The 55808-nt window shown below is 38.2% G+C and overlaps 1 protein-coding gene across 3 annotated transcripts; it reads left to right on the top strand.

Moving 5' to 3' along the window:
* Window positions 1-400: 400 nt before the first annotated feature.
* Window positions 401-50584, top strand: TRIP11 (thyroid hormone receptor interactor 11). Of its 3 annotated transcripts, none has more exons than XM_081331193.1 (20): window positions 401-524; window positions 8781-8857; window positions 9004-9114; window positions 10183-10461; window positions 17576-17644; window positions 18084-18258; window positions 19451-19780; window positions 21687-21727; window positions 25145-25330; window positions 25949-28981; window positions 29953-30093; window positions 30178-30371; window positions 30673-30836; window positions 32801-32904; window positions 34070-34169; window positions 44333-44414; window positions 45730-45844; window positions 46335-46460; window positions 47202-47334; window positions 50226-50584. In XM_081331193.1, exons 4-20 carry the CDS (start codon window positions 10240-10242, stop codon window positions 50435-50437), a joined length of 5427 nt encoding a protein of 1808 aa, XP_081187319.1. In that variant the 5' UTR covers window positions 401-524; window positions 8781-8857; window positions 9004-9114; window positions 10183-10239; the 3' UTR covers window positions 50438-50584. The 3 variants fall into 3 exon arrangements, with proteins under 3 accessions (XP_081187319.1, XP_081187317.1, XP_081187318.1); XM_081331191.1 differs by lacking the exon at window positions 401-524 and adding an exon at window positions 735-1133; XM_081331192.1 differs by lacking the exon at window positions 401-524 and adding an exon at window positions 735-1133 and having other exon boundaries at window positions 18084-18249.
* The last annotated feature ends 5224 nt before the right edge of the window (window positions 50585-55808 follow it).

A 55808-nucleotide genomic window follows, 5' to 3' on the forward strand; every position in this document is an offset into this window, starting at 1 on the left:
AACGGAAGATGGCATCTATTCTGAAGTATTGTTTTTTTTTTAAAAAAAAAAAAGAAATTCACTTGAACAGAATAAAAAGTGCTGTTACTGTTCCTAAAAACTGAGGAAATCACAAAGGAGGGGCACCCACAAGTATTTCTGGATACCACGTACGGCTTCGTGAAATATTTCACATCTATGTACACGGGGGGGGGGGGAAGGTCTAAGACCTATCCTCCAAGAATAGGAATTCAGTTGCATGTCGAGTTGGGAATTAGCCACGGATACAATGGATTTCCAAAAAAGCGTGCTGCACCACCCAAATTTTTGGATGGAACGGTGTAAAACCAGGTGAAACTAAAACTGCCCTTTCCGGTCCTCCTTAGGCTGAGGGAGCGCAACCTTTCCGCTCTCCAGCGTCCCGTCGACCTTTGTTTCTTTTAGACCACAGGTAGGCAACCTCGGCTCTTTTATGACTCGTGGACTTCAACTCCCAGAATTCCTGAGCCAGCGTCCCGTCGACCTTTGTTTCTTTTAGACCACAGGTAGGCAACCTCGGCTCTTTTATGACTCGTGGACTTCAACTCCCAGAATTCCTGAGCCAGCATAGCTGGCTCAGGAATTCTGGAAGTTGAAGTCCACGAGTCATAAAAAGAGCCGAGGTTGCCTACCCCTGTTTTAGACGCATCCCCGAGCGCATACGGGGGCACTCTACCCTTTCGTGCTCTATGGTGAGCTGGAGGTGTCATGGCGGCCGTCGAGGTGGCAGCTGGATCTGGAGGCCTTACAGCTGATTGAGAAACCCCGGTCAGGACGGCTGGCCGGCAGAACTACTACGATCAGAGCTTTTTTCGAACAAAAAAACTCACCTGGCAACTTGCTGCTCTTCTTTTAAGCGGCTAAACCGAGGGACGCCCCCGACTGGGGTGGGGAAAAGCGGCGTCGGAGAACCCAGCTGATGGTTACTGCCGTGTTTTCTCCTTTCCGTGGACTGTGTTGAGCCCTGGCTGGGATGTCGTCGTGGCTGGGGGGCCTGGGTGCGGGTTTCGGCCAGTCCCTGGTGGGACAGGTCGGAGGCAGCTTATCGACACTGTCCGGGCACATCTCCAGCTTCACGAAGGATATGCTCTTAGAAGGGACAGAAGAGGTGGGAGGTAAGAAAAGGCGGCGATGGGGAGGGGAGTTAGGATCAAGCGGCAAAGATCCAAGTTGGCCAGAATATGGCAGGTTAGAGTTTCCGGATTGGGGATGGGGATTCTCCTCAAATATTCTCCAGTGAGATTGTGGAGATATTCTCCGTAAATGTTACCTGTATCCTGCAGGTGGAGAATGGCGGGCATATGTTTCCCTCCTGTGGGAAAAACAAGGAAGGGATCTTGGCCCAGGTACTTGAGGAAGGCAGTTGTTTTGAACATTGAACATAGGATGTTTTCTTTTTAATTCTGCCTTTCCTCCCTTAAACAATAACAACTCTGAATGTTGCAAACAAATAAGCAAAAAAAAATAATCTCCAGCCTGGTATACTACAAAGAATTTGGAACTGCAGCTTTCCTGGAGCAGTGGGCTAATGCCTCCTTAAGTAACACCAGCTGCCTGCAATTAGTGCAGGTTCGCATCCCACCAGGCTCAAGGTTGACTCAGCCTTCCATCCTTCCGAGGTAGGTAAAATGAGGACCCAGACTGTTGGGGGCAATTAAGCTGACTGTAATAATGCCGCTTGGGGGTGTGTGAAAGCCCTAATAAGCAGGCATATACATAGAATGAAGGCTACTGCTAAGCTTGTAAGCCGCCCTGAGTCTTCGGAGAAGGGCGGGATATAAATGGAATTAAAATAAAAAATAAAATAAAATTTATTTAAAACATTTATATATTGTAGCCCTCGACTTACATCAAACTCTGGGTGTCTCCCAATCAACAGTTAAAACAACATATATATGAATTTAAACCATAAATCCTCTCATCCACCTCATCCTATCCCAGTACTTGATCTTAGGTACTTTAAGGAAGGCTAGGAGGGTAGAGACTGTCACAGAAAAGGCATAGTTTCTAGACCCATAAGATGGCAATATTTAAAGGAAGGGACTAGGAACATGCTCACCCTATCTGTTGTGGTAGGGAGTGGCAGTCCTGTGGATAACCTGAGCTTGGGCTTTTAACGGTAATAAGCAGCATCTTGACTTGCATCCGTAAGGAAATTGGGAGCCATTGCAGCTCACACAACAGAGGTCTCATATGGGTAAACCTAGGGGTTACCGATCACTGCATGAACCACCATATTCTGGACCAGGTGCAGCTTCTGGGTAGTCTTCAAGTGCACCCACATGTACAGTGTATTGTAGTAATCCATATGGGAAGTGGCCCTCACAGTCCAGGAATGGATGCAGTTTGCACACCAGATGAATCAGTACAAAGACAACCTTGTCCCCCCCCCATCACCGCTCCTTGAGCGGAAATGGTGCGTTTAGAAGGCTCCCCCAAATTGCATACCCATTCAGTGCCACCCCATCCAGTCAGATGAAGTATCATCTGAGCCTGGGGGGCAAAAATCCAGAGCCATTCTGTCTTGCCAGGGTTGGACTAAGACTGATTCCTACCCATCCAGCCTCTAGCCTAGCACCTACAAGCTGACTGGAAATTCACACAACCCAAGGATCAAAGTATATACCATAGGGGGGAAAAAGTCTTGGGTGTTTGGATTATAAATTGATGGCTTTCTTTTTGTAAGATATTCTACTCTCTTAGGAGCCAAAGAAAAGGTTATAGGTGGATAAGACTGGTAAATTATCCCAAAGTAATTTCTTGAAACTAAAGATTTTTTGAATAAGGTTCTTATTAAAGGTTTTTATAGCTTTATGTATTAAAACATTCATTTCATCTGAACTAAGAAATAAGTATTAATGCAGTTGATCAAAATATTTAATATCTTCAAATCCTTATTATGAATAGTTCTGTTACAATAGGCATATCTTATGAGAGGAAGGATAGCAACACTGTAATATAGAGGAAGAAGATAGTACTGGACAAAACATGACAAAAGTATCAAAAGGCTCTTTAGATTGTAATTTTCCATAAATTATGTCACAAAGCGGTTTTAGAGAACCACTAACTGTATGTAATAATTTTAATTCAAATATGGAGAGAGTTGCTTGAATTAAGAGATTTACAGATTTAAATTTAATTGCTAATGAAGCACTAATTGAAGTATTTAGAAGTGATAGCAGGCTGTATGACAACAGATGGGATAGAAGAGAAAGTGCCAAAGTCCAAGACCTGTATTATAAGTAGTAGTATTATTACATTCAGACAAGACAATAGCATTCCATAATTCCTGTACAGATTACTGTTTTTTTCTATATGTATTACTTTCTTTTAAGAAAAGCTGTTAATTAATATAGATACTATACGAGTTCTTTCTGCACCTCATTATATGCATAGTACGTATGCTTTTCCTGCATGGAAGTGGCCTTCCTAACAATCATGCTATGTATTAATAAAGACGCCTCTAAGATATCATAATTTGTTGTACAACTTTTTTATTTTATTCTGAAGAAATAAAGTTGATTGGGAAGGCTTGAATAGCCTTCTGTCATACCTGCTTTGGGCTTATTTGGATAGCTGATCCTGTAGGCAGATGATATTTTTCTGCAATCTAAGTGTCACCAATATAATGCCAAACAAGAAAAACAGCCTGGATGGATTTGTAAGCCAAAGAGGCAGACCAGATGATTGACATTATAGTTCCCCATTTGAAATTAATCTGGCAGGTTGGTTAGAAAGGACTTCAGTAGCTAAACTGGTGATTAATTGATGGATTATATGGCCTTAAGTTTGTTTCCACTCTTGGCAACCATATAGATAGACTTTCTTCAGGATGGTTTTGTCTTCAGTCTGGCCTTTTTCAGTCTCTCAGTAGTTTATTCATCGCTATTGTAATCAACTCCATCCTTCTTGTTGCTGGTTATCCTTCATTCTCGTTCTTTCTTCTTTTCCCAATATTATGGACTTCTCAGGATGTGGGTCTTTACATAATGCATCCAAATTCTTACCTGGTCATTTATACCTTGACTAAGAATTCTGATTTGTTCCCTGAACCATTTGTTTGTTTTCATTGCTATTTACTATTTTTTCCAACACCAAAATTCAGTGTGTTCTTTCTATTCTGCTTCTTCAAAGGTCCATCTTTCATATTCATGGAATGTCACAAGGAAAGCCATTGTTTACATGATTGTAATCTTTATACATAATATGTTATAGCATCTGATTATCTTTTCCAAAGTTTATTTGGAAAAGATGCTATATATTTCATTTATACCCATTTAAATGCTAGTTTGTAGTATATTTCTTGACTGATGATTCCTTTACTGTAGAGTGCTCATCCTAAAACAAAATATCCACTATTTCTGTGTCTTCATTGTCAGTTCTAAGGCTGTTTGCTGAACCAATTGACATTATTTTGGTCTTTTTAATTAATCACAGTCCTATTTTTTAACTGTTCTTTCATTACTGGATGAAAGAAAGGACCCTTGCATAGATCTTTGGAGATTCAAGATGTTGTAAGATGTAGTGCAATGCTATCTTAACAGCATCATCTGCCAGTCTCTTTGTTTGGTAGAAAAATTTGCAAAGGGTCTAACAGCAGATCCGTGATGGTTTTCAGGTGGGCCAGCACTAGCCTTTCAAAGGTTTTCATAACTACGGATGTCAGGGCAACCGCTCTGAAGTCATTCAGCTCCTTGATGGAGGGTTTCTTAGGCACTGGGATTATAGTAGAGCAGTTGAAGCAAGGAACATAGCACATTTCTAGTGATTTATTAAAGATGGGGTGAAGATGGGGGCCAATTGGTCAGCACAAACTTTCAAGCAAGTAGTTACCTTATCTGGGCCTGGTGCTTTTCCAGATTTTTGTTTGTGAAATAGACCTTGCACATCTTTTTCTGTGATCACCAGAGGTGGTGGTGGTGGGCATAGGGATTGAGTCAGTTGTAGGAGACTTGTCTGTTTTTGGTGTATCTGAGATGGAGAGGGTGGTGATAGTTGACAGTGGTTTTCTCTCAAACCTACCGTAAAACACATTCAGGTCATCTGCCAGTTGTCAATTCCCTTCAGCATGGAGAGGAGGTTTGCTGTAGCCAGTGATATCTTTAAGGGGTTTCCACACATTTGCTGGCTCATTTGTTGAGAGCTGATTCCTCAGCTTTTCAGAGTAGCTTTTTTGCTCTGATCTCCCTTGTTAATACATTCCTGGCCTGATTATACAGTATGCTACCTCCTTTCCTGTATTCTTCCTCTTTGCCAGGACATAGCTGCTTGAGTTTATCTGTGAACCAAGGTTTGTTGTTGTGTATTCTCGGGCTTTTGGTTAGCACACATAGGACTTCACAAAAACTAACATATGATGTCACGGTATCTTTGAATTCATCCAAGACTGCAGAGGTAGCTTCAAAAACATTCCAATCTGTGCAGTCAAGGGAAGCATGTAGCTTTAACTTTACCTCCTCAGTCCAAGACTTTACTGATTTAATTGTTGGTTTTATGGTTTTAAGTCTTTGTCTATAAACAGATACAAGTTGAATCGTGATCATGGTAAAGACCAATAAGCATCTTTTAATGTAGTGTAGCAGTGATCTAAAATATTCTTGCCTCTAGTAAGACAGTTGACATGCTGAATGTATTTTGGCAGCTCTTGGCTTAAGTTAGCACTGTTGAAATCTCCTAACACAGGGGTGTCAAACTCAATTTCATTGAGGGCCGCATCAGCATTGCGGTTGCCCTCAGGGGGCCGGGCGGGTATGGCCAGGGTGGGCGTGGCCTACTGGGTGGGCGTGGCTAGAGTGCGTATGGCCTACTGGGTGGGCATGGCCAGCTCTACATCGTTCGCATCAAGGGTGCCTATGGGGGCCTAGTCAGGAGTGGGACAGATCTGAGGGTCTCTGGCAGAAGGAGGGTCTCTGGGCCAGGGCCAAGGCAGTGGGGGCCGTTCCCTCACTGTTTCCAGGATGGCTTTGCGGGCCACATGAAACCACTTCGCGGGCTAGATCCGGCCCCCAGGCCTTCTGTTTGACATGTCTGTCCTAACACAATGAGAAGTGAGTCTGAATATTTCTATTTAGTCCACAGTATCTGATCAGCTACAGTTTGAACATTGTTTATGCAAACTTGTGGTGAAATATATGTAGCAGGTAGAATAAATGAGGAAAACTCTCATGGACAATAAAACGTTTGCAATTGATAAATAATAAAATTATTCATTATTTTTATTATTTATTTATATTTATTATTACTATTTTATTATTTAATAAATAGAGAAAAAGGAAGGATTCTTGACCTTATGTATGACATCCTTCAGGTATTTGAACATGCTACTGAATCTTCTCATTTGGATATATTTCTCTAGGTTAAACTTGCCCATCTCTTTTAATGTCTTTTCATAGGACTTAGTTTCTAATACCTTGATCATTCTAATAATAATAATATAATAATAATAATAATAATAATAATAATAATAATAATAATAATAATAAGAAGAAGAAGAAGAAGAAGAAGAAGAAGAAGAAGAAGTAGTTGGGACCTTGGAGGTCATCTAGTCCAACCCCCCCTGCTCAGGCAGGAAACCTTATACCATTTCAGGCAAATGGCTGTCCAGTCTCTTCTTAAAAACCTCCAGTGTTGGAGCATTCACCACCTCTGGAGGCAGGTTGTTCCACTGGTTAATTGTTCTAACTGTCAGGAGGTTTCTCCTTAGTTCTAGGTTGCTTCTCTCCTTGGCTAGTTTCCATCCGTTGCTTTTTGTCCTGCTTTCAGGTGCTTTGGAGAATAGCTTGACTCCCTCTTCTTTGTGGTAGCCCCTGAGATATTGGAACATTGCTATCATGTCACCCCTCACTCTTCTCTTCGTTAAACTACACATACCCAATTCCAGCAACCGTTCCTTATATGTTTTGGCCTCCAGCCCCCTAATCATCTTTGTTGCTCTTCTCTGTACTCTTTCTAGAGTCTCGACATCTTTTTTACATCGTGGTGACCAAAACTGGATGCAGTATTCCAGGTGTGGCCTTACCAAAGCATTGTAAAGTGGTATTAGTACTTCACTTGATCTTGATTCTATCCCTCTGTTAATGCAGCCTACCACTGTGTTGGCTTTTTTGGCAGCTGCAGCACACTGCTGGCTCATATTTAAGTGATTGTCTACTAGGACTCCGAGATCCCTCTCACAGTTACTACTATTGAGCAGGGTACCACCTATACTATACCTGTGCATTTGATTTTTCCTGCCTAAATGTAGAACCTTACTTTTTCACCATTGAATTTTATTTTGTTAGATAGTGCCCAGTGTTCGAGTCTGTCCAGATCCTTCTGTATCTTAAGCCTATCTTCTGGAGTATTGGCTATTCCTGCCAGCTTGGTGTCGTCTGCAAATTTGATGAGTTCCCCATCTATCCCCTCATCCAAGTCATTAATGAAGATATTGAAGAGCACTGGGCCCAGAACAGAGCCCTGGGGCACCCCACTACACACTTCCTTCCATGTAGATGCAGTTCCATTGAGGACCACACGCTGAGTACGGCCTGTCAGCCAGCTACGAATCCATCTGGTGGTGATGCTATCTAACCCACATTTTTCTATCTTATCAAGTAGTAGGTTGTGATCTAATTTATCAAATGCCTTACTGAAGTCCAAGTAAATTATATCTACAGCATTCCTCTGGTCCACTAATTTTGTCACTTGGTCAAAGAATGTAATAAGATTTGTCTGGCATGATCTGTTTTTGACAAACCCATGTTGACTTTTAGTGATGACTTTGTTTGCATCAAGGTGTTCGCTGATTTGTTGTTTGATTATCTTTTCCAGAATCTTCCCAGGTATTGAGGTCAGGCTGATAGGTCTGTAGTTTCCTGGATCTATTTTTTTCCCTTTTTTGAAGATGGGAACTACATCAGCTCTCTTCCAGTCCTCTGGTAGTTACCCAGTGCTCCAGGATCTTTGAAAAATATAGTTCAGTGGTTCTGAGATCGCGTCTGCCAGTTCCTTGAGAACCTTGGGGTGTAATCCATCTGGTCCTGGTGATTTGAACTCGTCTAGGCTGGACAGGTGTTCACTTACCATTTTTTTGCCTATCTTAACTTGCATTTCTATTCTGTTTTTTATTGATTGGTTTGAACCTATTATAATTTTTTTCTGATTTCAAAGAATGCAATACTCAAAGGTGGGAATCTGATTAAAGAAAGATACAGTTACATAACTATTTATTGTGAGTTCCACAATTATATTTGTTTTGGTGTATTTGCATTTTTGGAGCAACATCCCACTGTTGGCTCAGTGTTGAAAACTAAAGGCAAATCTGATCAATTTTATCTGCAAAAAATAATAAAAATCATCCAAGGTGAGGCATTTTGAGCTCCCTAGAATTAAACAGAAATCCCATGTTTGGTACTTGTGTTGATGTAATCTGTGTGTGTCTCTCTCTCTCTGTGTATATATACACACAAAGATACATACATACACACACATGTTTATATACGTGTACTTCAAATACCCATATTTTGCAGAGAGCAGGTCTTATATTAATTTTTGCTCCAAAAGACGCATTAGGGCTTATTTTCCGGTTAGGTTTTATTTTGGGGAAAATGTGGTACTAAATGCATCCATCTGGCTGGCAATGTTAACTGGGGCTGATTTTGGGGATGGGGCTTATATTATGAGCGTTCTGAAAAGTCATGCTAGGGCTTATTTTCCAGTTAGGTCTTATTTTTGGGGAAACAGAGTATCAGGTTTCATCTTCATTCTGTTCCTGCTCTTTTCAGATGCTGCAGTTGATTTTCCTGTATCTAACAGTGGTCCAAGAGATGTAGAAAGCCTTCATGCAACACTGAGATCAGAGGTAGGATGCTATTTCTGAAAAACAGTAGAAGCAAGTAGAAAAATTACAGTTTTGTTCTTGTGTTTGGGAGTCAGACCCAGTATGTATTCTAAATTAAATTAGCTTTAGGCTATTGTTTGTTAATCTTTCGATGCATTTGTCCCTAGAATAACAGGTTGAAAAAGTTTTGCAATGATCTTGAAGAAAAGAATGAAGTAGCAGAGCTTCAGATAAAGCAACAGTGTATAGAGTACCGTAATCAGCTACAGCAGAAAGAGGTAAATAATGGCTCAAACTAGTTCCACAACATTTTGTTTGTGTCTTTATGTACTTAATAGGATTGCAAGCTAGTTTTTAAAGACAGGTGTGCAGTATGGGTGTGTGTTGTAAATATATGTTACTGGTTCTTTTATTGAAATCTTAGCTGTCATTTTTGAGGTAAATTATGTGGCATCAAACCTTTTTACAAATCATACTTTATCTTGAATCATTAAGGATCTGCATAACAAGATATTCTTTATATTATTTTTATGTTGTTCTACTTAGGTTTAAGGAAGTTTATGGTTCATTTGTAATAGAATTTTTTTGAAAGAGGAATAGCTACTGTTCTCTATGAAGTCTGGAATTAGTTTAGGGAGATTGCTGAAATTTCTCTGAGTATTGAACCCTAGAAATATGGTATACAGATATGTAGAAATCAGTGCAGCATAGAATATGTTCAACAACATAAAAATGTAATTAGAACCAGTCTGAGCCACTTTCCTATAGTGTATCAGTCTGTTCTATCCTGTGAATTGTAGTGTTGGAGAGATTTTTGCAGACTTCCTTGGATTACAGGAAGAACAAATTATTCAGTAGCTGCTAGAGTAAAATGTGAATGCGAGAGTCACTAGAAAAGACTGTGAAGATTGGAAAAGATTGGAAGATTGGAAAAATAGAAGGCAATAAAAAAGAGACCGGTAGAAGACAAGTTGATGCTACATAGACTTGATGAAATGTTATCCATTCTGTCATGAAAAGTTTAAAGTGGTTGAGTGACTGAACAGCTATTTTATCCATGTTTAATTGTCCTAAATACCAAAAATATAGATTTGTTATTATACTAAATTCCCATACGTATGTATTTTACATTCAGTGTTTGAGCTAATAAATTTTTTTAAACAAACATATTTTAACAAGTAATTTTCCTTCTCTGACAAATCATTGCATGTAATTTATGTTTTCTTATATCAAAGATTTTAAAAAAGCAATGTTTAACAATATGAAACAATATGTAAAAGATTAAAAGTTGCAGTTAATGTTGGATTGAACATTTTCTTTACTGAAATATACATGTCTTGTTCTAGGTGGAAATCAGCCATCTTAAAGCCAGGCAGAATGCTTTACAGGAGCAACTACAGAAAATGCAATCAGCTGCTCAGTCATCACAGTTAAAAACTCTTGTTTCTCCATCAGCCACTGGATCAGCTTCTTTTGTTCCTGTTGTTAGACAGCATTCTTCTGATTTTCATAGAGATGATATGGATTTTGGAGATGTGATCTGGTCTCAACAAGAAATAAACCGACTGTCCAGTGAAATTTCTAGGCTCGAATCTGAAGTTGAACACTGGAAGCAGATTGCACAAGTGAGTCTCTTTTCTGAATAACGTAAAATAGTTTACAAACATTGTATGTATTGCACTTACTTTGAATTACATATATACATTTGTATCCAACACACTATTTCCTTTCAGGAAATACAGTATGATACAAAAGTACAGAAAGGGGATAAGAAATAGGTAAACAAATTATACTTCTGTAATGCAAAAATGTTGCTGAATCTAGTTTATAGTAAACCGGTCATTACATTTCTCTACGTACTAATTATCCTTGAAAACCATCTTTGCTTCTACCATGTCCCCACACTGTTTCATTGCTTTTTGCTCTTTAAAACTGTCATCTTTCTCTTTTTGAAGATTTCCTCAACCACTTGCTTGGACTTTCGCCTTCTGCTTGATTCGTCCATTTTTCCCCCTTATATTTGTAAAGCACTATGGGGGCAGTATATAATGTGTTTTCCCGAAAATAAGACCTAACCAAAAAACAAGCCCTAGCTTGTAATATAAGCCCTAGCCCCAAAATAAGCCCCAGTTAAGATTGTCGGCGAGACAGATGCAGTTAGTACGTCCATTGCAATACAGGAGTTGGCGAGTGCGTGGGGCCCGATGGTGTTCTGCAGTAGCCGCAGCCTGCTGGCCCCTTGGCCAGGGCATTCTGGGACTGCGCAACTCACGCAGCACAGGTCTGGCAAGCCAGACTGCATGCCTGCCCTCTGTGCCTCTGTCTCTGCTTGCTGCCAGTGCCACTGATGGGAGCCGGCCTGAAATGTCAAAAGAGCTGGGGATGGAGGCAAGCAGAGGCTGCCTCTTTTCTATTCCTGCCCTGGTTTGGGGAATTCGGCGGGCAGGCAGGGGTGGGGGCTGGCTGGAGCCTCAACAATCAGTTTCTCTCTCACCCTCACCCCGAAGCAGCCTCTGGAGGCGGCCTGCACTGCCCAGCGGGGTTGCCGGCTTTCTCTTCCTCTGCGGACGAGTGGGAAAGGAAGCTGGGCATCCCAAGATGTCCCACTCTGGGAGGCAGCTCAGGTTTCACTCAATGGGGGAGGAAGGCTTTGGAAAGTGCCTTTTCATTTGCATTCATCGTCAATATTGTAATCCATTCTTTTATTTCTCAAAAAAAATTAAATGATTTGTATTTACGATTAGCCTCCTTGAATGCCAATGGGAAGGTGCAGTATGAATTCTGCACGTGAGCCGCAGAGATACAGACACCTGCACCTTCAAAACTCACAACGCTTCCTTGCTTAGGGTGCACCACTTCTTTACGGGTGCGTCCAACTTCGCAGCTCAGCTAAACTCTTCAGCTGTGGTGGTGGGCTACAGTTTCCACCGCCTTCAGGAAGCTTGGGCGATGGAAACCTTAGGCCAGGCTCCCCATAGCTGAAGCAATCCGGCTCACCCAGGGTCAAGTTGGCCGTTGCAGTTAGCTTGTCCCACGTATGCGGCTGAGCTGGAGGACGAGGGTGGGTGGGAGTTACAACAGCACTGAAATAAAATGACATGACCATTTTACACGTGTATGACCGTTGCAGCACACCCATGATCACATGATCAAAATTTGGATGCTTGGCGACTGACTCACATTTATAATAGTTGCAGTGTCCCAGGGTCATGTGACCCTCTGACAAGCAAAGTCAGTGGAGAAACCAGGTTCATTTAACAACTCTGTTATTAATTTAACAACTGCAGTGATTCACTTAACAAATGTGGCAAGAAAAATGGTAAAATGGGGCAAAACTCACTTAGCAAATGGCTCTCTTAGCAACATAAATTTTGGGCTCAATTGTGGTTGTAAGCCGAGGTCTATTTGTACTGCTTTCATATTGGTCACTAATTTTTGCATTCAGTCCATTTTTTGCTCATTGATTCATTTGTCACTCATTTGTTTTGGATGCTCTCTATGTTTACCATTCTTGTTTTTAAGCAACCCATTCCCTCTTTCCCTGTTCCCACTTTCCACTCATTTTGTTGGAGATTAATCTACTTTCTAATCCTTTTTGTACAGGATTCAGCCTTATCTTATTGCAGTAATTCTACTTTTGCTCTAGTTTCTTTTACTTCATTCTTTTGTTTTCAAGCCCATTACTTTACCAAGACTCACTTTTCCTACTACCAAAAAATGGCCTGCCCTATATTTAGAACCTCTTACTTTTTTTTATTCCTTTCTAGATGTACATATAAATAGACTTATATTTACATAGTTGAAGCAAACTGACATTTTTCTAAGCATATATTGACCAATCACCATTCTCATTCATTCTTGGTTCTCCAGTCAACCCAGTCATCGTTCTGTATTCTTAACATCTCATTCTTACTCATCCATTTATGTCACCTATTAAAATATTTGTCCAGATCCCATTAATTCAGACTATTGCACATGTTTTGTTCCACTTTGATTATCAGGGTAGCAACCAATAACCCTATCTACTGTCACCCAATCTATGGATCCCTACTTTCATATGCACTCCCAATAATTTGCATTATGCACATTCATATTTGTATTTATAATTAAACCTACACTTACCCTTGTTCTATGAATTCTTCTACTCCACAGGATTAGACCACTTTTGTTCAACTTTGTAATTTTCTTGATTTTTCTGTTCATTTTACAGGACCTATTCTTCTTACATTTTTGCTGATTCATTTCTTTGCCATTTAATGAGACTTTAAGGTATAAGAATATAAGCCATAATGTACCTTATAGTAGGGGTTCCCAACCGGGGGTGCAAGACGATATTCCAGGGGGTACAAAAACTTGGGTTTAGAAGTTTCAAAATTATAGTGTATATGCATAACCAGGTATTACTTTTGTAAGGGGTGCGAGAATATATCAGAAGTGTTCTAGGATTACGGGGTATAGAAAAGGTTGAGAACTGTGCCCTGTTGTTGTTGTTGTTGTTGTTAGTTGCGAAGTCATGTCCGACCCATCGCGACCCTATGGACAATGTTCCTCCAGGCTTTCCTGTCCTCTGCCATCTTCTGGAGTCCATTTAAGCTCATGCCTACTGCTTCAGTGACTCCATCCAGCCACCTCATTCTCTGTCGTCCCCTTCTTCTATTGCCCTCAATCTTTCCCAGCATTAGGCTCTTCTCCAGTGAGTCCTTCCTCCTCATTAGGTGGCCAAAGTATTTGAGTTTTAGCTTCAGGATCTGGCCTTCTAAAGAGCAGTCAGGGTTGATCTCCTCTAGGACTGACCGGTTTGATCGCCTTGCAGTCCAAGGGACTCGCAGGAGTCTTCTCCAGCACCAGAGTTCAAAGGGCTCAATTCTTTTGCGCTCAGCCTTTCTTATGGTCCAACTTTCACTGCCATACATTGCAACTGGGAAGACCATAGCCTTGACTATACGCACTTTTGTTGACAGGGTGATGTCTCTGCTTTTTAGTGTGCTGTCTAGATTTGCCATGGCTTTCCTCCCGAGGAGCAAGCGTCTTTTAATTTCTTGACTACAGTCCCCATCTGCAGTGATCTTGGAGACCAGGAAAATAAAATCTGTCACTACCTCCATTTCTTCCCCATCTATTTGCCAGGAATTGAGAGGGCCGGATGCCATGATCATGGTTTTCTTAATGTTTAGTTTCAACCCAACTTTTGCACTCTCCTTCTTCACTCGCAACAAGAGACTCTTCAGTTCCTCTTCACTTTCTGCCATTAGAGTGGTATCATCTGCATATCTTAGGTTGTTGATATTTCTTCCAGCAATCTTAATTCCAACTTTTGATTCATCTAGCCCTGCCTTTCTCATGATGTGCTCTGCATATAAGTTAAATAGGCAAGGCGACAGTATACAGCCTTGCCGGACTCCTTTCCCAATTTGGAACCAATCAGTGGTTCCGTGTCCAGTTCTCACTGTTGCTTCTTGGCCCGCATATAGGTTTCTCAAGAGACAAATAAGATGTTCTGGTACTCCCATCTCTTTAAGAACTTGCCACAGTTTGTTATGATCCACACAATCAAAGGCTTTAGCATAGTCAATGAAGCAGAAGTAGATGTTTTTCTGGAACTCCCTAGCTTTCTCCATGATCCAGCGTATGTTGGCTATTTGATCTCTAGTTCCTCTGCCTCTTCGAAATCCTGCCTGTACTTCTGGTAGTTCTCGATCCACATACTGCTGGAGTCTAGCTTGTAGGATTTTAAGCATAACTTTACTAGCATGAGAAATGAGTGCAATGGTGCGATAGTTTGAACATTCTTTGGCACTGCCTTTCTTTGGAATTGGAATGTAAACTGATCTTTTCCAATCCTGTGGCCACTGTTGAGTTTTCCAAATTTGCTGGCAAATTGAGTGTAGCACTTTTACTGCATTGTCTTTTAAGATTTTGAATAGCTCAGCTGGAATACTGTCACCTCCACTAGCTTTGTTGTTGCTCAGCTTTTCTAAGGCCCACTTCACTTCACATTCTAGGATGTCTGGCTCGAGGTCAGTGACCACCTCATTGTGATTATCAGGGACGTTAAGCTCATTCTTGTATAGTTCTTCTGTGTAATTTTGCCATCTCTTCTTAATCTCTTCTGCCTCTGTTAGGTCCCTGCCATTTTGATCCTTTATCATGTCCATTTTTGCATTGAACGTTCCCTTCATCTCTCCAATTTTCTTGAAAAGATCTCTGGTCCTCGCTATTCTATTGTTTTCTTCTATTTCTTTGCACTGTTCATTTAAGAAGGCATTCTTATCTCTTCTAGCTATTCTCTGGAATTCTGCATTCAATTGGGTGTATCTTTCTTTTTCTCCCTTGCCTTTTGCTTCCCTCCTTTCCTCAGCTATTTGCAAAGCTTCCTCAGACAGCCATTTTGCTTTCTTGCATTTCTTTTTCTTTGGGATGGTTTTGGTTGCTACCTCTTGTACAATGTTGCGAACCTCTGTCCATAGTTCTTCAGGCACCCTGTCTATCAGATCTAATTCCTTAAATCTATTTGTCACCTCTACTGTATATTCAACGGGGATATGATTTAATTCATACCTGACTGGCCTGGTGCTTTTCCCTACTTTCTTCAGTTTAAGCCTAAACTTTGCAACAAGAAGCTCATGGTCTGAGCCACAGTCAGCTCCTGGTCTTGTTTTTACTGACTGTATAGAGCTTCTCCATCTTTGGCTGCAGAGCATATAGTCAATCTGATTTCTGTGTTGACCGTCTGGTGATGTCCATGTGTAGAGCCGTCTCTTGGGTTGTTGGAAAAGAGTGTTTGCTATGACCATCGTATTCTCTTGACAAAATTCTATCAGCCTGTGCCCTGCTTCATTTTGTACTCCAAGGCCAAACTTGCCTGTTATTCCAGTTATCTTTTGGCTTCCTACTTTAGCATTCCAATCCCCCATGATGATAAGGACATCATTTTTGGGTGTTAGTTCTATAAGGTGCTGTAGGGTTTCATAGAACCGGTCAATTTCATCCTCTTCAGCACCGGTGGTTGGGGCATAGACTTGGACTACTGTGATATTGAATGGTTTGCCTTGGATTCGAACTGAGATCATTCTGTCATTTTGAGGATTGTATCCCAGTATTGCTTTTCCTACTCTTTTATTGACTATGAAGGCTACTCCATTTCTTCTGAGGGATTCTTGCCCGCAGTAGTATACCTGATGGTCATCTGAATTAAATTCACCCATTCCTGTCCATTTTAGTTCGCTGATACCTAAGATGTCGATGTTCAGTCTTGTCATCTCTTGTTTGACCACGTCCAGCTTGCCTTGATTCATGGATCTTACATTCCAGGTTCCTATGGAGAAAAAATCTTTACAGCATCGGACTTTCCTTTCACCACCAGACATATCCACAGCTGAGCGTCCTTTCGGCTTTGGCCCAGTCGCTTAATTCTTTCTGGCGCTACTAGTACTAGCCCTCTGCTCTTCCCCAGTAGCATATTGGACGCCTTCCGACCTGAGGGGCTCATCTTCCAGCGTCATATCGTTTTGCCTTTTGGTACTGTCCATAGGGTTTTCATGGCAAAGATACTGGAGTGGGTTGCCATTTCCTTCTCCAGTGGATCACGTTTTGTCAGAACTCTCTGCTATGACCTGTCCGTCTTGGGTGGCCCTGCACGGCATAGCTCATAGCTTCATTGAATTACGCAAGCCCCTTCGCCACGACAAGGCAGTAATCCATGAAGGGGATGCCCTGTAGTAATTAATAATTTATTAAATTTATATGCTGCCTGATTCTCAAGGCTTTCACATAATGCATTTAGTAAGAAACATAGGTATAGACTAAGTTACCATGCATGCTGATATATCACAATGCAGCATTCTCTGCTAATGATAAGGATGTTATCAAATGCCGCAAAAAACTACTTTTATCCCATGTTCATATGATTCCCTCCAATTTGGATCAGTAACGTAGACATTATCACGCAAGCTATCATTGTTGGCCACATTACACAAAGTGAAAATATATTCTACGTACTAGAGTTAGAATTAGTGTTAGGGGAAAACTAGTAAAATATATTCTTAGCTTTTCTCTTTAAATGGCAGTAAGTAAGAGATGTATTATTAATTCCCTTATTTCTAAATTCAGTATGCCTTTATTAATGGAACTTGCCTGTGTGGCACAAGAGTTGTTTATTTCTAGTGCAGTCTTCTGTTTAATATTAGATTCAGAGTCTACAATCTCTGCAGGTTTATAGTGGACTTAAACATCATTACATATTTTTATTTGTGGCAATGAATAAAACAAAATAAATAAAACAGAACATTAGTAACTATGCTGCATTTTTTTCTAACATCAGGAATTCTGAATATTTATGTATGTTTCTGTAACAGTTTTGTTTTTCAGCATAAACACAAATCTTAAGTTTATACTAGGAATAGTGCTTTAGTATGTTTAATGGGGCAGGGTGGGAAGAAAAGGCAAACTGCTACACATGTCTGAGCTTTAGCTTATGAAGCTCCTAAATTATTGACTGAAGCTAACATAAATGCAATATGTAAAACACAAGGCACGTGTTTAATCATTATGGTGGGTCCTGGTGTTCTGTTCACTAGACCACACTCATAGTATAGTTTGAAACTTTTGATTTATTAAACACTATTCGAGAATAATTTTCTAAAATTTTAAGATCCTCCCATGTTGCTGCTGCATACCATTATTAAGCCTAAGCCACTTTCAGCATTTTAAATTTCTTTTTTTCTCCACCATCACATTTAGTTTTCTAAGCCTCAAGGTGAAAATAGTACAGATCAGAATGAAATCTGCAAACTGCAAAATATTATCAAGGTAAAAAAACCAACATCTCTTTTCCTAAGTGAGATCACTCCTTATAGTTACTGTAGGCTTAGGATAATCATCTAATGCACAGACATTTATGAATGTTTTTTGAAGTTCTTTTGAATAAAATACCTGAATTTGAATTTAAATATAAATCTTGAAATATTTATTATCATGTTTTCTTATTAATTAAAGCAGTGATTTGTATTGTATCTTTTGACTGCTGCTTAATAAAACAACAGGGTAGAACCTCAGAATCATTCATGGACATTTCTTACTAAAAGTTCCAGATTTTACTTTGTAAGTGATTCAGTCTTCAGATATTTTGCATTGTTAGTGAATAAAATACCCCAGAGTGAACTTTAAACTTTACATTTAAATTTAAAAACCATAATAACTTTTAACGATAAAGCCATGAACTTTGCTTTTCATTAATTGCATATTCTAGGAACTGAAACAGAAATTGAGCCAAGAAATAGATGACCACCAGCATGAACTTTCAGTATTGCAAGATGCACATCATCAGAAGTTAGCAGAGATAAGCCGACGTCATAGGGAAGAACTAAGTGAATATGAGGAACGAATAGAAGAATTGGAGGATCAGTTACCGAAAGGTCTTGATTGTTAAGTGTTTTAAGAATTTTAAGACATTATTACCATATTAAGCTTGTAAAATAAGTACCAGATTTCAAGTTATAATCTTATTCCAAGCAGTACTTTATATAATTTACAAATTCTGAACTGCTGAGCACCCACAACAGATAATGACATTTTCTAGGTATAACCTGCAAGAAATAATTTTTAAAAATCATTTATATATTCTGACTATCCACAATTGTAAAATGAGTTTAAAGGGGAGCTTTATAAATGTGGGAATGATTAGACGCCATGACCACATTGATGGTTTTGTTTCTCAGGCTTATGGTCATAGGGGGGATCATTGACTGTGAATTGGGCAGCTATATAATATGTAAATGAATAAACAAACAAATCTGTCTTTCTTGGGCATGAAGTTGGAAGTAGTTTAGGAATTCATGGCTACTATAATAACTGTAGGCCTGACCTGAGCCACTGAGTGCCTGAAGGGGGATGGAGGTAGAGGAGGATCTCAAAATAATGGTGGCTTGACATCCAAGTTATCTATTGATTCTGTATAGTTTTCTCCTTACAATGCAAAAGAGGAAAAATATTCACTCGTAATGAAGATATGCATGCAGGATATATGGTTAAATTATGTGTGTTTCAAGTATTAGCAATAATTGCAAATTCAGCAGAAAGGCCTTACCACACATCTCTCTTCATATGCCTACTGTATTTATAATAGCAATGGCACTTAGACTTATATACCACTTCATAGTGCTTTACAGCCCTCTCTAAGTGGTTTGCAGAATCAGCATATTGCGCCTCCCCAACAATCTGGGTCCTCATTTTACCAACCTTGGAAGGATGGAAATATCCATTAAATCAGTAGGTCATGAGAAATAAAGCTTAATTTAAAACTGTGAGAATATATAAAATCCAGACATTTTTGCAGTGCAGTAGGCAATCAAGTACATGGCTTCCTTATCATTGGCAGTAAAAATTCTAATTTAGCCGAACCATATCTGTGAGTTTCTGCAATGTTGTAAAAAAGCTTTGCAAAGTACCTATTTTTAATACTTTATGCAAAATAAATTAAGAAATACTTGATTTTACAAAATGTTACCTTTTATTTATGTTTTAACTTTGTTATTTTTACTTATTTAATCAATATAATTATAACATTATGATGCAGTACTTCTTGGTTCTAATATAAATTTATGTTTCCTTGCTTAGTTGGTAGAAAAACTGAAGTGTCTTCTGAAATAGATCTACAAAATGAATCAAAACCATCAAACTTGGGTGACTTACTAAATAAAGTGGAAAGTTTAAGTCAACAATTGTCTTCAGCAGAAGAAGAGAAAAATATTGTCTCGAAAGAACTTGAATTTGTAAAAAAAGAGAAAAATCAAGTAAGAGAAGAATACGAAAGTCTAAAATCTGAATGCAGTAAACTCCAAATATCTATTCCTGAAAAAGACTCCGGTGTAAAAGTAGAGGAAGTCCCTAGTTTTATAGAAGAATCATTGAAGGCCGAAGTGGAACGATTGCAACAAGCACTACTTGGTATGAAAACACTGCAAATTCACCATAATAGCATATTGTATTTTAATGTCTGAAGAAAGTTTTATAAAATATAGATTGGATCCAAAGAGATTTATGCACAAAATGCTTCTTCATTTAGCAGTGTTCTATTTTTATTGGGTGGTTTTCTCTGCCTCTTTCAGTATTGAGACGCTGTTGTTCAAAGAAGAAAGTTGAAAAGGGGTCAGTTCATATACTGCTCTTTGATTCCTAGCCCAAGTACTGTTTGTAAGAAAAACATTCATGCCTAAAAAAGAGCTGATCAAACTTTTCTAGAAAAACAAATTTAAGAAAAACAAAAATCCATTGACCTATTTGCATTACTGTACTTTATAATATTGGAAAACAATTCTTTTGGCTGTCTTTCTTCCTAACCCAATTTGTTCTGAAATGATACAAAAGATGATAATAAATGTATTTGCCATACTTACTTGTTGCTTTACTTTTACTCATTATATCTCAAGAAACTGTCACTTAACTCCACTGTCTGAACAATTTTCATCTAGGTTCCCATCTTCCCTTTTTAGGGAAGGTGGTAGAAAAGTTGGTCACACTGCAGCTCCAGAATATCCTGGATGAAATGGATTATCTGGACCTCTTCTATTCGGGCTTCAGGCCTATTTGGTTAGTTTGGGATAGAAACAATATTGGTTGCGTTTGTAGATGATCTCTAGCACAAGCGTGGGATACAGGTAGTGCATCCATCCTGGCTCTCCTTGACCTTTGGGTGGCTTTCAATATCATTGACCATAGTATCCTTTCGGGCCACTTGCGGCACTTGGGGTTGAGGGGTGCAGTTTTCTGATGATCCACCTCCTTCCTCTAAGGTTAGTTCCAATCAGTGTTGATAGGGAATAAGAAGTCTAGCCCATGGATTGTCCTTTGTGGCGTGCTGCAGAATCGGCTGCTTCTTTTTAGTATCTACATAAAACCAGTGGGTGAGAGCATCTGACACCAAGTATCTTCAGTACACTGATGATACTCAACTATATGTTCCATCATGGGTGACCCAAGTGATGCTGTAGCTGCCTTCATGGTGCTGGAATTTGTGGGGGTCTGGATGGGGGGCAATGGGCTTCAGCTGAATCCTGGTAAGAGAGAGTGGCTGTGGGGATTCTTGGAATCTGGGAGTTCATCATCTATAGTTCTGGAGTAAAGTTTCACTATTCCAGACAGACACAATGCACAGCTTGGAGTCCTTCACAACTCCTACACTGTTTCTTGGATCGTGAGGCCATGCGCTCAGTCACTCATGCCTTAAATCATCTGTCTTTTGTACTATTGCAATGCTCTCCAAATCGGGCTATCCTTGAAGAATATTTGAAAGCTATAGTTAGCCTGGTCATTTTTAGCTGCTTCTAGGATGGTGCACATAACACCTGTGGTATGCAAGCTGCATTGGCTACTGTTTGCTTCCAAGTCCAATTCAAAGAGTTGGTTATCACCTTTAAAGCCCTTCATGGGTCCAGATTAACTAAGGAACTGTCTCTGCCCGATGGTATTGGCCTCCACCTTATGCAATATGTCTTTATATTTGAGGTCTGCCTGGGTTGAGGTTTGCTCCCACACTTTCGGCTTTCTGGAAAGGAGATAAAACCTGCCCGTTAGCCCGGAGTCTTAATGGAAATGTTCAGTGTTGGAAGTGGCTAGTGGATTAATTGAGAAGATGCTACAGCCTTACTTGTCTTCCCTTATTTGCTCCTTGTCTTTGTAGTTAATCTTTGTAATATCTTTTATGTTTATAATTTTAATTGTAAGCTGCCTAGAGTCACTTTTCAATGAGATGAGCAGCATATAAATTTAATAAATAAATAAAATCTGAAGATATGTTCTTCTATTAACTTGAATTCTCTGTGTATCAACAAACTTTCTGCTTACATTTTTACAGATGCAGAAAGTGAAATAACAAAATTGAAAACATTAAATCAGGTAACTATGTAAAAGGTAATATAAAATAATAATAAAAAAATAATGTTCCTGAAATGGTATTATTATTATTGTATAGAAATAAATATTAGTTTTATGAGATTAAGCTTTTGAAATCAAGGAACCCAGTTCTGTTTTGGTTAGAATAAAGTCAGTTGTTTTTTATCTTATACCATATATTTCTTAAATTGGTTCTACTATTGTTCTGATAAATAACCATATGTACGCATATACAAACCTATATAAGGGACGCGGTGGCTCAGTAGGTTAGGACGCTGAGCTTGTCGATCAGATGGTCCGCATAACAGAGTGAGCACCTGTTACTTGTCCCAGCTTCTGCCAACCTAGCAGTTCGAAAGCACGTAAAAATGCAAGTAGAAAAATAGGGACCACTACGGTGGGAAGGTAACAGCGTTCCGTGCGCCTTTGGCGTCTAGTCATGCCGGCCACATGACCACGGAGACATCCTTGGACAAACGCTGGCTCTTCGGCTTTGAAACGGAGATGAGCACCGGCCCCTAGAGTCGGAAACGACTAGCACGCATGTGCGGGGGAACCTTTACCTTTACCTTTACCTTACAAACCTATATACATACATACATATAAGCATACAGGCTTTAGTTAACTATATTTTTGGTTTGTAGTTCTTGCATTACCTCTGGCCACACTGTAAGTCCTACTCACATGCAAACATGTTCTTATTTATGTTTAATTAATTGTTTTAAGGGGTTTTATGTTTTAATTGTTAGTTTTATTGGACACTGCCCAACGTCACCTTTATGAGTAGTCATATAAATTGGATAAATAAATAAAAATAAGCACTATATGTTTATTTTGTTGTTTGCCCATATGTATAAGATTTCAGGATCAGATGGATCATAGTGGAATATAGCATGCAAAAGCTATGCTGTAAGTATAATTAGATTTTTGTTACTTTTTAAGATATTAGAAAAGCTAAAAAATGGGGTTCCTATATAAATAAAAATTGTTAGAGCAACAGTTGTGAACCAGTAGCCTTCCAAAACTAATAACTAATATAACTATATAACTTATAACTAATCAATTCAGTCTAAAATAAAAATAAATAAAAATCATATTGATAGACTAAAGTTAAAAAGAAGGTTATTAATGTAAAATTACAGAATACAGGAATTTAAAAAAAAATCAGAATCGGTGTGATACAGCCAGTTCGCACCACTTCGGCAGAACCGGTAGCTAATTTTTTGTTGCCCAGGCCCAGAATGGACTTCTGGAAGCGATATCCACACAGAGAACCAGTTGTTCACATATTTGAATCCCACCACTGATCAGAATCCTATAAAATTACAAATAAGTTTACAGTGAATAGATGCTATAGGTTAGATAACTATAAAAGGACACAAATACTACTAAAATTTATAAACCACTACAAGTACATAAAGCTTTTAAAGGATTTATTAGGTTAAGACACTTATGGTTCAACCAATTATAACAAAAATATCAAAAGTAAATTTGTGGCCCAGTTCTATGTCAGAGCTATGGTATATTTAAACAAACAACTCCAGGTGATGAGCCTTACCTTGGTTTCTATAACTCAATATTTTTCTTCTTCCCTCCCCTTTGTTTCCCTTTGAAGTATACACATACCTTTTAAGAAGTCATTGGCTTATTTTTTCCACAAAGGCACAGTCTTTTACAGGTAGTCCTCAACTTACAAGAGTTCGTTACAACGGCACTGAAAAAAGTGACCTATGACTATTTTTCATAGTTATGACCATTGCAGCATCCCCATGGTCATGTGATGGATGCTTGACAGCTGGTTCATATTTATGACAGTTGCAGTGTCCCAGAGTCATGTGATCACTTTGTGCAGCCTTCTGACAAGCAAAGACAGTGGGAAAGTCAGATTCACTTAACAACCGTGTAACTAATTTAACAACTTCAGTGTTTCACTTAACAAATGTGGTAAGAAAAGTCATAAAATGGGGCAAAACTCACTTAATAAATTTCTTACTTAACAACATAAATGTTGGGTTCAATTGTGGTCATAAGTTGAAGACTACCTGTATTTCCAATCTAGCATCAGGCAAATATTTGGACTTAACTCATTTTAGAAGAAGACAGGCAATTCAGATGATCAGTTATAGAACACACACAAGTTCTTTTTTAATAGTAATTTTATTAAAAAATTACAACTACAGTGATAACATACAAACAAGAAAGAAAAAAAAATAAAGATGCAGAAGAGAAAAAGAAAATAGAAAAGAAAGAAAAACAGCACCTTTTCTTAAAATGCAACAAATTATCTCTTCTTTCCATATTCCATTATTCCATAAATAACCTCTCCATAAATAAATCCTTAAACCCTCACGATTTCAATCCTAATCAACAAAAGTCATTAAAGTTTACCAAAAACAGTAACATGTATTTTAACCTTGATCAAATAAACCAAATTTATATTCCTTCCATTTACTTTTAGCAGTCTGGATTTTAGTCTCTTCAAATAATGATCTGAAATTTGAAATCTTTTCATTTTTTCTTTGTCTCTTCTCACAAAATTCTTCAAACTTTAACATGCCTCTTTTGTAAATCCAATATAGGAAAATTAGTTCACTCTCTTGGTTGGTTATTTGAATATCCCTTTTAATTATTAAGATAGCAACCAGTTTCTTTTGTATGTCTAGTGTAGCATCTTTTTTCATATCATTTTTGTAGCTTGTTATCTTTAAATCTATTTTCAGATCAGTCTCATTCTTGTCCAATAGAATTTTTTCCTCTTTTGTAACATCTTTTAAATGCAGCGTATCTATACAGATACCCTTAGAATTCATTTCTGGATCTGTTGTTCGAAAATAACCTTCAATATGTCCAACATAAAAGATCCATTCTTCAAAAATATTTTTCAGTATGTTGAATGTCCTTCTCCTTTAATTATAATATTTTGTTCCTTCTATTTCCCTCTAGTAATCAATCTTCAAAGTCCCTTCCTACCATGTTTTTTAAAGAATTCAAAATGAAATTATAAGGATTCTTATACTTAATTCCAAAATCTTATTTCAAATTTATGTGTCTCTGAATACATTTGCAACTTTCTAAAATTAAAAATTTAATTACCCTTTTGCTGTTTGTTTTTGGGGAAAATTAAGTCTTTAAACTTCTGTTTAAAACTTTTTTTTGCTAAGGATTGAAGGAAATGCACCTGTTGCTGCAAAACATATTGAAAAGCAGATAAGCAAGTTCCAAAATTGATAAAAAAAGGAAGTATGCAAACCCAGTATCACTTTGAAGGTGCTGAATGTGAATTTGAAGAATTTGCAGAAATATTTTTAAATGTCTTTTATAGATTTGATGGCATAAAATACCATAGATTGTTAGATATTTAGTTATGTTCAAATTGATTTTATCCTATTAAATTTAAGATCTTTTTGTGTCTAAATTAAGGGAGAAGTTAACAAAGAAATGAGAAGTTTACAACCTGTTAGTAGTATGGAAGGACCCAACTTGGAATTAAATCAGCTACAAGACCTGCTAAAGAAACAACATGAATTGAACGAAAGCAGTGCTGAAAAAGAAACTCTAATAGCAGAATTGGAAGAACTGGACAAGCAGAACCAAGAAGCTACCCAGGTGAGAAATATAAGGGTGAGGCAGCAATACTGTGTAATTTACAAAAGATGTGCTTTTGTGTTTAAATATCTGTGCAACCAAAATACGAAAGTTTCTAGGCTTTCCTAGTCAACTATTTTTTTAAATTTGTTTTTTCAAAAGCCCTCTTCAGACCTCTAACTAATATAATCTACTTTTTATCTGGAAAGAGAAGAATTAGTATTTTTGAAAAAAAGGAAAAGGTGAAAGGATAGATTGGAAAGGGGAAAAGATAGGCAAAAGGTAATTCCATTGATTTTTGACTGTGACTTTGCCTCCCCCCAATATTGCCCCTAGCAGATTTTCCTGAAATAACGCCCTTTCCCCTTGCTCTGATTGAACAAGATGGATACCCAGCAAAATGTCAGTATTATGAATTAATGAAACCCTGAAGATCAGTCTTCTGCTAATGAGGAGGCAATTGTTTCCGATTAAAAAAGTGGTAAAATGCAATGGTGCTGGACAGTTTATACATTATATTTTTTGATGATTGATATCAATAACATAAATACAATACTTTGAAAACATTGTAAAGTAAGAGTATTTTCACTCAAAGCTTTACTTGTGTGTCATAAATAAAAAATACTTTTTTTATTTTAGCATATGATAATGTTGAAGGAACAGCTGGCCAAACAAAATGCAGAAGCTGCTGAAGTTATCAACCAGCTAAAACTGGATGAAAAATCTGGGAAAGAAACAATATCTATGTTGGAAGCAGAGAAAATGGAATTGAGCAAAGAGCTGCAAAGCCAGAAAGAAACATTGAATCAATGCACTGTTGCCCTTAATGATTTGCACATGACTAACCAACACCAGGAAAGTGAAATAAAAGAGTTAAGAGAACAACTTAAAACATCTCAACATTATAGCTCCAAAAATGAACAGGAAAGTATAGAATTAAAGAAAAACCTAACTGAAAAAGAAGAAGAATGTTCTCTTCTCAAAAATGAATTAACCAAGATACTTCAGAAATCTGATATTTATAATCAAGATCATTCAGTCACTGAAAGAGAAAAAGAAATATCAGACCTGAAGGAGCAAATTTCTGAAAATAAACTATTAAATACAGATTTGGAAAAATCCATCTTGAATCTTCAAGCAGAAAAGGGAAGACTTCATTTAGCATGTGAGGAACTTAAACAACAGTTACAAATAGCTAATAGTGAGAAGAGTAAAATTGGTTTTGAAAAAGATAGTATGCTGGAAGCTTTGAAACTTGAAAAGGGACAGTTAGAAAGAGAATTACACCAGTCTGAAAAACGATTATTGGAACAGGCTCATAAATGTGAACAGACCATTGAGGAGTTGTCAAATGCACATAATATGGATACCACTGCTTTACAATTTGAACATGAATGGTTAGTAAAACTTTCTCAAGACAAAGACTTTGAGATAGCTGAACTCAAAAGGAACATTGAACAGATGGAAGTGGATCATGAAGAAACTAAAGAGATGTTAACCACTAGTTTAGCTGGGCAAAAACAACTGACAGAGCTCATAAAAGAGAAAGAAATCTTTGTTGAAAAATTTAAAACCAGAGTTTTTGAGTTAGAGCAGCAACGTGAAGATTATATTGAGAGTGCAAAAAGAATTGAGGGACTAAAGCAGAATTTAGAGGAAAAGGAGAAAAGTCTTTTGGCTATGAAAGAAGAGACCAGTCATTTGAAAGAAGAGAACGAGCGATTAAAAGAACAACAGAGTAGGTCACCTCCTTTGGCTGAGCCCAAAACCTTAGATATCATCACAGAACTTGAAGCAGAAATAACCCAATTAACCATACTTAAAAATAATCTGGAAGAAGAGGTGAAATTAAACAAAAAGACTTTTGAGGATCAGAACTTGAAAATGACTCAACTACAGCAATCCCTACAAGAATACAAAAAGGAAAGTGAGGAATCCAAATTTCAACATGAGCAAATGAACACCATACATAGGCAGGTGTGCATGGAGAAGGATGAGGAAATCCAAAGTCTACAGAGAACAGTAGAACAAATTAAAACACAACTAAGCAAGCAAAGGAAGGTAATTCAGCAAGATCCTCCTGACCTTTTCCAGGAATCTAAAGTTCAGACACTCAATGGTGAAAATGGGAATGAGAAACATGACCTGTCTAAGGTTGACATTGAAAGGCTGATAAAAGGCATTAAAGAGAGAGAAATGGAAATCAAGCTTCTGAATGAAAAGAATGTTTCGCTAAGTAGACAGATTGACCAGTTATCTAAAGATGAAGTTGGCAAACTTACACAGATCATTCAAGAAAAAAACTTAGAAATACAAGCATTGCATGCAAGGGTTTCCTCCCCATCTTACCAGCAAGATGTTTTTTTCCTTCAACAGCAATTACAGACCTATGCCATGGAAAGAGAACAAGTGTTAGCAGTTCTTAGTGAAAAAACTAGAGAAAACAGTCAGTTAAAAGCAGATTACCACAAATTAGTAGATATTGTTGCAGCTAAGGAATCAGCCATGAAAAAGTTACAAGAAGAAAACCAAAAACTATCCAGTGAATTTGAAACTAGCAGTCATGATATGTCTCGAGAAACTATAAAGAACTTATCCCGCATCATACGAGAGAAAGATATTGAGATGGATGCTTTAAGTCAGAAATGCCAAACTTTGTTAACTGTCCTGCAGTCTTCCAGTATAAATTCAGGCAGTGAATTACAAGAAATTAATAGTAATCAGTTTGAAAAACTTTTACAGGAACGTGACACATTGAAACAGCAAGTAAAGAAAATGGAAGAATGGAAGAAACAAGTAATGACTACTGTTCAAAATATGCAGCATGAGTCTGGTCATCTCCAAGAAGAACTACAAAAGCTTCAGATACAAATTTCTGTTGATAGTGAAAACAATTCCCAGCTACAACTAGAGTACAGTGGCTTAATACAGGGCTATGAACAAAATGAGAAAAAGTTAAAAACATTTACTCAAGAATTAGCCCAAGTTCAGCAGAGCATAGGAAACCTTAATAATACTCGGGATATAATTCTTGGAAAGCTTGATATGGGAACGCCACCACTATTGGTAACTTCTTCTGTTGAGGAAAAACCATTAGAGGTTCCCAGTAATACTTCTTCTCAAATGTTGGACGGTGAGTGTAAATCACTAAATGAGGAACTAGAATTCATGAAGAAAACATTGCAGGAAAAGGATTCGCTTATCCAGACTTTACAAGAAAATAATCAGAGATTGTCTGATTCTATGGCTGCATCGTCAGAGGCCGAAAGAAAGTGTCAACAGGAATTTGGCTTTGAAATAAAGCAGTTAAAGGAGAAATCTGACATTTTACAGATGTCCCTCAAAGAAAAAGATCTGCTGATAAAATCAAAAAGTGACCAGTTGCTTTCTCTGAGTGAAAATCTTAGTAGTAAAGAGAGTGAAAATGAGCTGCTAAAACAAAGTGTCACTAACCTGAAAGAGAGGACACTTATCTTAGAAATGGATGTTTGTAAATTGAAGGAAGAAAATGACAGAATAGCAGGAAAAAGCCAGGAAAAAGAAACAGAATTCCGAGCCCTACAAGAGACCAACATGCAGTTTTCAATAATGTTAAGGGAGAAGGAGTTTGAACATAATTCCATGAAGGAGAAAGCGCTTACGTTTGAAAAGATGTTGAAAGAAAGAGAACAGGTATGCAATGAGTTTGAATTCTTCTGCATCAAAATCATATGGGAGGAAATGGGACTGCCATTATGTCACATTATTTAAACTCTAATGTAGGATTTCCATTTCCTGTGCTGAATTCGGAAAGGTGATACCAGCTTTTTTCCCCCCACTAGAGCATAGGTAAGGAAAATAGGGCCTATGGACTCTAGCATGCCTGTGAATGCCCACCTGACTTGAATTACTTTCTGGTTGGCCATAGGAGAAACAAAATGGCAAACTTAGATGGGCCTTAATTGGATCTGATAGTCAGGCAACATATAAATTTAATACAGGTAGTCCTCAAATTATGACCACAATTGAGCCCAACATTTATGTTGTTAAGTGAGAAATTTGTTCAGTGAGTTTTGCCCCATTTTACAACTTTTCTTGCGACATTTGTTAAGTGAATCACTGAAGTTGTTAAATTAGTTGCACAGTTGTTAAGTGAATCTGGCTTTCCCATTGTCTTTGCTTGTCAGAAGGTTGCACAGAGTGATCACAAGACCCTGGGACACTGCAACTGTCATAAATATGAACCAGCCGTCAAGCATCCAAATGTAAATCACGTGACCATGGGGATGCCGCCGTGGTCATAAGTGCAGAAAACAGTCATAAGTCACTTTTTTCAGTGCCGTTGTGACTTTGAATGGTCACTAAACAAACTCTTGTAAGTCGAGGACTACCTGTATATTATTTATTATCATCTTGATCATCAACTCCCCACAGGGCTATGCTTATATTCTTAAGGTTTTTTAAATTAACTTATATGGGAAGCTGGCATAATGCAAAACCTCAGCCTCTCAAATCAATTTTACTTAAAAGAATGTTTGGGGAATCAAGCCTCATGGGCAACTGCAGCATTTTGGGGATCTATACATGTTCAAACGAACAAAGTCTGCTTGTCTTGATGTGATATCCCAGAGCTTTAATCCTCTTGTTATTTTTATTTGTGAAAGGGAAAGACAGGAGAACTAAACCAGCTTTTAAATGAAGCCAAGTCAATGCATGAAAAAGCTGTTGCATTTCAGCAAGAGCGAGATCAAGTCATGTTGGCCCTCAAGCAGAAACAAATGGAAACCAGTGCTCTACAGAATGAGGTAAAGGGTGCAGGAAAGTAGTGAATGATAAATAGATGACAGTAACATAAGGAACCGAAAGAATATTTCTTCAATCACATACAGGTGCAGTATTTACGTGAGAAGGAGCAGCGATTAAATCAAGAGCTAGACAGGTTACGCAATCATCTTTTAGAAAGGGAAGATACCTCCACACGTGAAGCTTTAGCCGCTGAGGATCGGGAATCAAAGCTAAAAAAGAAAGTCCGCAATTTGGAGGAAAAGCTTCAGTCTTCATCAACTGTAGTGGAAAATGTCAGGTAATAGTTTGTCTCCTCAGTAACTGCTGTTTGCATGGCTATGTTTTCAAAAAATGGATACAAGAAACTTTACTTGCCCCAGTCATAATGGACTTTGGGCAGAGTATAATTTATTTATTTATTTATTTTATTACATTTATATACTGCCCTTTCCCGAAGGACTCAGGGTGGTTTACAGGGTGATTAAAAACAAAAATAATAAAGGCCCCTCTCCAAAAGTATTAACAACGTATGTGTGTAATAACAGATAATAGATCAGCAATAAAAAATGTATTTCTAAATATTTATGTTTTATCTGAAGCCATCAGGCAAGCATGCAGGTGGAATCCCTGCAAGAACAATTGAATCTTGTTACTGTACAAAGAGATGAGACTATGCTTCAGCTAACACTTTCACAAGACCAAGTTAAGCAGTATGCCATGTCCCTCACAAACCTGCAGATGGTGCTAGAGCAGTTTCAACGGGGTAAGTTAAACGTATAGGTTGCCATGATTGTCTTTCCTTGTAATCTAAAAATGTAAATACAATTTTATTACTATTTTTTTTTCTCAAGCGGGGCATTTTAAAATGGAACTCTCCCTCTCATTCGCTCTGGAGACAGGACTACAAAGACTTTCTTCCAATAGGAAGAGATACCTATCTTCTCTAGTTCCAGCCCTTCCTTTATTTTTTGGAGATCAGACACATTGTAAACTCTGCCAACCCTCCACATGGGCAAGCTCACATTGCTCATTTTGTTTGTTGGTTTGTTTTCCCATTTCTTTTTTTCTGGGCTTCCTTTACGGTAACTTCAGCTCAATGACTGACAAACTAAACACAGAAATAACACTCTCTAGGAATGCCTTAATGCATCATATCCCCTCTTCTGATTCTTTCGGAAGAATGCAGTCAAACCAAAGCTCCCAAGTCAAATGTTACGGGTTACTTTGACTCTGATTTGGCAAACATAGAAGTCAAATAAATAAAAACAACACGTACCTCTTATCACTACTCTTTGATGGCTTGGGAACCAGAGGAAATGTAAACCAAAGGCACCATTTTTTTTTAACCACCACCTTCTGGCTCTTGGTCATCAAACTGGCAATACAATTAATTTTTAACATTACCATAATTGAGCCCAAAATTATGGACTTAAGTCATGCCAGTTGTTAAGCAAGCTGTCGTGTGAATGTGACCAATTTTGCCATCTTTTTTGCAGTTGATGTTAAATGAACCACTGTGTGTGTTAAGGGGTTAAATGGTTGTTAAGTGAATCCATTGTCTGCCATGGACTTTTTTTTTTTTGCCAGAAAAAGGAAGTAAAATGCTGGCAAAAATGCAGACAGGTTTTCATGTAAATGAGGGCCAGTTGCCCAAAATGCGAACGCATGACCTCAGTGGGGTGGCAGCCATAGGAACTTCGAATCTGGATTGTAAGTAGCCCTGGAGAGGTCCATCTTCACTTCGAACAATCACTAAGCCTCTGGTTGTAAGTCAAGGGCTTCCTGTAGTTCCTTCTGAAGCATCAGTGACTTTCTCTTCTCCATAGAAGAGAAAGCAAAGAAGTGAAGGGAAAAGGGTTCCTGATGTTAGAGGAGGTCCACCCCTGTACCCACACACTCTTGACTGAAACTGAAAAACCAGGATGTCCAATCTTGGAACCTGTAGCCAGAGAGAGCAAGCAAAGGGGGGGGGGGAATCATGCCAATCCCTCCTGTGCGTCCTTTACCTTTTAGGACCTTTCTCATGAGCCCTGCTGTAGAGAGCGAAGACTGTAGGAAAGAAAAAAACGTCACTAGGTGGGGGGCCAAGGACACTTCTCATTCCACTCAGAGGAGTCTGTGAAAACGTAGGCCTGAAATACCAACTTTGCTTTCCCACAGGCTCCCTGTTGGACATAGCAGCCTGCAAAGTGCTTTCTTGGTTCAGGAAGGCTAAAATGAATTCATACATGGGTGATGGTGAAAAAATTTAAAGGATTATCTGTTTGATTTAATCATATCCCTAGGTGGCAAGATGGCACAGCACCTTGGCTCCCCTTGACATTATTGCCTCTCCCTGGAAACATGTGTAGGATTGCTATGCGGTATTTGTGCCCTTCCTTATATAGCACTGTAAGATTAACTCTTGCACCTTGGCCAAAAGATCTTTTGCTAGGAATGCGCTTCAGAAAAATACTCCAGCAGAAAGCTACCCTCCTCCTCAAAGTATGATCACCCCCACCCACCCACCCAGACACACACACACACACACACACACACACACCCTGGGACAGCTATGGTATGTCCCATTTCAGAATTCCCTGGCTTCACTCTGTAAAAAGGACCTTCATGGGTAGCCTTGTATACCGTTTTGGTGATACTCAATCTGTTGAACAAGCTGTTCTCTCAGTACCTGATTTTAATAATGAATGTGTTTTAAAAGGCTAAATAAGCATATTTTAACTTTAGAAGAGAAAGCCATGTATTCAGCTGAGCTACAAAAAGCCCAAAAGCAGACTGCAGAATGGAAGAAGAAAGCAGAGCAGCTAGAAGACAAAGTGGTTTTGTTACAAGTAAGTTGAGAAGATTCTGTAGCTTAGCTTATTTATTCAAACTGACTCAGCAAAGAAAAATAAAATCAGAAAATTTTAAGGAGTAGTAACAGTTGATGTACAGTGATGCTTACAGATGGGTGAACCCTTTTGAATTTACAGTATTTCTGCACAAATACGACCCAAAACACAATCTGTTTTCTACACAACTCCTAACACTATATAAAGACAACCCAATTAAACAAATCACATTATACTTGTTCATTTACTTATGGAGGAAAATGATCTAAATGTGCATGTTGTGTGTGGCAAAAGTATGGTTTTGCCTTTCAGTAACTGGTGTGCCCACCTTGAGCAGCAATAACTGCATCTAAATGTTTCCAATAGCTGTTGATCAGTCCAGCACATCAATTTGAAGGAATTTGAGCCCATTTCTCCTTACAGAGCAATTTAACTCAGGGATGTTGGTGGGCTTCCTTGCATGAACTGCCTGCTTTGAGTCCTTCCCTAACATTTCTCTATGAATAAAGTTAGGGCTTTAACTTGGCCATTCCAAAATGTTAACTTTTTTCTGCTTTAGCCATTCTTGAATCATGCAGCTTGTGTGTTTTGGGTTGTTGTCTTGCTGCATGACCCACTTTCTTTTAAGCTTCAGTTCACAGACAGATACGCTGATATTTTCCTGTAGAATTTGCTGGTACAATTCAGAATTCATAGTTTCATTGATAGTAGCAAGCTGTCCTGGCCCAGAGGCAGCAAAGTAAGCCCAAAATATAATACTCTGACCACCATGCTTCACAGATGAGCATAATAAATTTATTATATGGGGAAATGGTGTTGCCTTTTGTTAACATAATAGTTTTCATTCAAGCCAAAAAGTTCTATTTTAATCTACATATTTATACAGAAATATTGAAAATTCAAAAGGGCTCATAAACTTTTAAGCACGGCTATAGGAAGCAAGATGCTAGATGATGGATTTAGAAAGATTAGAGTAAAAAGTGTCTAAAAGAATTTGTGAGAAGGACAGAAATGTCTCAATTGTACTCACTGCCTGTAAAAGGTTTTACTTTAATAAAATTAATTTATGTGTTTATGTGTGACCCATATACGTGAAATATAAGATAAATGTTGTTTGCTGTGATAACCATGGTAAAACTTTTTAACAATCCACCTCATCATACAGGAAAGGTTGGATGAAGCAAATGAAGCTCTAGGTTCTGCATCAAGATTAACAGAGCAACTGGATCTGAAAGAAGAACAAATGGAAGAACTTAAAAGACAAGGTAACAAGATTATTTAAATTTTTGCAAGCAAAGCACTATTATGTAAATTATCTTTATTTTATTAACATTAAAAGTCAGTGTAAAGTTGCGATTGAATCTTCCTCTTTAAAAGTCATTTTATTTTCTGCAATTCATGTAAAAAAAGAAAAAGAAAGTAAGTAGCTCCTTTGTGTTTGTACAATTATTTCTTCCTTCGTAAGTATTGTAGTGGATTCACTGATCACGACCACAGTATACCCCATGTTGTTCTTACTCTAGTGAGACAATTCTACAATCAGAATAAGACATACTTTAACAGTTTAATTTAACTGAATAACAGAGTTGAAAGGGACCTTAGAGGTCTTCTAATCAAAACCCCTGCTCAATCAGGAAACCCTATACCATTTCAGACAATCTCTTCTTAAAAACCTCCAGTGTTGGAGCACCCACAATGTCTGAAGACAAGACATTCCACTAGTTAATTGTTCTCACTGTTAGGAAAATTCTCCTTAGTTCTAAGTTGGGTTCTCCTTGATTTTGCCTTCAAGTACTTGCAGATGACACCAAACTGGCAGGAGTAACCAACACCCCAGAAGACAAAGTCAGGATCCAAAAAGATCTTGACAAACTTGAACAATGGGCCCTATCCAACAAAATGAGTTTCAGTATGGAGAAGAGAAAAGTTTTACATTTAGGCAGGAAAAATCAAAGGTACAAGTACAGATTGGGAAAGACCTGGCTTAAAAACAGTAACTGAGAGGGACCTTGGAGTCCTAGTGGACGATCACTTAACCATGAGCCAGCAATGTGCAGCAGCAGCCAAAAAAGCTAATACAATCCTGGGTTGTATAAACGGATATAGAAACAAGATCACATGAGGTATTAGTACCGCTTTATAAAACCCTAGTAAGACGACACCTGGAATACTGCAGCCAATTTTGGTCACCATATCACAAAAAAGATGTTGAGAGTTTGGAAAAAATTCAGAGAAGAGCAAGTAAGATGAATAAACACTTGGAGACTAAAACATACAAAGAACAGTGCGGGATTTGGGTTTGGTTAGTCTAAAGAAAAGTAGAAATAGGGGAGACATGATAGCAGTATTCCAGTATTTGAGTGGCTGCCACAAAGAAGAAGGGGTCACATTATTCACCAAAGTACCAGAGGGAAAAACCAGAAACAATGGTTGAAAACTGATAAAGAAGAGAGGCAACCTAGAATTAAGGAGAAACTTCTTGACAGTGAGGACAATTAACCAGTGGAATGGCTTGCCTCCGGAGGTTGTGGGCACTCCATCACTGGAGATTTTTGAGAAGAGGCTGCATAGTCACTTGTCTGAAATGGTATAGGTTCTGCTGCTTGAGCAGGGGGCTGGACTAGAAGACTTCCAAGGTCCCTTCCAGCTCTATTCTATTGTACTGTGGAGAATAGGTTGACCCCCCTCTTTTCCATGGCAGCCCCTTACATATTGGAAGACTGCTATTATGTCACCCCAGTCCTTATTTTCATTGAATTAGACATACCCAGTTCCTGCAACTGTTCTTCATATGTTTTAGCCTCCATTCCCCTAATCATCTTTGTTGCTCTTCTCTGCACTCTTTCTAGAGTCTCAACATCTTTTTTATATCATGGCAACAAAAACTGGATGCAATATTCCAAGTATGGTCTTATCAAGCATTATAAAGTGGTATTAACACTTCACGTGATCTTGATTCTATCCCTCTGTTAATGTAGCCCTAACACGGCATTGCCGTTTTTGGCAGCTGCAGCACACTGCTGGCTCATATTTAAGTGATTGTCCACTAGGACTCCAAGATCCCTCTTGCAGTTAAAACTATTGAGCCAGGTATCACCTATTCTATACATTTGTTTTTTCTTGCCTAAATCTAGAATCGTACTTTTCTTACCACTGAATTTCATTCTGTTAGATAGGATCCAGTATTCAGGTCTATCAAGATCTTTCTGTACCTTGAACCTATCTTTGTAATGTTAGCTATTCCCAAAAACTCTTTTTAAAGAGTTTTTAAGAATGGAGTACAATTGAATCATTTCCGTATACTTTGATGAATACATTAACAGAAAATAAAAAGACTTTTTGATTGCTAACTTTTCCTTGAACACCATTAGAAAATTAGACGGATTTTGTGGACATTGTTTATTTTTATTAGAAAACTTCCAAAACAAGAAGTAAGGTAAAATAATTTATTTAATTCTGTACTGCATAGAAATTCTATTGGTCATTAAAATCAAGACAGTTTGTCCTTGTAAGAAAATGGGAATGGGAAACCTACTTTGTGAAGAATATAATCTGATCAAACTCCAAAAATTTCTCATAAATAATATTTCATCAAATAGTAAATCATCTGTTTTCAACTTTTTTATCCACTCCAAGTACAAATATTTAATTTCTTTATTGGGCAGATGAGAGCCAAGAATATTGCTACAGGTTTGTTGAGAGTCACTGAACTTGTGCCACAGCACTATTCGATCCCTTCTTCCATTACATTCTTATGTCAGGATATATTCTATATACCGTATATACTTGAGTATAAGCCGAATTTTTCAGCCCACTTTTTGGGCTGAAAAATTCCACTTCGGCTTATACTCCAGTCAACAAAAAAAACTTACCGAGGACTTGTGCGCGGCCGAGGCTTTGGTGCTTCCGGGATCGCCCGCACCTCTCCCAAGCCACCGCCGTCCGAGACCTGCCGAAGTTTGGGGAGGTTTGGGGAGGTGCGCGCGCACCTCCCCAAACTCCGCGCCTTGCCTGCCTGCTTCTTTCCGCAGCGGAAAGAAGCAGGCAGGCAGGGCGCGGAGGAACGGAGACTTGCCGACGTTTGGGGAGGTTTGGGCGCCTCCCCAAACCTCCCCAAACGTCGGCAGGTCTCCGTTCCTCCTGCCGACCTTTGGGGAGGTTTGGGCGCCTCCCCAAACCTCGGCAGGTCTCCGTTCCTCCTGCCGACCTTTGGGGAGGTTTGGGCGCCTCCCCAAACCTCGGCAGGTCTCCGTTCCTCCTGCCGACCTTTGGGGAGGTTTGGGCGCCTCCCCAAACCTCCCCAGGTCTCCGTTCCTCCTGCCGACCTTTGGGGAGGTTTGGGCGCCTCCCCAAACCTCGGCAGGTCTCCGTTCCTCCTGCCGACCTTTGGGGAGGTTTGGGCGCCTCCCCAAACCTCGGCAGGTCTCCGTTCCTGTTTGGGGAGGTTTGGGCGCCTCCCCAAACCTCCCCAAACCTCGGCAGGTCTCCGTTCCTCCGCGCAGACCTGCCGACCTTTGGGGAGGTTTGGGCGCCTCCCCAAACGTCCCCAAACCTCGGCAGGTCTCCGTTCCTGTTTGGGGAGGTTTGGGCGCCTCCCCAAACCTCCCCAAACCTCGGCAGGTCTCCGTTCCTCCGCGCAGACCTGCCGACCTTTGGGGAGGTTTGGGCGCCTCCCCAAACCTCGGCAGGTCTCCGTTCCTGTTTGGGGAGGTTTGGGCGCCTCCCCAAACCTCGGCAGGTCTCCGTTCCTCCGCGCAGACCTGCCGACCTTTGGGGAGGTTTGGGCGCCTCCCCAAACGTCCCCAAACCTCGGCAGGTCTCCGCTCCTGTTTGGGGAGGTTTGGGCGCCTCCCCAAACCTCCCCAAACCTCGGCAGGTCTCCGTTCCTCCGCGCAGACCTGCCGACCTTTGGGGAGGTTTGGGCGCCTCCCCAAACGTCCCCAAACCTCGGCAGGTCTCCGTTCCTGTTTGGGGAGGTTTGGGCGCCTCCCCAAACCTCCCCAAACCTCGGCAGGTCTCCGTTCCTCCGCGCAGACCTGCCGACCTTTGGGGAGGTTTGGGCGCCTCCCCAAACCTCCCCAAACCTCGGCAGGTCTCCGTTCTTCCTGCCGACCTTTGGGGAGGTTTGGGCGCCTCCCCAAACCTCCCCAAACGTCGGCAGGTCTGCGCGGAGGAACGGAGACCTGCCGAGGTTTGGGGAGGTTTGGGGAGGCGCCCAAACCTCCCCAAACAGGAACGGAGACCTGCCGAGGTTTGGGGAGGTTTGGGGAGGCGCCCAAACCTCCCCAAAGGTCGGCAGGTCTGCGCGGAGGAACGGAGACCTGCCGAGGTTTGGGGAGGTTTGGGGAGGCGCCCAAACCTCCCCAAACAGGAACGGAGACCTGCCGAGGTTTGGGGACGTTTGGGGAGGCGCCCAAACCTCCCCAAAGGTCGGCAGGTCTGCGCGGAGGAACGGAGACCTGCCGAGGTTTGGGGAGGTTTGGGGAGGCGCCCAAACCTCCCCAAACAGGAACGGAGACCTGCCGAGGTTTGGGGACGTTTGGGGAGGCGCCCAAACCTCCCCAAAGGTCGGCAGGTCTGCGCGGAGGAACGGAGACCTGCCGAGGTTTGGGGAGGTTTGGGGAGGCGCCCAAACCTCCCCAAACAGGAACGGAGACCTGCCGAGGTTTGGGGACGTTTGGGGAGGCGCCCAAACCTCCCCAAAGGTCGGCAGGTCTGCGCGGAGGAACGGAGACCTGCCGAGGTTTGGGGAGGTTTGGGGAGGCGCCCAAACCTCCCCAAACAGGAACGGAGACCTGCCGAGGTTTGGGGACGTTTGGGGAGGCGCCCAAACCTCCCCAAAGGTCGGCAGGTCTGCGCGGAGGAACGGAGACCTGCCGAGGTTTGGGGAGGTTTGGGGAGGCGCCCAAACCTCCCCAAACAGGAACGGAGACCTGCCGAGGTTTGGGGACGTTTGGGGAGGCGCCCAAACCTCCCCAAAGGTCGGCAGGTCTGCGCGGAGGAACGGAGACCTGCCGAGGTTTGGGGAGGTTTGGGGAGGCGCCCAAACCTCCCCAAACAGGAACGGAGACCTGCCGAGGTTTGGGGAGGTTTGGGGAGGCGCCCAAACCTCCCCAAACGTCGGCAGGTCTGCGCGGAGGAACGGAGACCTGCCGAGGTTTGGGGAGGTTTGGGGAGGCGCCCAAACCTCCCCAAACAGGAACGGAGACCTGCCGAGGTTTGGGGACGTTTGGGGAGGCGCCCAAACCTCCCCAAAGGTCGGCAGGTCTGCGCGGAGGAACGGAGACCTGCCGAGGTTTGGGGAGGCGCCCAAACCTCCCCAAAGGTCGGCAGGAGGAACGGAGACTTGCCGAGGTTTGGGGAGGCGCCCAAACCTCCCCAAAGGTCGGCAGGAGGAACGGAGACCTGCCGAGGTTTGGGGAGGTTTGGGGAGGCGCCCAAACCTCCCCAAAGGTCGGCAGGAGGAACGGAGACCTGCCGACGTTTGGGGAGGTTTGGGGAGGCGCCCAAACCTCCCCAAAGGTCGGCAGGAGGAACGGAGACCTGCCGACGAGCCGCGGCCACACAGGGTATTCCTGTGTATTCAGGCTTGCAGAACGGCGGATCGGCTTATACTCGAGTCAATAACTTTTTCCAGTTTTGGGGGGTGAAATTGGGGGTCTCGGCTTATACTCGAGTCGGCTTATACTCAAGTATATACGGTACATAAAAGGTCCACATACCTTTTTTCAGAAGTTGAAAAGATCCCTTTGGGTTTACTGATTAGGTAGATTTGTTGTCATAGAAATGGCTAGTTTATACTATTATGTAAAAGTAAAAAGTTGAAGTTTGATATTACGGTTTTATTCTACTGCACTTGAGGGAGTCGGAAGTCAATGCCTTTTTTTCTTTTTCTTTTTTTTAATCCCATTTATATCCTGCCCTTCTCCGAAGACTCAGGGCGGCTTACAATCTAAAGCACAAATCAATGTGCTTAGCAATAGCCTTCATTCGATGTATATGCCTGCTTATTAGGGCTTTTGCCCCCCCCCAGCGGCATTATTACAAAGTCAGCTTATTGCCCCCAACAGTCTGGGTCCTCATTTTACCTACCTCAGAAGGATGGAAGGCTGAGTCAACCTTGAGCCTGGTGGGACTCGAACCTGCACTAATTGCAGGCAGCTGGTGTTACTTAAGGAGGCATTAGCCCACTGCTCCACCAAGGCTCCCTTCTTTTCTCCATTTCTCCTTTCCTTCCCTTTTTTCTACTATTTGCTTTTGTATTTTATATTATTCTTGTTATTGTTATTATATATATTAGTTATAAACTAATTATATATATATATATAATTAGTTTATAACTAATAAAAATGGTAAACATGTTATCTTAAAAAAAGAAGTTGAAACTACCCTATTAATATTGATAATGAAGTGCTTTCATTAACTTAAAGTTGGGTAGGCAGCCTGTTGCCTTCCATATGTTTCTGAATTCTGTTTTCCAGCATCTGTCATCATTGGCCATACTGGCTAAACAACTAGATTTGAAGCTGAGAGAGATGTGGTAGGGCCAAATGTTGTTCACCACTGCTAAAATGTAGTAAAAATTACAAGTGTTGTATTGATACAATAAAATATGTATCAATATCTCCTTTCCACAAGAAGAAACATGTACTACATAGCTTTTCTATTCAGAAAATATGAACTTCTAGACTAAAAAAACAATTTCAAGCAGACCCTCGGCAGTACAAATAGTAAATCCATTTGGGCGTTTGCCTTCAACTTTGCCTCCTTATTTTTGGACTAAATATACTGAAGTGTTGATAAATGCTGTCATAATATATTTTATTTACATCTTGGCCAGACAGTAGAAAGATTTGCCAAAAGAAACATTTCTTTTTCAAAAATGAAGCCAATCCTGCTTATCTTAGTATTGCAAATATATACCATGTAAGAATAGCAGGGCAGACTAATATTTTCCATAAGTCTAATGGAGATTGTTTCTTAATAGTACAATTTAAATATACTTCTATTTTAACAAAGTATAACCGAAATTCTCTTTACGGCAATATTTTTTATAAAATAAATATGCCTTAAAAGCTCTCCTTTCATGGCAATCATTCATTATTATGCCAATTTCTTGAATGAAGATTCTGTCAATCCAAAATAAGAATATTTTCAGGAGAAAGAACAGCATGCAAAAAGCCAGATTGCATTGTCATCATTACTTGCTCTCAGAAGCATTAACTGTTGTTTGTTTATTGTCCTTTAAAGAAAGCAGTTGCCTCTACTTAGAAAAGTAAATACAATCAAGGTACTTTATATTAATCAGAATTAGTTCTAAGTGTAAAAACCGTGTCTGGTTTATACTGAGCAAGATACTGTTTCACCTTACCATCATGTAATGCACAGCTGCTTTGATCATTAGATGTGAGAATAGTGTTTGTGGTCTGTGAAGCAGTTGGGGATGTGGAGCAATTTGGGATTTGGCCACATGAGATCAGCAGCCACTGCACGAGAAACTGTGATGTTTATTGCTTAATTGCATAAACATTGCCCTAAATTCCAGCTGTGTGTTTTCAGTTTGTACTTTAATAGGATATTAGCACGTAAAGCACATAGTATATCCTGCAGCCAAGTTTCACTGTGCTTCATGCCCATTGTTCTACCTTTGAATTGCCATCTTGCAATTGGCATGCACAACGTATTTTAAGTTGTGAGATATTCTTTGCTGTGTCAAATCTTATTCTGAGATTTGTAGATCAGCATGTTAATATTTTCCGCAAATAAAGTGGCTGGGATTTCCTTCTCAAAGCAATATCACAGAACAGATATATGGCCCAGCAGTTATAGAGGAGGGAGTGTTCTGTACCACAGGGGTCCCCAACCTTTCTTTGTTGGCAGCACGGTGTAGGAGTGTGTGGAGACGCCTTTATGCACATGCACAGGTGAACGGGGCCACAATTGCATGTGCAACAGTAGTATGACAGAGACAGAAAGGTAACATTACAATGTTATGTCTTCTGAAAATGGCCAGCGATGCAACTTTGTGCTGCAGCAAGCAGAACATCTGCCTGAATCCAGTTCAGATTCTATTCTGTAAGGAAGGCCTTAAGTCAAGGGAAAAGGGCAAGTGCTACTTTTGAATCCACAAACATTCAGGGCACAGGACAAGCTTATCCCACAGAGATATGCCATGACTTTGCACTGTATAGGAGGAGGAAATTTGCAAAACTATTTCAGTAAATTACTGTGTAATAGACAAAGGAAGAATATTCCATCTAGCCTGCTTGTTGATAGCTTCGGAGCTATTAAAATATACTAGAGAATCCATGCCCTATTGGGTCATTGTTTCAGAGATATTTCCTTACCTAAACAGAGAAACAATCAGCAACAACAGGCAAAAATGGGGAGCAGAATCTGGTAGTTCCTGCCAATTTCTCCATTGAGTTTCCTTGTGGGAATCTAGCAGGGATGAACAGAAAACTTCCTCCCTTCCCTTCCCTAACCTTAACACAAACACTTGCTATTAGGCAGGTATGTGGCTGCTCCTGGATGGGCGAGGAAGCAAGGTATTGTGAGACTGGCTGGGAAACTGCTAAGGAACATTGAAACGAAGGATCCAATCTCAGTCAGTCATCAGGACCAAAGATTTATTCTTCCAAGCTTTCAGGTTTGTGCTGGAGCCTATTATCAGGGAACTTATCTCTCTCCAGAATATGTACACTGGGCTATTCCATTTGCATATATTCTGGAGAGAGAGAAGTTCCCTGATGATTGGCTCAAGCTTGACTCCGAAAGCTTGGAAGAATAAATCTTTAGTCCCAGTGACCAATTTATATTGGATCCTGCAACATTATCCTGGGACATGCATACATACCTTCATTCATTGAACATGAAGATCACATCACAGCAGCAGCCTATAGCACTGAAGCAGCCACAACTTCCCCAAATTTCATTCCTTTGGGAATTGTGGGTCGTGGATTTGGGACACATTCTGTAACCCGTTTAAGGTACCTTGGTTCAAAAATTGTTATGATGCACTGTTTTGCCCAGTTAAACATCATGACAATGATTGGGAGGTTAATATCTATCGAATCTTACCTTTAACTAGTCTACTTTTTCCCTTTGTCAAGTAATGGAGACTTTATTCAAAGGCTATTATTTGCACAAGAAAACATACAATGTCGTGTTGAATAGTGGCCAGATACATTCCTAGACAAGGTTTTCTTGGCCTGAACTGCTGAAGGATTTTTAAATTGATTATTTTGGCACCAGATATTACAATTGTGGAAAAACAAAAGACATACTAGATTTAGGTTTTTAATTTCCATAAATGGTTAACAAATTGAAAAAGAATGTTTTAAGTGTCTGGGTCAACAGAAGTTTTGAAATTTAGTCCTGTTCTGTCTAACTTATCCTCATTGATAAAGTATTATATCAATTACTAAATTTCATCATGGGATAGAATAAATTTAGGGAGACAGATACTTAGTGATTAGATTAATTCATCTAGTAAGCACAGGATGTATATAGAATTGTATTATCCAAAATTTACAGGACTCAACTACAAGTCTAAGTCTTTTACTACTCTAGAGATGCATTATTTATACTGCTGCACTAAAGGTATTATCAACTAGACTTTTGTTTGGAGCTCAGTTGGGATGCTACAGCTCCTTGATCTCTTTGATCATGTGTCATTTGACATTTAGCGATGGCTTGAATACATTTTCTCCATGACACCTTGTACTTAACCTGGTCTTCCAGTGGTGCACTCCTGTTTTAATATAGTTTGTGAAATACAGTATGTCACCCCTTGACCACATCAGCTTTGTAGTTACGGGTTTTACGATGGTTGTTTTTTTAACTTGACTTTATTAGATCTGTGAACTTTTTATTCTACAATTTATGAAATTGTTAAAAAGCCTCACTCTTGCTTCATGCAGTTTTATTTAATGCTGCCAACATTTGCCAGTGTTTTGTGTCTTATCTTCTCAAATGACAATTCTTCACTAAATAGGGAATGGGTTATATCTAGTTGTGACATTGGATAACATCTGGAAGAGATTGGAAATGGACATGGAAGGGAATAGGAGACAATTTTACCAGTCTATTTAATCAGAATCACATTTTTATGGAGGGAACTTAATTTTCTCAAATTTAATTAATTTAATCAAAGCTGAACAGTTTTCATAATCTCACACTTTGTATACCCTGCTGTTTTACAGAATCTGACAGATTCTAGGCAGTGAACAACAAAGCACTAAAACAAATCTAAGATAATAAAAACAATTAATAGAAATTGTAAAATGTGCTTGTACATGATAGCTTTTACGTATTTGTATTAGTGCATATCTCATATTTTAAAATCTTTTTCCTGCTGGAGATTCAGCTATGCATCTGTTTTTCTTTATGTCTTATTTAGTACAATAAATGTAAATTATTTCTATAGGTGCAATCAAACAAGAAATGTTGGAAGATGCACAAGATAAATTAATGAACCTCATAAACAGTACTGAAGGAAAAGTAGATAAGTGAGTTATTTGTTTTTTCACATTGTATTTTACTTGTAAATATAAATTCTGTAGTTTGAGAGCCAGCAGAAGTTTGTAAAAATAAAACAGAGCTATTTTTTAAATGGTCTTTAAATATACACTATTAAATACATTATTCAATATGTGCAATTAATTAAAGTTCTCTTAATGGAACAGATGGCAATAATTTAAACAGGAAGAGAGAGGACATTTTTATTCAATGTAATGCTTTACTAAAAGGAATAATTTAAGAAAGTTAACTATAAATAGTTCAGTTAGTTGAAGAAATAAAACACTGCAGCTTTAATCAATACGGAGGATTTTAAAATTAGCTGTATTTTATTTCTGCAGTCTTGTGCTGGTTCTCAGAATAGAACTTTTGTGATTTCTGGCTTATCAGTGGCATATGCCGATCCTGTCGTGATCTTTTGAGGATCATTCTTTTGGAAATTTCTTTAGCATTAAATATACTAGCTTAATTTTTTTTGTAATCTGTACCAGACTATTTGGAAAGATTATTTTCTTTCATAATGACTACTTTTGCATAAACTTGATTAACTGACAAAAATCAGTTAGCAAAATAATTGGGTGTCATTATTAGTTGTCATGATTGCATATTATTCCGCAATACCACAGTGCTGATGTCTGTATTAAGATGATTGAGAAGGCACAGGGCACATGATCACTTCTAGGGTGTTATGTTCCTACATAATTGTCATATCTAATGTGATGTTTGTTACAAATAAATATACTGTATGCAAGGCTCTGCATGGAAGTTCTTAATATTTTTCATGAAAGCCATTAGTTTTAGTGCAAGTGGGATAAACTTTCTTTTTCTTCACATATTTTCCCTCAGGCTGATACATTATAAGTGGCACAGAAAAGACGAGTTAGTGTCACAGTATAATCTTATAACATGAAGCAGGCTCTTCTGTCAGAATTGCACATGAGTAATTTCCTCTTGAAATAATGTGCATCATATAGGCAACAGTATATAAGAAGGAAAGAATAGTATACGCACTGCTTCAATTCTGTGCTTGACACAGTAGGAAAACACATTATCTTCATCCTTCGTTCCCAGTCAGGGTCAAAATTGCTTTCAAATACATCCATATTCTAATCTCTTATTTAGAAATTCTTTCCATTCCTCTATTCTCTTCTCCTCTTAAACTGCCTCTGCATCATAACTTATATTCCTTGTTATGTAAAAATAGCATTAGGAGAGATAGTAAAATACACATTGTATACTTCCCCAACTTCTTTTCTCAGATTTAAGCCATTTTAAGTTACATTTTTTTTATTTTCATTTTAACAGAGTCTTGATGAGAAATCTTTTTATTGGGCATTTCCATACTCCAAAGAATAAGCGTCAAGAGGTGCTAAGGCTAATGGGAAGCATCCTAGGAATAAAAAAGGATGAACTAGAAGAGGTAATTTTTATCTCTATTTGTGTTTTGTGTATTTATTTATTTATTTTATTTATTTATTTATTTTAATCCCATTTATATCCCGCCCTTCTCCAAAAACTCAGGGCGGCTTACAATCTAAGCACAAATCAAATGTGCTTAGCAATATTTAAATATCAATAACGTATTAGTATTTTTAATTAAATGCTGGGCTAAACCTGATGAATTCAGTGCCACACATCTTTGATTTAATCATTAGTGAGAAGAAGAAAAATTCCTTTGAGACAAAAGATCTTTCTTTCACTTTCTAACTGTAGATCCTGATAAAGAATGGGAGAACAACAGCCAAGTATTCCATGTGGTAGAGTAGATTTTGCCATCTGAAGCAATGTAGTATTTCCATTCTTTAAGCATAAATGGCTTTTTCTGGTCAATAATGAAAAAGAAAAATCTGATACTCTACTTGAAAAATAGCCAATTTGAACTTTTCCTTTTGATTTAAATTGTTCTTTAGCTACTGACTGAAGATCACAAAGGTGTTACACGATGGGTGACTGGTTGGTTTGGTGGAAGAGCTGCTGAATCCAAAAGTGTCCCTAACACACCTCTCAGACCAAGCCAACAATCGATTTTCAACAGCGTAAGTGTTTTAAGTAATTCCTTTATAGAAAATGTAGAACATTTTATGTTGTAAAAGCTGATGTTTGAGCCATTTCTTTTAAACTTTAAGGGTTGAAGGTCTACCTTGATATTTTTATTTTTCTATTTCAATTCTACGTATTTTCTACTTATTCACTTTTTGCAGTCTTTCTCACATTTAGTTGTTTTTTCTTTGGGAAAAAATACATTGTTGATTAATTTTAGTTATATACAATTCATTCAGGATTTTGCTCAACATTATTTCTTCATAATGTCTGTTGATTTTGATTTTTAAAAAACACAAGGTGATATAGATATTGTAATTAATGAAAATCTCAACTGGTTTTGATGTTACGTTCGTAGGCTCTGGAATCATGCTGAACTAAATTGAAATATTATTCCCAAAATAATATCCTTTTAGAGTGGGTGACATTTCTTAGGTTAACTGAAAATCTGGTAATAGAACCAAGTATTGAATAGAGAGGGAATATCATAAACTCAGGTTACCTTCATTTCAAGTAAATATACTAGCAGACAATTTGATAAATTAAGAATATTCTCTGGGGCATTGGTCTTCAGATGATCCAGGAACTTGTTTGATTGCTAGGAATCAGCTACCAGGTTGTCAAAATTTTAGTGAAGGTATCAAATTCTTAATAAACTCATCTTGAATTGATAAGTGAAATGCATCATGTCTTTGCTAAACTGTTTCCAATAGTTTAATTGGGACGCATCTTTTCAGTCTTTCTCAGAGCTATTTGTGAAGTTCCTTGAAACAGAATCACGCCCAACTCTTCCCCCACCAAAACTTTCTCTTGATAACATGAAGCCTTTAGGAATGACAGGAAGTACTAGTCCTTCCAGCAATGTGGCAGGTAATGTCTCCCATTTTCATAAATGTTATATTACGTTGAATTTTATAATATTATATTGCATTTTCAAGACTGTATTTATTTATTTTATTTTATTTATTTTACTTTAATTAAATTTCTATACCGCCCTATTCCCGAAGGACTCAGGGTGGTTTACAGGGCAGCATAAAATACAATATAAAAATAATATAGAATTAAAATACATTAAATTAATTAAGCCCAATTAAAACAACATTTAAAAAGCTAAAACCCCTTCAGTCCAGGCCTGATAGATCGAAAAACCAGGTTTTCAGGTCCCGGCGAAACGAACGCAGAAAAGCAAAGCAAAGCAAAGCATAAGGGGAAAGCCGGGTAGACATGCTAATATAGCAAATTTCTATACTCTATTATCTGTAATTAGTGTATTACCAGCTCATAGAACCAGTGATCACCTCATAATAACAAATCAATGGTTATAAATGAAATTTCTGATTCTTTAGCATTTTTATTACAGGATCATAAATTATGATTTGCATTTCAAAGGCAACAGTTTCATAGCAGCAAAATAATACATGGAATACTGAATATGGTTTTTAATGTTACATTAAAAGCTTGTCTCTGTAAGAAGAGAATTGGTTGCTGCAGAGTTGCTAAAGTTTAGCACTTGTGAATAGAATAGAACAGAACAGAACAGAACAGAACAGAACAGAACAGAACAGAACAGAATAGAATAGAATAGAATAGAATAGAATAGAATAGAATAGAATAGAATAGAATAGAATAGAATAGAATAATAGAGCTGGAAGGGACCTTGCAGGTCCTGTAGTCTAGCCCTCTGCTCAAGCAGGAGAATCTATATCATTTCAGACAAGTGACTGTCTAGTCTCTTCTTAAAAATCTCCAGTGATGGAGCACCCATGATTTCTGAAGGCAAGCTGTTCCACTGGTTAATTGTCCTCACTGTTAGGAAGTTTCTCCTTAAATTCAGGTTGGTTCTTTCTTTGGTCAGTTTCCAACCATTGTTTCTTGTCCTGCCCTCTGGTGCTTTGGAAAATAGTTTGATACCTACTCAAATACTGGAATACTGCTATCATGTCACCCCTGTTTCTTCTTTTCTTTTGACTAGCCAAACCCAAGTCCTGCAGCCGTTCTTCATATGTTTTAGTCTCTAGGCCTTTGATCATCTTAGTTGCTCTTCTCTGAACTTTTTCCAAAGTCTCAACATCTTTTTTGTAGTATGTTGACCAAAATTGGCTGCAGTATTCCAGGTGTGGTCTTACTAGGGTTTTATAAAGCGGTACAAATACTTTGTGTGATCTTGATTCTATGTCTCTGTTTATATAACCTAGGATTATATTAGCTTTTTTGGTTGCTGCTGCACACTGCTGGCTCACACTGTTGTTGGTTTTAAATTATTGTAGTAAACTTGAAAGATTTCCAGTCTGAAACCTTATCTTGAAAGTTTGCATTTTCAGTCATTTATGTTTTATATTCCTTTTGTTCTCTTGTTACTGTTAGTACAATAGTGAAAGTGCCCTATTTTGCTTGGCGGTCACCCAATTTTCTCGTCTGGGTAAACTTTTTAAAAGACAAGTTCTATTCCAGGAATTGGATTGTTGCCTTATAGAACTAGACATATATTCTCTATCCCTTAACAATTTGGGTAATTAAGATTACTTTTTATATTAAGAGTAGATTGACAGCCACAAATACATTTCTCAGATCAATTCCTACAAATGAAAGATTTGTGATTAGTATTTGTGAATTCTGTTTGTGTGAAGGAAAATAAAGTTTCTATTCAGATTTTTGTAGTGTATTATACATACAAATACAGACTCAGGGTTGCAAACACCTGAACTTGTCTATAAAATACCATGTGTACATTGGGTAGTAGAGGTAGTGCCAGTTCTTGAAGAAAGAAATAGTCCTCGTTGAGGTTTTGTTGAAATAATTCCTGGATAGACAATAAATACGTTGTTGCACTTTTGAAACTAGAAAACTGACTTGGTTTCATTGGTAAGATATTTGGACCAGAAAATGGACAGAGAAAATCCAACACACACACACACACACACACACACATAAAAACAACCTCTGATTGTCTTGGATCTCTGAATGGCATTGTGTTAAAAATAACTTTGACATGAAAATGTGCAGATTCCAGAAGCATATAATTACTAGTTTTGAAAAGTCTAGATAAATGAGGATTCAGACAGTCCAAAATTAAATTGTTGGCCAATGTAAGTGTTGTGTTAACTATCAGCATCATTGTACAATCAATTTTTCATCCATTTCATAGTGATAGAATAACCAGAAGCATTTAACATTAACTTTACATTTTTCACAAGGTCTCAACATTACAAAATTACAATTCATTTTCATAATGAAATTTTATAGGATTATACTTTTAATGATATTTTGTGGTTAATTCACTTTTTCGTTATTATTATTTCCTTTACTTCACTTATTTATATGCTTCAAATAGCTGTAAAACAATGGTGCTTTATTGTGATTTGCCTATAGTATTTATATGAAATGCATATTGTTTTTGACCCCCATATTTTTAGTGCTTGGAAAATCTATAGAGGCATTTCTTCTCGTCCCCCCTGCCCCCCCGGCTTTCAATTAATTTATTCTAAAATTTATAATTTATGTGTTATCATTTTGGATTTATTTCTTTATATTTTGCATACCATCCTCAATGTTCAAATAAAAATGTGAGATATAAACTACATAAATAATAATGTATTATTAATGTCCGCATGTTAAACCTTTAGAAAGGATTAAATTGATCTTATGATGGACAGAAGAACAGCATACGTAATTGTAAACTGAAAACAAAACAATTGTGAAGAATGTCTTGTATGTTGTTGAATAGTTAACTGTATTATTGTGTTTTTTATTAAACGCTACAGGCTCTGGAACCAGTCGAAGACCAGATGTAAATCCATTCCTTGCACCTCGATCAGCAGCAGTCCCACTCATCTCTCCAGCTAATCTTGGAACTAGCAGATCTGGGCATCTGCTAATGAAATCCATTTCAGATGCCTTGCCTACCTTCACCCCAATGCCAGTAGCACCTGATGCTAGTGCAGGTGCAGTCTTAAAAGACCTATTAAAGCAATAGACTTGGATGGATTGAAGAGGAAAGCACTTTAAAAATACTATACTGTATTGATCACAAAGAGGCCTTTTGTAAAAAGTTGTTAATTTTCAATAGCTCTAAAAGTAAACCATTGTACAGATAAAAACAAAAGAGTATTGGAGATTTAAACCTTTTATTCATAATTCTTCAACTATGCAACACCAGTTTCTACATACTGCTCTCAGTCTAGCCACACATTTCCTCCTTTCCCTTTCCTTTTCCTTAATAGGCATCTGCTGTTGGTGTTATTTTAATGTGTCTATGTATAAATCCAGTTCAGTCGTGATAGAAATACGTGGTTTGCAAAACCCATCTGGTTTAGTAAAATACCACTGTAGCTATTCCCTCTCACACCTTAGAGGGCCTGGAATGATCAGACAGGAGCTATCTTCTGTTGCGTGTGACATCCCAATCTGTGCATTCAGTCAGATTCTGTTAAATGAGGAACTGCATATTATCCAATTACTGTATCAATCTGGAACACTTTTATGTTTGGAATTAGATCAAAAGAAATGATAAAGGAATATGAATCAACTGATCAACTGTATTTGGGGAGGGTAAAATATTCAAAACAAGATCACATATCAGTGTCATCTCTGGATGGCTAAGTAACACTTGGCTGAGAGAACATATACATTAAGAAGGGCTAAGTTTGTCTTCATTCTCTCTCTCTCTCTCTCACACACACCATTCTTGAACTCTGACATAATTGGTTGCAGAAGAAAATGCTTTCTTAAAGTTCCATAAGAACTATAAATGCTATTCTTCATTTTTTGTGCAAAATGCTTCTTAATTCTTATTTATGAGTTACACTTTCAAATCTATCATCATTGAGGAGTTCATGGACATTTTTCCGTTTTCTGCAGACCATATTTAGTGGTTGACCACTATTTAAGAAACCTGATATGTAAATTCATGGTGTAAGAATGTTTAACATAAAGTACTGTAATGAGTTAAAATGTATATTTAAGAGATAATCATTTATATTCATAAGTTTCAGTGAGAATTTAAGTATGAATACATGTATAAAGCTGCAATGAGGGATGATGCTTAATCCAAATATGTAAATAAGCCCAAACAAGGAGAAATAGATTTCTGCAAAACTAGCTGTACAGACTTGTTCTTTCCCTTTTGGAGCAATTGTTTCAGACCCATCACATTTTTACAGTGTGTCTTTTTCCCATAAAACTATTTATGGCATTATTCTTATGGTTAGGATTAAATGAAAATTTTACATCAAATCCAGTTAGTTATTCTTACTGTCAAATGGCTTATATCAGTGGAAGAGGGGTGTTTACCTCCCCTTCCCCAAACAGGCCCCTTATGTTTCAGAAAGTATAATGGTGGAGTAAGTGGGACCGGGATGGTGGTAGTGGTGGCACAAGGGAAAGGAAGTAGAAAATGCTGAAAGAACAAAAGTTATGTAATAAAACCTTGCATTTGGGGGGGGGGTTGAATTTAGAGCCTTGTTTTCTGCAATGTTTATTTTGTCCTCTGCTGTTTGAATTGGTATTTAAGTATAAAGTGAATCATGAGAATATAGTTAGATGCTTCCAAATGCATGGGAAACGCCTTTTGTTTCTATTTAGAATTCCACATCCTTACAAATTTGCCAATGTTTCAAAACATGTCGGTTAATATTTGCTTTTTTTTTTTACTTCATTTTCTTAACAGAAGTTTTCATTGTTTCTGGTTTTTTTATACATTGGGAGAGGATGTTTTATTCCAAACAAAAAGTCAAGAATGGACTGTAGTTTAGGAACTTTATATCAATGTCTGAAAAGTTAATTCTCAATATTAATTCATAAGCAATTTTTACTATCGCTATACATTTTTCCAATAGATTTCAAAGATATTTTCTATTTTGCATACATTTTTTATATCAAAGATTTTTAGCATAATGTCCAGATTGTTTATTGCTTATGACTATAATATATGGTACTTAAGAACAACCAGAAGCTGCACACACTAATGGTTCTGCATTTATATACCAGTTTTTTTATAGAGAATTCTGTATATTTCATATTTACACATTGCAGATAAATTAATATGGGTACAAATTCAGGTTGTTGGGATATCAGCATTCCTATTTATTCTTTAAAGTGTAATTCATAGACCTTAGCATTGTCAAGAGGGAGATGAAAGCTTTACAATAGTTTAAAAACTAGCAGAATTTCTAAGATAACAAATTGATTTATGGAGATTGATTTATCCTTTGCACACAATTCAGTGCATACAGTCCTTTATTACATATAGTTCAACTTGTTACCTAATACCTTATAAGAAACCATTATTTAGAAGCATTAAACGAAAATACTAAAATAAGATTGTGGCTATATTTATATTAAAGATAAATTTTCATTTGTCTTTTTCAGAAATAATGCTTTTTCTATCATGAAAACACAAGACTTGGTATTAGATCAGATCTTTGCAATCCTAGTTCTAGTACGTTCATTTTGCTTTGAAGAAATTCTAGATATGCAAACTTATGTCTGATTGTGGCTCAGCACTACTACATAATAATGCTCATTCTAATTGAAAATGATACAGATGGATGACTTTCTGGATTGTATCTGTGAGTGTGCAAATACCTATCATACATAAATATTTGGATTTAAATGTAGGTGCATATCCATAGGGAATGTGTATGTAGTAATATATAACAGAAAACCTCCAAGATTTCTTCCAACCTTGTGATTCTATGGTAATGATCAGAAAATCAGGAGAGCTTGGAATTATAGTCATTTTCCCTTCAGATAAGAAACAGCGGTCTGCATTTATTGCAAGAATTAAGACAAAATTATACATGTGCCTTATAAGTGCTTTTAAAGGTGAGATCATTTGAATGTGTTACAAAACAGTTGCACTAAGCAGATGAGGTCCAACTCGTGTCAAATGATAGGTTAATCCTATTATTTGATCTCATTTCCTGTTTTTTTAATTGTTTGGAATGATTGGTATGACTAAATGTTAGTATTACCTGATGTTGCCTATTTATATTTGGCATCTTCCTTGTGTTTGTTAATTTTACTGAAAGATAACATAAGAAAAAATAATTGAAGATGACATCTGTGGCAGTTAGAGCTCTAGCAGTAAAAGAACAAAGGATAATAAATATATCTATATAAATATAATCCATATAAGAGATAGATGGATAGATAGATAGATAGATAGATAGATAGATAGATAGATAGATAGATAGATAGACAGACAGACAGACAGACAGACAGACAGACAGACAGACAGACTGACAGACTGACTCATCCAACAATGGAAGAATTAATCCTCTAATTATAAATAATGTTTAAGAATCTCTGGTAGACAATCTAATAAATTAATAAATGTTCATAACTGATTTATTTTTAAAATTGTACATCCTAACATGAATGAAATTATATTGAAGCTTGAGATACACACAAGGACACCACACACAGAGACACAGTAGTATTTGCCATACAGTGGGATTTATTTATTAAATTTATATGCCGCCCATCTCATTGTCAAGTGACTGATTACACTGCAGTTGTATATAATATACATCTAATGAGCTGTATTTAATTGGGAATAAATTTGCATGGTATGCTAACTATGATTTCCTTATTAAAAATTTCTGGGTTCATACAACCAGTTCAACTGAGAAAAGCAGCAACATGAGACCAGGCTCTGAAGACCCATTTTGCCCCATGAAACAGTGCCTAATGCAGGGCTTTTCAAATAGTAGATGGGGATTGATTGTTTTTGGTACCTGTTTTGTGGCCCAAACATAGAAATACTATACATAATTTTAAAATGTAAAAATAAAAGAATACAAATTCTTTGTGATGAAATGGAGTCAGTATTTGACTGCTTTTTCAGGTAAATGTGAATATTTTAAAAATTCAAAATAAAAGAATTTCTCAAAATGCATTTTAAGGTAGAATTATAGTAAAATTCAATTAATGAGTCAACTTATGTCTCCAATTATAATGCTTCAGTAGTGGCTTGATTTTCTGCATCAATAGTGGTTGTTAATCCATAATTTATTGGCACCAGTCGGAGGAAAATATTAATTTAAGTTTGAAGTTAGCACTAAGAGAAGTTCTTTGTTACAGAAATCACAGCCAAAGTACTCATTTCATCACATTACTCATAGAATTTAGTTGAAGTGCATAATGATTTAAAATTTTCTCCTATTGACTATTGTTAATAGGAGTCCATAAATGAAGCTTTTAGATGGTTGTTTCAGCATTTTCATGAACAATGAAAATATTAAATGTTTTGTAATTTCAGGTTTAACTCACATAAAAAGTGAGTATGTCACACATCCCACAAATGTTAACAAAATTAAATTAAAATCACAAAACCTATCTTTCAACTTCAAATACTTTGACTCATGGAGGATGTAATTTTTATTTCAAAGTTCTTCCAAAATGTTTCTTTTAGATAGTCATTGCACATCCCAGTGTAAAAAGAAAACTTCATCATGACATCATAACACTTTGCACAAAGCAGTACACGTTATGAAATATAAAATATGAGATTTTATATAATTCATAAAACACACATTTTTAAGAAGTATTCAAAAGTGAGGGTACAGTTATCACAGTGTTTCTCTGCGAATAATAAGAGTGCAATTGTACACAGCCTAGGACTCTGCTGTCACTTCAGTCCAGACATTGTTCAGTCCAAAACTTATTTTCTAAGTTACTATTGTTTACAATAGTAAATTTGTCAATTAGCCTAAAATGATTTCAGCTGCTCTTGTTGGAAGTAGTTTACCAAAGACAAGATCTTCTTGAATGGAATTTTTATAATCATATATAATGAAACACCTCAACATTGCCCGTGTTTACTGTATCAATGTTTTCATCTACTTGTGGTGCAAGTTGTCTCTATAGTTGGAACCTTGCAAAAGACACAGCAGCTTTGGTAACTTAAACAGAAATGCTTCAGTCACACTCTTGTGTGCTGCGAAGCACCTTATTATCATTGTTTGCATAGATTTATTATGCAATTTGTGGCATTATAGATGTTGATTACCTAGGAAGTATGGTCAGTGATGATGGAATGATGATGATGGGAATACAATATTTGCTTAACCCTGCCTTTGTGCAGGGTGTGAACTCAGTCAATATGATACATTTTCCATATATCTCCCTCTGTGCCACGTAGTATCCCAGCCAATAAACTTTTGTACTGTATGCTGCAAATATGTTAGGGTCTTTCTGGAGGGGAAGAACGGGGTTTGTATTAGAACGGGTTCCCAACCAGGGGTGCAAGACGATATTCCAGGGGGTGCGAAAAACTGGGTTTTCAAAATTATAGTGTATATGCATAATTTGTTACCGTTATTTTAAACTTTTGTAAGGGGTGT

Source organism: Vipera berus (genome assembly GCF_964194415.1).
Source record: "Vipera berus genome assembly, chromosome: 1".
NCBI lineage: Eukaryota > Metazoa > Chordata > Lepidosauria > Squamata > Viperidae > Vipera > Vipera berus.

Coding starts and splice junctions, on each gene's coding strand:
- TRIP11 (XM_081331191.1), top strand. CDS start 992: ATGTCGTCGTGGCTGGGGGGCCTGGGTGCGGGTTTCGGCCAGTCCCTG. Junction 1,134..8,780: donor AGGGACAGAAGAGGTGGGAG/GTAAGAAAAGGC, acceptor TGCTCTTTTCAG/ATGCTGCAGTTGATTTTCCT. Junction 9,115..10,182: donor ATCAGCTACAGCAGAAAGAG/GTAAATAATGGC, acceptor GTCTTGTTCTAG/GTGGAAATCAGCCATCTTAA.